This window comes from Henckelia pumila, unplaced genomic scaffold (assembly GCF_033568475.1).
Source record: "Henckelia pumila isolate YLH828 unplaced genomic scaffold, ASM3356847v2 CTG_80:::fragment_1, whole genome shotgun sequence".
In the NCBI taxonomy this organism is placed as follows: Eukaryota; Viridiplantae; Streptophyta; class Magnoliopsida; order Lamiales; family Gesneriaceae; genus Henckelia; species Henckelia pumila.
Genome location: NW_027331883.1, coordinates 771,609 through 843,697, shown reverse-complemented (window position 1 = coordinate 843,697; position 72,089 = coordinate 771,609). Strand labels below are relative to the sequence as shown.

Here is a 72,089-nt window from a genome sequence, read left to right as displayed (position 1 = left end):
GGGCGTGTATCCGTGTAGAAATCAGTAAAGCAATTGACACTAACATCAACTTTAAAAGACGCCAGATTAGCCTGAATCCGAAAAATCGAGGCTTTCAGCAACCTTAAGTATCCTGAATCGCTAGCTACTCTCACTATTAGTCTGTTATATGTTTCGATTATAGGATGCACTACTAGAAATAATGACTATATTTTCATGTATTTGTTCTTCTTCAAAACTGAAGATAGAAAATCAGCAAGAAGTTGAAAATCGACATTCGCTCCCGAGTCGCAATTCCAAATTCGGACCAAGTCCATACCAGCTATAACATTGTGTGTGACCACAATCCATGTGCTAGTTTTTAAATATCCATTAACGCCAGTTTATAAGTTAACCAAAAAATTAGAAGAACATATACTGTAAAAATGAAGGTATTTGGGATTATGTAGAAACAAACATATTGGTCTTCCGGTAAAATTTTCTGCAAAGAAAATAATTCACCAGTCCACACCCCTTGAGTCCACTTATTTCCTTAAGGTCTGCAAGATGTACTCAGCATATAGGTCCCTGCACAGTAGCAAGAATAAGGAGTTTAGCTGAAAAAGTCCTTAACCATGTAACATCTACAAAAACTCACACGAGAAACATACATGGAGTATTGAATGGCATCCTTGGCAGTGTCTGAAGGCAAAAACTCGTTCACTGCCACCTCTTTGTGTTCATTCTTCTTGTCTAAATACTAGTAAAGGAAAATCTTCATCCTCCATTTGCATGTAAACATAGAAAGCTATAGAACCTCGCACTTCTCACTATACATGAAACGATATTTCAAATCTTTTAAATCATACATCAATATGATGTTTGATCATTGTATCAACAAAAACAACTATTGCTCCTATAATAACCATATTGCACGGAAACAAGCACTTATCTTGGTTATGATGCCAAACGAGACACTTGCCATTGCCCAAAAAATAATTAGTCTTAATAGGGCAAATCGATTTTTTTTCTTTTTTTAACTGTAAAACAGTGTGTTGATCACTATACTGGTAAAGGTGCTCCCCAACAGTAACCTCACACAAAACTTAAAATATAGTAATGAAGGATACAGTCTTCAAAGAATCGCCGGATTTCAGTTAGCCTATGAGGTGCCAGCTGACTGATATCTGTGTAGTGGCGATACTCAGGATCATCAGCACATACCGCAATTATCTTATCATCCTTCTCTCCCTATTTCGGAAAAAAAATTCAAAGCCATCCTTTTCAAATTGATTTATGTAACTTCGTAATTTTATATTGGAGCAATACCTGGTCAATCATAGGCATCAGGCCAATAGCTCTGGCCCGAAGAAAACAGCCTGGGACGACAGGCTCCTGTGTGAAATCCAGTTGAGTGTTATGGATACTCAAAACAATGGCAAACAAAATAGGAGGAAGATCTTGAAACTACACTCTCTCTTATCATTTATTGCATATAGTGAGTGTCAGAATCAGCTAAGTTATTTACAAAGAAATAGGCAAATTTAACAACCTGCATTAGGACTAGAACGTCCATAGGGTCATTATCTTCACATAGTGTTCGCGGAATGAAACCGTAGTTGTGAGGATAGACCACTGATGAATACAATATGCGATCAACCTGCATATCCATTAGTATAGGTAATAAATTTTCTCCTGGCTCATAGTTCCACTCGTGAAGATAAGTAATTCTTGAAGTTGAGATAGCTAACCATAGGAGAGGTACTATAAGGTGAGATAGTTTAAAGATACCTTGATCAGACCAGTTTTTTTGTCAAGTTCGTATTTCACTTTACTTCCTTTTGGTATCTCGATCACCTGAAAGAAACGAAAACTGATTAGAACCTTAAATTTCTAAGCCCCAATATAAGAAAATTGATGCAAAGAATCCCAAGAATGTTGGTTTAAGATGGAACATATATTATTTATCAAATCATAAAGTTCCATGAGATGAAATGGGCAACATAAAACTTTTTTAAAAAAACCATAGGTAGATGCAAATAACAGTATCCTGAATAGACATGAAATGCATCGTCGTCTGTCGTGACATTGGTTGGAAAAAAGATAGCGGTACATACAACATTAATAATTTCAGGTGCTCCACGGCCTGCAAAACACACATCAAGAGTTATCAATTTCTCGCCGCCACCGAATAGAACACTGTATAACGAACATACAAGTTTGCTTCAATTACCAATCTCAAGGTCATGCCAAGGATGAGCTGCAACTGATCTCCTCGACAAAGATGAAAGGATTCTCTCATTTAAACGAGGAGCACGCCTTTGAGGTGCGACTGGAGATCCATCGTCGTTGTCGGCCATTTTCTGCACTAAAACTTAAGAAGCAATTGTGTATCAGTTATATTCATCACTACCATCATTTGCATTTCTATGACCTGCACTTTCGTCCGTACATATGCAGGATTAGCATCCCAAGATTACAGTTCTATAAACTTCGAAAGTTAACGCTAAAAATCATCGATTGAAAACTTGCCCAATCCACCCAGGAGATTATTTATTCTAAAGCAAACGAAATGGTGATCGAGCTCCTATTATTTTCAATATCGTGACCACGGGAAAACCATAGAGATATTTAATAAATTCAAACAGCCAAAGAGAACCCATATGTTTCTGGAAATCGAAAAATAAAAAAATCTAACAAATCAATCAGGAAAACCCACAGATCGCCAATTAAAACCAATCGTTTATATATCCCAGAAGTCGATAATACACAGAATGGAGACATCCATTTTCAAGATCAATCAACCATTATTCAGACAAAGACAAAATAAAAAACAAGCAATAATCGAAACAAGACAAGGAAAAAACAAAAGATACCTGGACAGAAACAAGAACCCAGATGAAGATGGTGTGGAGAATTCACAAACGGGTACCAATCAATTGGCTTCTTGCGGGCGTATTATATACGCATTCGCCCAAGAAGCAAGTCAACGACACGTGGAAACACGGGAGCTCCAGATGTCCAATTGTTCATATTAAATAAAAATGGTACCAAAATCTGGTTTCACATTACATCATTTAACAATAATAATGTTGTAATAAACAAAACAAAAAAAAGAAGCGAGATTTGGACTAGGTGAACGTGGATACATGTAAGGATTCGGAGCATTTTGTGGCTGATTTGGAGGTAATGACCCACTCCCACCCATTGGCTTCTCCCTCTTCTCCTTCGTTACGCGTTTCTGTTTCTGAATCCACGTCCTTATACCCCACCAACCCATTTTAAATTTTACATATGCCAATGAATTCATAGTCAATTCTCTAACCAAAATTTATGACATCATCGTTCTCGATGAATGAAATAGTATAACGTTTTCATTTTATACATTAGTAGACTTATGAGATCGGAGATTTAAATTTAGACAAACTTATTATCAGGTCGCACATATGAGCACAACCCTTATGCTAAGGTCCATGGAGGAAAAATGGGTCATTGGATTTTAACTCTTCGATCAGTGTCGAAGGGTAGTGTCGAACTTTCGCCAAGTCGGGATGTTATCATTTATCAATAAAGATAGGTGATAGGGGTTCAATCACTCAGACCTCCTTTTGAATGCGCAAACATCCTTATACGTTATACACAAATCAACTTCAATTTGTATTTTAAGATTATTAATTACAAAGGAGTTTTAATATAGTTTACATTTAATTCTTTGAACATTCGAACTTTTGTATTTTATAAGATAAGATTACGACAAGATTATTAATTACAATGGGCTTTTAATATAGTTTGCATTTAATTGTTTGAACATTCGAACTTTAAATTGTTTTCTCATATCAAATTCTTCCACCAAAAATTATTAACGCGCTTCAATTTAGAATAATTTCAAATAAGCTTGCTCGGTAGTCGGTACTCGGTACTCATATCATATGTAAAAGAGCGCGCGCACACATATATATTCATCTCCATATATGCGTGTGTGCGCCGATTAAATATAACATAAGTTGAGTTGAATAGAATTATTGACTTTGGGTAAATTGGTAAAAGTAGGAATAATCAAATTGCTGCAAATATGTGAGGAGCGAATTTGACTATAATCTATTACAAATAATTCAATTAAATATCAAATCAAATAACCGATTACGACCAACATAAATAATTGTGATTGAAACCATGTATCACAATAAGTCAGAAATTCATATCGAATAAAAAAAATGTTAAGAAATTGACTTGGATCTAACTTAGGTCAAAAGCTAGCTCAAGAGGTGAGGATTGCCCTTAACTAAAACACAAACACACCTCTCTCTCGTCCAGTAATGAAACGTGGAGAAATTAACGGTGAGGCCAACTATGGGCCGTCCAACACATATCGGTGGAACCCGGGCTCTAATACCATGTTAGAAAATTGACTTGGACCTAACTCACCTCAAAAGCTAGCTCAAGATAGGAGGTTTGTCATTGTCTATATATTAAACTCACATGTCATTTAACCAACCGATATAAGACAAACTAAACATACCATTATAAAAATAAATTAAATAAAAGAATTTATATTGAATTAAAAGAAAATAAAAATAAAAGCATACCTGAATCTAATGAGTGATCTAGCGTGAGATTATGTTTTCAAGTCAACATAGAATCGACCACCTTATTTTTCTTAGCTTGAGACGAGAATCATAATAAAGATGTAGAATATTTGTACAATATATATTATATAACCTCAGTAGTTTTCCACCAATATATCAAACCTAATATTTGAACTGAGTTTCTACATATTAGATAGCAGGTTCATATACAATTAATTATACTGTGTGAGTGAGCTCATACAAAAGTTCGATATTAATAATAGACAAACTCGTATCTCATTTTTTTTATAACTAAAATTGAGCATTTTGAACGAAATTTTCATTGTTTCGTTGAAGAGAGTTCGAAGCCTTTTATTGAATGAATTACCAGGAAATACTTGATACGTGTATATAATGACTAATATTACTCGATTAGTTATGTCCAGATATTTATGAATAAATTTTGGCTCAGAGTTCTAATAAAAAACAAAAATTGAAACTCTTATGTTTATTTATAATTAGAAGAGCCAAGAACGTCCAGCGAATAAACTGTATTATCGAATTGGGCCCATATTATAAATATATATTCAGAACGATAAATTTTTATTTTGCGTATGCATATATAGATCACCACATATGGCCTATTTTTTGGATTTTTTTATATTAATTTTGGATAAATTTGATATTTGTTCGAGGACTTAATTCAAAATATTAAAATATTTTGTTTTAAAATATTTGCTCGGATAGATTAATAATCCTGAATTCGCTATTCATTTCACATATAATTAGTATTAATTTTTTTTTAAAAAAAAAAACATGATGTCCCAACTCCCAATCCCCGAAGGAAGAGGGCTTGCAAACTGATGGAACTGATACCTAAATACTTAGGCAGACCTAATCTATCTTACATTTGCATATCGACTTAATTTTAGGCCTCGCGAGTGAACTCACAATAACATATATATAATTACAACTCTTTTTTCCTTTTTCATTATTTTGTTATTTTGTATCTATATTGATGTGTGTGTAACGAAAGATGAAAATAACTTAAATGGTGATGTAAGATACGTGAGTCTTTGTACTTCAGATATTAATGTTTTATTTTCAGACCTTGATATAGTCTCTTTGTTTCATTTTCGGAGAACGGCCAATGTCGTGACCCATTTTTTAGCTAAATTTTGATTGTTTTTCCTCTGTATCTTTTTGTTGGATGTCTGATAACTTTTCTAGTTAGCTGATCATTTTTATAATTACTGATATTTCTAGTATTCAATAAAATTACAAGTTTATTGAAGAAAAAAAAAACTTAAAATTGATGGATATATGAATGCCAAATTTATCACCTAACTTTAGGTCTCCATTGAATTGAGACGAAGTACTTTTACGTTACAATTTGATAAGGTTAGACTTTGCATGCGCACTACACATCCTCGATATTCAAAATACATGATATTGACATTAGATATATTCAATTGGGTTTTAAGCGGATGTGATGTAAAACATGTTTACCATTTATTATTTTTGTATCTACTTTAACTTTATCATAAAATTATTGTGATGTGGGCACTAACTTTAAGTCTTTAATATGACTTCCAACGTGTGATTGAGTTTCATGGGAGAGTCAATTTCGCATGATATGCCGACCATATATATGATTAAATTTAATTTTATTTAGGATCAATGTAAATAGAATTATGTGGATGGAATCATGGAAACATGCACCCCTTCATTTTCTTGATAAAAATTATGACAAAAATACGCAATAATCAATTACTTGAGGTTGTGTAATCGTGTTTGGATGGATAAATTTAAAATTTATAGATTTCGATTATAGTTTTTTTGTTTATATTAAAACAATATATTAAATCTTAAATTTATCTCTTACTTACATGTACATTAGTCGTCATACGATGTAGCATAAATTTTGAATGATATAATTATTGGGTAAATTTAAAATTGACTATAATTAACATAAAATATTATATAAACATGAAATGACAAGCTCATTCTAAACAACAAATATATATACTATACTATACTATACTATACTATTATATAATAGTTACATCCCTTATACTAACTATTTTTTGTGTGTCAATTCACACCAAAAATTATTCTTCCCATTTTATCCTTAAATTTAACATATCTCTATTTTATGTTAGATCTTAAATGACTAAATTATCCCTACTTTTATCTAACATTCTTATCTTATTTTATCTCTATTTCATTTTTTAAATTTCATCATTTATCCATTCTTATTAAATTATCTACATAATTTTTTATAACTTTTGTCTACTTTATAGCAAAACTCCCATATTTTTTCACCTTGATAATTTTTAAAATAATTAAATGGTCGAGAACATGAAAATCACGTGCGACGATTGCAAATATATTTAATACATTTGAAATATGTTCATCCAAACGTGACGCAAAGTTATTCATTTGTCTAGAAACTCTCACATAATATATTCTTAAATTATTTCATTCTCTTTCAATTCCAGATTACTAGCTAGCAACTTGTTAAAATTTAAGTCTTATTAAAAAATAATGATATTACCAATCATCTAGATTTAGATATTATAATGAAACTATTTTAAGAATGTGTTATATACAGATGATATTTAGGTGGTTGATTTAATTGTAATATTCCTTTTGTTTAATATTTCCTCTATTCTATGAATAAAGATGTATAGTTGAAATGAGAACTAATTGATTTCACTCCTCTTTTCTCTATTGTATTTCTATAGTCTTTGATTTTCTTCCTCCCTTTTCTCCACTAAATTTATAAAACGTTATCAGCACGAGTGTTCTCATCAAGGTAGGAACAAAAATATTATCAACATGTATGAATGCTCTCGAAGAAACACAATATTTAGATTTTATATTGATGCTCCTCGAAATCGCATAAATTTTATTTTTTATGTCCATGCTTTCAGTTAATTATTGATGCTCCTGAAAAAGCATTTTATTTAATTTTATGTTGATGTTCTTGATGTAACACAACATGTTTTTATATTGATACTTGATAGATCTACGGATACAATATAATAATTTAATCTATCAATATTCCCGAAGAATATTGATACACGATATAAAATTGTCAATATTGATAGATGATTTAAGATCTCACAATATTCCTGAAGAATATTGACTTGATTGCATGATATACTACTATTCATCAATATTCCGAAAGTATATTGATTTGATTTTAACAAACTAGTCAAACTTATGATTTAATAATATCAAGCACATCATCTTTTTTCATCATCAATCAATATTCCAAAACATTATTGATATGATATTTATTAGTATTCGTGAAGAATATTTATCAAATATCGAAGATCTATCAATATTTATAAAAAATATTGATTTTATATCTATCAATATAGTTATAATTTAAAGATCTAATATTGATTTATCAATATTTCTAATATATATATATATATATATATATATAAAGATCTAGCAACAATCCTGAAAAATAACGATTAAGATTTGTATCGATAAATGATATATCATCTAAATATTGTCAATATCTTGAAGATATTGAATTTAAATATTTTTGAAGGATATTGATGCACGATAAAAAATTTATCGATATTCATAAATTTATTGATATCTTGCATAAGATTTGTTAATGTTCTCAAAGAATAATAAAATAATATACAAATCTGCTAACATTCTCGAAGAATTTATTTATTTTGAATTATAAATATATATTTATGTTGTTTTTTTGAAGAACACATGTTGTAATAAATATTATATTCATGCATTCAATTATGCTCCAGAAGAAGTATAATTCAAAAGATTTATATCGATATAAGATCTATCAATATTCATGAAGAATATTGACATAAGATAAACAATCTATCAATATTTTTTAAAATTATTGATTAGGTTTATCAACAATCATTAATAATATCGATAAAGATATATATATATATATATATATATATATATATATATATATATATATATATATATATATATATATATATATATACTGAAACGACCCTAGCTCTATAATTAATAAATAAATATGCGGAAAATTTTTTTTTATTACTTACTAAATAAAATATGTACATATATGCCCATACATATATGCACAGAATAAAAAGATTTAAAAATAAATAAATAAATAATTAAATACTTAAATAAAAATGCATTCTTTAAATAAAATAAATATCTGAGTCAAACATTTAATTAAAAATACTGCATAAATAAAATGATTAAAGTTTGCATGCACTGACAATATTCAATAAAATATTCAAAACTCACAACCACTGAAAAATAATATAAAATGTGTAACGTGCTGACATAATCAAAAACATGCAATGTGACTCAGATATCTATCACGGTCACGGGGTCACTGCATGTCCGCTCATATGTCCTCGCCGCCGGTAGGAGCTACATCCTCCTCTACGAACTCACCTGCACCATACCAGTGTAGTGAGCTTAGAGGCCCAACATGCTAAAATAACAAGGGTTTAAAATAATTTAAAACAATTAAATACTAATACATACATATACATGAATGAGCATGCTTGAAAATATCATAACATAACATAACTTAACTTAACTTAAATAACATAATACATAAACATTGTTGAGCAATTAATTTTCTAACATCGCATGGTTGTATCCGTAGTGTAACCTTAAATCATACATTAAATACTGATCAGCGTGAAAACCAACGTACGTGGCGGTGACGAATCACCTCTTAAATTGGCAGTAAACTGCCCTTCAATAGTTCACATATGGGGACGAATCCCCCTTAAATTGTCACACTACTTCAACTTCCAACATAAAATATTTTATTGTTGCTCAACCTTAAACATTTAATTATGCATAAAATTATTTCATGAATGCATGTACTTAAATAAAATGTGTGTTCTTCATATATATTTAATTTAATTTCTTACTAACATATAAATATTAAAATAACTTCAATGCATAAAAATAATTAAATATATAATCAGGACACATGCAAATTTCTCATGGATTGTACTGGACTGCTGGCCCTAACACTCAAGCCCAATTACTTAAATCTGGCCCAATAACATACTTAAGCCCAATAAAATTGTTCTAAGTCCAATTAAAATAATTTAAAGCCCATAAAACATTCTAGGCCCAAAAACAACTTAAACTGGCCCAATGGGCCCAAAAGCCCAAAGACTGGCCCAATAACTTTCATGGGCTCAAAAGCCCATAAAATTAATGGACTAAGTTAATTAAAATTTTAAAAGCCCAAATAAAATTATTTGGGAGTCCAAATAATTTTATTTCTAATTAATTGGCCCAAAAACCAAATTAATTCATAAAATACTTTAAAAATAAAAGACTCGAGCCCGGCCCACCAAACCCGGACCCGGACAAACTTAACCCGACCCACTAACCTACTGACCCGACCCGAACCACAGACCCGACCCGGACCACTCCCTAACCCTAAACCCGAAACTCCCCCTTCCCTCCCCTTCTCGGCCGCCGCGTGCAGCAGTCCTTTAGGGACTGCTGCCGCCTCGCTCCGGCCGCCCCTGGCCGGAGCGCCACCGCCCAGACGTAGCCCACGTCTGGTCGGACTGAACCTAGCCCAGCCCCGGTCCCCATGCACCCTAGCCAAGGAACCCGAAGCCCTTAATCCGAAACCCTAACCTGCGTCTACCATGGAGCCGACCACCTCTTGGCTTGATTCTAGGCTCGTTTGGCTCGAGCCCCTCGAGCCACTTGAGCCTAGACCCACCTTAGACATCCTATCAACCATGACCAGCAGCTAGAACGATCCATGGCTTGTAAAAAACGTGAACATGATCAACAATTTCAAGCACCATATGCATACATCAAAACCGATTGAATTTCTTAAAGAAAACTTAAATAAAAATTGATGCATACACACACACACACTATAACACTGATATGGTACAAAAAATAGAGAAGAAATCATGCCTTTCACCAATGTTTGAGTTTAGAAGCGCGTAGAACGATTCCCGGGACGACGAACGATGAACAACCCTTCAAAACTTACAGAAATCGAGCTATGGAGTCACCTTGGCTTTGGTTCGAGGAAGAAGATGAAGATGGAGGAGGGGTGTCGGCTGAGAGAAAAAATAACGTGGGGTTTGGGGAGATTAGGTTAGAGTTTTTAATAAAATAGGTTTTTAGGATATTAAAAGTTTTAAATAAAACAAACATAAAATTTTAAAACTCTAAATAAAAGTTAAAATCTGATAATTTAAGTTAAACATATGAAAATCCCGAAATTATAAATTTAGGGAATTTTAAAAATACTAAAAAGTCAATATTTTGGCTTATTTTGAATAAAAATGGACTCCTAAAATTATATAAAATTAAATACTAAAAATTTTGAGATAATAAAACTCAAAATAATATTTTAGGGCTCTAAAAAGGCTCATGAAATTAATTGGCTAGAAAGTTGTCATCTCGTCCGTCCACGGTCCCGTCTACGCGATAAAATAATTAAAATATTAAAAATCATAAAAATCACTAATTATGGGTTAAATGCTTAAAAAATAAATTAAGTCATGCACAAATAATTCACATAATTATTTAACCCATAAATCTAAAATTTAAATAATTAAATATCCTAATTATGCATGCGGATTTACGTATTTAAAAATACCGGGTGTTACAATTCTCCCCCTCTTAAATTGAATTTCGTCCTCGAAATTAAAGTACTTACCCGAACAACTCCGGGTAGCGAGTCCTCATGTCTGCCTCGGTCTCCCAAGTAGCTTCCTCCTCTGAGTGATTCAGCCACTGGACTCTGACCATCGGTATGACCCGCGTCCTAAGCCTCTGCTCCTCCCTTGCCAAGATCCGCACTGGCCTCTCCTCATACACTAGATCTGGTGGCAACTGTAAGGGCTCGAAATCCAACACATGCGACGGGTTGGAGACATATCTCCGAAGCATGGATACATGGAAAACGTTGTGCACTGCCGCTAGCCCTGGTGGTAGAGCTAAACGGTAGGCCAACGTGCCAACTCTCTCCAAGATCTCGAATGGCCCTATATACCTCGGATTAAGCTTGCCTCTCCGGCCAAAATGCACTACTCCCTTCATCGGTGACACCTTCAGGAATACGTGATCACCTACAGCGAACTCCAAATCTCGTCTTCTGGCATCTGCATAACTCTTCTGCCGACTCTGAGCAGTCCTCATCCGATCTCGAATCTGAGTCACAATGTCAGCTGTCTGCTGCACAATCTCAGGACCCAGTAAAATCCGCTCACCAACCTCATCCCAATGCACAGGAGATCTGCATCTCTTCCCATACAATGCTGCATAAGAAGCCATACCTATAGACGACTGAAAGATGTTGTTATAGGTAAACTCCACTAATGGCAGTCTAGTCTCCCAAGAGCCCCGAAAATCAATGACACAAGCTCTCAGAAGATCCTCGAGAATCTGGATCACCCTCTCAGACTGACCATCTGTCTGGGAATGAAATGTTGTACTGAACAAAAGCCTCGTCCCCAAAGCCGTGAGCAGACTCTTCCAAAACGCAGATGTGAATCTCGGATCTCTGTCTGACACAATAGACACTGGTATGCCATGCAGTCTAACAATCTCTCTGATGTAAAGCTCTGCATACTGTGTCAAAGAATAAGTAGTCCTCACCGGCAAGAAATAAGCTGACTTGGTGAGTCTATCCACAATCACCCAAATCGCTGTGCAACCTCTGGCACTCCTCGGTAAGCCAACCACAAAGTCCATCGTAATATTCTCCCATTTCCATTTCGGAATAGGAAGAGGTCTAAGAAGTCCTGCTGGACGCTGATGCTCTGCCTTGACTTGCTGACAAGTCAAGCACTCTGACACCACTCTCCCGATGTCACTCTTCATCCCAGGCCACCAATACAATAGCTGCAAATCTTTGTACATCTTCGTACTTCCGGGGTGAATGGAGTACGGAGATGTGTGAGCCTCTGATAAAATCTCAGCTCTCAACTGATCGACGTTCGGTACCCACATCTACCACGGTACTGAACGATACCATCCTCCACTGTATACAAGAGGTTACCTCTAGCCTCATCTCTCTGTCTCCATCGCTGCAACTCCTCATCAGTAGACTGTCCCTCCCTAATCCGATCTCGCAGAACTGGCTGCACCGTCAACACTGACAAGCTCGGTGCATGGCCACTCGGATAACACTCCAAGCCAAATCTCTGAATCTCGCTCTGTAGTGGTAACTGTACGGTCAAACATGATACCACTGACGACTTCCGACTCAAAGCATCGGCCACTACATTAGCTTTACCCGGATGGTAGCTAATGTCACAGTCATAGTCCTTCACCAACTCCAACCATCTGCGCTGTCTCATGTTCAACTCCTTCTGTGTGAAGAAGTACTTGAGACTCTTGTGGTCTGTGAAAATCTTGCACTTCTCGCCATACAGATAGTGCCTCCAGATTTTCAAAGCGAAAACCACTGCTGCCAACTCCAAGTCATGCGTCGGATAATTCTGCTCATGAATCTTCAGCTGCCTCGACGCATATGCAATAACCTTACCACACTGCATAAGCACTGCGCCTAAACCTAGTTTAGACGCGTCGGTGTGCACCACTAACTCCTCGTGTGGTACTATCATCGCTAACACTGGTGCAGTAGTGAGTGCTTCCATCAGCTGATCGAAGCTCCTCTGACAGTCTGAACTCCAGATAAACTTCGCATTCTTCTTGGTCAAGGAAGTCAAGGGTACTGCAATAGAGGAAAAACCCTTGATGAAGTTCCTATAATATCCGGCCAAACCCAAGAAACTGCGAATCTCGGAAGCATTCTTCGGAATACCCCAATTCTGCACTGCCTCAACCTTAGACTGATCAACTGCAATCCCATCTCTCGAAATAATATGGCCAAGAAATGCCACCTGCTCAAGCCAAAACTCGCACTTGCTGAACTTGGCATACAACCGATGCTCCCTCAAAGTCTGCAAGGCTGTCTGAAGATGCTGTCTATGCTCCTCGATGCTCCTAGAATAGATCAGAATATCATCCATGAAGACTATGATGAACTGATCTAGATACGACTGAAAGACTCGGTTCATGAGATCCATGAAAACCGCTGGAGTATTGGTCATCCCAAATGGCATCACTAAAAACTCGTAATGCCCATATCGTGTCCTGAAAGCAGTCTTGGACACATCTGTATCTTTGACACGCAACTGATGATAACCAGATCGCAGATCGATCTTGGAGAACACTGAAGCTCCCTGCAACTGGTCAAATAAATCCTCTATCCTCGGCAGTGGATACTTGTTCTTCACTGTGACCCTGTTGAGCTCTAGGTAATCGATGCACAGTCTCATACTGACATCCTTCTTCTTCACAAATAACACCGGAGCTCCCCACGGAGAAAAGCTAGGACGAACAAAGCCTTTCTCTAACAACTCATGAATCTGCTCCTTCAACTTTTTCATCTCGGTAGGAGCAAGTCTGTATGGTGCCTTAGAGATAGGCACGGTGTCTGGCAATAAGTCGATGCTGAACTCCACATCTCTCACTGGTGGAATTCCTGCAACATCCTCCGGAAAGACATCCGGAAAGTCACGAACCACCTCTATCTCTGATAATGGTCTGCTAGATGGCTCTGAAGTCGTGATGATACTCGCTAGAAACCCCTGGCAACCCCGTCTCAACAACTTCCTCGCCTGAATAAGAGATATCACCTGAGGAATATCACTGCTCTGAGATGCATGAAAAGTGAACGGGTCGCCTACTGTAGGTCTCACTGACACTGATCTCCGACGAAAATCAATCGAAGCTCCATTAACTGTCAACCAGTCCATACCCAAAATCAAATCGAATCCACTCAATGGCAAAACCACCACATCTGCTCGAATGGAGTGTCCCTGCAGCTCTAACTCTAGTCCTCGAATAACCTTCGAGGTAGAAATAATCTGCCCTGACGGCATAGTAACATCATACCCACTGTCACTACTCTCAGGTGTGATGCCTACCTACCTGATAAACTCCAGGGAGATAAACGAATGCGTAGCCCCTGAATCTAGCAACGCAAACGTGGAGTTGCCTCCAACTAGAATTCTCCCTGCACGCAGAAAATTCCCAACAGTTTCATACCACTACCAAATTTTTCCCAACGAGTTACTACTAATTCTTAATTCTAATCACAAGTAAAACATGCTTCCTATTCTAACATGCAGTTAAATAACCCAAATAACAACAAATTCCAAATTAATGACGAAATTTTTAACCAAAGGAAAATTATTAAAATGTTAGGGGTAAGATATACCGGTGATCAAGGAGGTGTCTGGATCTACCTCCTCGGCCTGCATCACAAACACCCTACCAGCGGTGTTCTTCTTCCTCGGGCAGTTAGCTATCTGATGCCCTGGCTCCCTACAGTGGTAGCAAACTCCTGCTCCCAATAGACAAGGTCCCGAATGCATCTTCTGACACTTCGGGCAAGTAGGATAAGCTATGGCATTAGGGGCTCCGCCCCTCTGCTGCTGTAGCCTCTGCTGTGGATTCGGGACCTTAGCCGGCCCTGTAAACTGCTTCTTCGCAGGAGGCTGCGAAGATGGTCGCTGATACCCAGCCTGAAACTGCCTCTTCCCCTGCTGCTCTCTCTGAATCTCTCTCCGACCCTCCTCGGAACGCAAGGCTCTACTGACTGCAGACTCATAAGTAAGGACGTCTGCCATGCGAACATCATGCTTGATATCCGCCCTCAAACCCTCCACAAACTGCCTCAACTTCTCTGGTGGACTATCTGAAATCAGAGGCACAAAGCGACAGCCCCTCTCAAACTGACTCACGTACTCGACCACTGTCTTGTCCCCCTGACGAAGACTCATAAACTCTCGGATCATGCGACTGCGCACATCCTCTGTGAAGTACTTGGCGTAGAAGATATGCCTAAACTCTGTCCACGTCAGTGTAGGAAGGTGAACTCCCCTGACAGCACCCTCCCACCAAAGCGCTGCGTCACCTCTCAGCATGTACGTCGCACAGTTCACCCTGTCGGTGTCTGTGATCCCCATATAAGCAAAGATGGACTCCAGAGAGCGAATCCATCCCTCAGCCACCAAAGGATCGGTGGTACCAACAAACTCCTTGGGTCCCTTCTTCTGGAACCTCTCAGCAACGTCCTCCTCATGGGACAACCTAGGACGAGTAGCCTGCTGCTCTAACAGAGCAGTAATCCCTGCCATCATATTCGAATTGGCCTGCTCCAATGCTGCTAGAGGGTTCTGCGGAGGTGGAGGTGGAGGTGGAGGTGTAGGTGTAGGTGGAGATCCCCCACGTCTGTTCATCGGTCTGGGAGGCATTCTGCACCACCACATATTTCTTTACGTAAATCGCCATGCATAACTAAGTTGTTTAAAATTAATGCTAACTTAAATTCTAAAAAATTAAATCATGCTATAAACACTTAAAACTTACAGACCGGTAGCGTGGATTTCTGAGCTCGCATAGCAGTAATGACCCCTCCAAGAACCGTGCTCTGATACCAACTGAAACGACCCTAGCTCTATAATTAATAAATAAATATGCGGAAAATTTTTTTTTATTACTTACTAAATAAAATATGTACATATATGCCCATACATATATGCACAGAATAAAAAGATTTAAAAATAAATAAATAAATAATTAAATACTTAAATAAAAATGCATTCTTTAAATAAAATAAATATCTGAGTCAAACATTTAATTAAAAATACTGCATAAATAAAATGATTAAAGTTTGCATGCACTGACAATATTCAATAAAATATTCAAAACTCACAACCACTGAAAAATAATATAAAATGTGTAACGTGCTGACATAATCAAAAACATGCAATGTGACTCAGATATCTATCACGGTCACGGGGTCACTGCATGTCCGCTCATATGTCCTCGCCGCCGGTAGGAGCTACATCCTCCTCTACGAACTCACCTGCACCATACCAGTGTAGTGAGCTTAGAGGCCCAACATGCTAAAATAACAAGGGTTTAAAATAATTTAAAACAATTAAATACTAATACATACATATACATGAATGAGCATGCTTGAAAATATCATAACATAACATAAACTTAACTTAACTTAAATAACATAATACATAAACATTGTTGAGCAATTAATTTTCTAACATCGCATGGTTGTATCCGTAGTGTAACCTTAAATCATACATTAAATACTGATCAGCGTGAAAACCAACGTACGTGGCGGTGACGAATCACCTCTTAAATTGGCAGTAAACTGCCCTTCAATAGTTCACATATGGGGACGAATCACCCTTAAATTGTCACACTACTTCAACTTCCAACATAAAATATTTTATTGTTGCTCAACCTTAAACATTTAATTATGCATAAAATTATTTCATGAATGCATGTACTTAAATAAAATGTGTGTTCTTCATATATATTTAATTTAATTTCTTACTAACATATAAATATTAAAATAACTTCAATGCATAAAAATAATTAAATATATAATCAGGACACATGCAAATTTCTCATGGATTGTACTGGACTGCTGGCCCTAACACTCAAGCCCAATTACTTAAATCTGGCCCAATAACATACTTAAGCCCAATAAAATTGTTCTAAGTCCAATTAAAATAATTTAAAGCCCATAAAACATTCTAGGCCCAAAAACAACTTAAACTGGCCCAATGGGCCCAAAAGCCCAAAGACTGGCCCAATAACTTTCATGGGCTCAAAAGCCCATAAAATTAATGGACTAAGTTAATTAAAATTTTAAAAGCCCAAATAAAATTATTTGGGAGTCCAAATAATTTTATTTCTAATTAATTGGCCCAAAAACCAAATTAATTCATAAAATACTTTAAAAATAAAAGACTCGAGCCCGGCCCACCAAACCCGGACCCGGACAAACTTAACCCGACCCACTAACCTACTGACCCGACCCGAACCACAGACCCGACCCGGACCACTCCCTAACCCTAAACCCGAAACTCCCCCTTCCCTCCCCTTCTCGGCCGCCGCGTGCAGCAGTCCTTTAGGGACTGCTGCCGCCTCGCTCCGGCCGCCCCTGGCCGGAGCGCCACCGCCCAGACGTAGCCCACGTCTGGTCGGACTGAACCTAGCCCAGCCCCGGTCCCCATGCACCCTAGCCAAGGAACCCGAAGCCCCTTAATCCGAAACCCTAACCTGCGTCTACCATGGAGCCGACCACCTCTTGGCTTGATTCTAGGCTCGTTTGGCTCGAGCCCCTCGAGCCACTTGAGCCTAGACCCACCTTAGACATCCTATCAACCATGACCAGCAGCTAGAACGATCCATGGCTTGTAAAAAACGTGAACATGATCAACAATTTCAAGCACCATATGCATACATCAAAACCGATTGAATTTCTTAAAGAAAACTTAAATAAAAATTGATGCATACACACACACACACTATAACACTGATATGGTACAAAAAATAGAGAAGAAATCATGCCTTTCACCAATGTTTGAGTTTAGAAGCGCGTAGAACGATTCCCGGGACGACGAACGATGAACAACCCTTCAAAACTTACAGAAATCGAGCTATGGAGTCACCTTGGCTTTGGTTCGAGGAAGAAGATGAAGATGGAGGAGGGGTGTCGGCTGAGAGAAAAAAATAACGTGGGGTTTGGGGAGATTAGGTTAGAGTTTTTAATAAAATAGGTTTTTAGGATATTAAAAGTTTTAAATAAAACAAACATAAAATTTTAAAACTCTAAATAAAAGTTAAAATCTGATAATTTAAGTTAAACATATGAAAATCCCGAAATTATAAATTTAGGGAATTTTAAAAATACTAAAAAGTCAATATTTTGGCTTATTTTGAATAAAAATGGACTCCTAAAATTATATAAAATTAAATACTAAAAATTTTGAGATAATAAAACTCAAAATAATATTTTAGGGCTCTAAAAAGGCTCATGAAATTAATTGGCTAGAAAGTTGTCATCTCGTCCGTCCACGGTCCCGTCTACGCGATAAAATAATTAAAATATTAAAAATCATAAAAATCACTAATTATGGGTTAAATGCTTAAAAAATAAATTAAGTCATGCACAAATAATTCACATAATTATTTAACCCATAAATCTAAAATTTAAATAATTAAATATCCTAATTATGCATGCGGATTTACGTATTTAAAAATACCGGGTGTTACAATTCTCCCCCTCTTAAATTGAATTTCGTCCTCGAAATTAAAGTACTTACCCGAACAACTCCGGGTAGCGAGTCCTCATGTCTGCCTCGGTCTCCCAAGTAGCTTCCTCCTCTGAGTGATTCAGCCACTGGACTCTGACCATCGGTATGACCCGCGTCCTAAGCCTCTGCTCCTCCCTTGCCAAGATCCGCACTGGCCTCTCCTCATACACTAGATCTGGTGGCAACTGTAAGGGCTCGAAATCCAACACATGCGACGGGTTGGAGACATATCTCCGAAGCATGGATACATGGAAAACGTTGTGCACTGCCGCTAGCCCTGGTGGTAGAGCTAAACGGTAGGCCAACGTGCCAACTCTCTCCAAGATCTCGAATGGCCCTATATACCTCGGATTAAGCTTGCCTCTCCGGCCAAAATGCACTACTCCCTTCATCGGTGACACCTTCAGGAATACGTGATCACCTACAGCGAACTCCAAATCTCGTCTTCTGGCATCTGCATAACTCTTCTGCCGACTCTGAGCAGTCCTCATCCGATCTCGAATCTGAGTCACAATGTCAGCTGTCTGCTGCACAATCTCAGGACCCAGTAAAATCCGCTCACCAACCTCATCCCAATGCACAGGAGATCTGCATCTTCCCATACACTGCTGCATAAGAAGCCATACCTATAGACGACTGAAAGATGTTGTTATAGGTAAACTCCACTAATGGCAGTCTAGTCTCCCAAGAGCCCCGAAAATCAATGACACAAGCTCTCAGAAGATCCTCGAGAATCTGGATCACCCTCTCAGACTGACCATCTGTCTGGGAATGAAATGTTGTACTGAACAAAAGCCTCGTCCCAAAGCCGTGAGCAGACTCTTCCAAAACGCAGATGTGAATCTCGGATCTCTGTCTGACACAATAGACACTGGTATGCCATGCAGTCTAACAATCTCTCTGATGTAAAGCTCTGCATACTGTGTCAAAGAATAAGTAGTCCTCACCGGCAAGAAATAAGCTGACTTGGTGAGTCTATCCACAATCACCCAAATCGCTGTGCAACCTCTGGCACTCATCGGTAAGCCAACCACAAAGTCCATCGTAATATTCTCCCATTTCCATTTCGGAATAGGAAGAGGTCTAAGAAGTCCTGCTGGACGCTGATGCTCTGCCTTGACTTGCTGACAAGTCAAGCACTCTGACACCACTCTCCCGATGTCACTCTTCATCCCAGGCCACCAATACAATAGCTGCAAATCTTTGTACATCTTCGTACTTCCGGGGTGAATGGAGTACGGAGATGTGTGAGCCTCTGATAAAATCTCAGCTCTCAACTGATCGACGTTCGGTACCCACATCCTACCACGGTACTGAACGATACCATCCTCCACTGTATACAAGAGGTTACCTCTAGCCTCATCTCTCTGTCTCCATCGCTGCAACTCCTCATCAGTAGACTGTCCCTCCCTAATCCGATCTCGCAGAACTGGCTGCACCGTCAACACTGACAAGCTCGGTGCATGGCCACTCGGATAACACTCCAAGCCAAATCTCTGAATCTCGCTCTGTAGTGGTAACTGTACGGTCAAACATGATACCACTGACGACTTCCGACTCAAAGCATCGGCCACTACATTAGCTTTACCCGGATGGTAGCTAATGTCACAGTCATAGTCCTTCACCAACTCCAACCATCTGCGCTGTCTCATGTTCAACTCCTTCTGTGTGAAGAAGTACTTGAGACTCTTGTGGTCTGTGAAAATCTTGCACTTCTCGCCATACAGATAGTGCCTCCAGATTTTCAAAGCGAAAACCACTGCTGCCAACTCCAAGTCATGCGTCGGATAATTCTGCTCATGAATCTTCAGCTGCCTCGACGCATACGCAATAACCTTACCACACTGCATAAGCACTGCGCCTAAACCTAGTTTAGACGCGTCGGTGTACACTAACTCCTCGTGTGGTACTGTCATCGCTAACACTGGTGCAGTAGTGAGTGCTTCCTTCAGCTGATCGAAGCTCCTCTGACAGTCTGAACTCCAGATAAACTTCGCATTCTTCTTGGTCAAGGAAGTCAAGGGTACTGCAATAGAGGAAAAACCCTTGATGAAGTTCCTATAATATCCTGCCAAACCCAAGAAACTGCGAATCTCGGAAGCATTCTTCGGAATACCCCAATTCTGCACTGCCTCAACCTTAGACTGATCAACTGCAATCCCATCTCTCGAAATAATGTGGCCAAGAAATGCTACCTGCTCAAGCCAAAACTCGCACTTGCTGAACTTGGCATACAACCGATGCTCCCTCAAAGTCTGCAAGGCTGTCTGAAGATGCTGTCTATGAACTTCGATGCTCCTAGAATAGATCAGAATATCATCAATGAAGACTATGATGAACTGATCTAGATACGGCTGAAAGACTCGGTTCATGAGATCCATGAAAACCGCTGGAGCATTGGTCATCCCAAATGGCATCACTAAGAACTCGTAATGCCCATATCGTGTCCTGAAAGCAGTCTTGGACACATCTGTATCTATGACACGCAACTGATGATAACCAGATCGCAGATCGATCTTGGAGAACACTGAAGCTCCCTGCAACTGGTCAAATAAATCCTCTATCCTCGGCAGTGGATACTTGTTCTTCACTGTGACCCTGTTGAGCTCTCGGTAATCGATGCACAGTCTCATACTGCCATCCTTCTTCTTCACAAATAACACCGGAGCTCCCCACGGAGAAAAGCTAGGATGAACAAAGCCTTTCTCTAACAACTCATGAATCTGCTCCTTCAACTCTTTCATCTCGGTAGGAGCAAGTCTGTACGGTGCCTTAGAGATAGGCACGGTGTCTGGCAATAAGTCGATGCTGAACTCCACATCTCTCACTGGTGGAATTCCTGCAACATCCTCCGGAAAGACATCCGGAAAGTCACGAACCACCTCTATCTCTGATAATGGTATGCTAGATGGCTCTGAAGTCGTGACGATACTCGCTAGAAACCCCTGGCAACCCCGTCTCAACAACTTCCTCGCCTGAATAAGAGATATCACCTGAGGAATATCACTGCTCTGAGATGCATGAAAAGTGAACGGGTCGCCTACTGTAGGTCTCACTGACACTGATCTCCGACGAAAATCAATCGAAACTCCATTGACTGTCAACCAGTCCATACCCAAAATCAAATCGAATCCACTCAATGGCAAAACCACCACATCTGCTCGAATGGAGTGTCCCTGCAGCTCTAACTCCAGTCCTCGAATAACCTTCGAGGTAGAAATAATCTGCCCTGACGGCATAGTAACATCATACCCACTGTCACTACTCTCAGGTATAATGCCTACCCGCCTGATAAACTCCAGGGAGATAAACGAATGCGTAGCCCCTGAATCTAGCAACGCAAACGTGGAGTTGCCTCCAACTAGAATTCTCCCTGCACGCAGAAAATTCCCAACAGTTTCATACCACTACCAAATTTTTTCCAACGAGTCACTACTAATTCTTAATTCTAATCACAAGTAAAACATGCTTCCTATTCTAACATGCAGTTAAATAACCCAAATAACAACAAATTCCAAATTAATGACGAAATTTTTAACCAAAGGAAAATTATTAAAATGTTAGGGGTAAGATATACCGGTGATCAAGGAGGTGTCTGGATCTACCTCCTCGGCCTGCATCACAAACACCCTACCAGCGGTGTTCTTCTTCCTCGGGCAGTTAGCTATCTGATGCCCTGGCTCCCTACAGTGGTAGCAAACTCCTGCTCCCAATAGACAAGGTCCCGAATGCATCTTCTGACACTTCGGGCAAGTAGGATAAGCTATGGCATTAGGGGCTCCGCCCCTCTGCTGCTGTAGCCTCTGCTGTGGATTCGGGCCCTTAGCCGGCCCTGTAAACTGCTTCTTCGCAGGAGGCTGCGAAGATGGTCGCTGATACCCAGCCTGAAACTGCCTCTTCCCCTGCTGTTCTCTCTGAATCTCTCTCCGACTCTCCTCGAAACGCAAGGCTCTACTGACTGCAGACTCATAAGTAAGGGTTTTGTCATTTCAAATAAATACTAATTCACCCGCAGTGAATTAAGATATAAGGAGTTAAATGAGTCGATATTTATATTCGACATGTGTGGCATAAGAAGTTACTAAAATCATACATGAAGTACGTTAAAAGGATCTCTATCAAACATGATGCATAATTTGTGGATGAAATTGATTACTACCCAAATTATATTTTCAAAGTAACTTGACATAGTTGTATTAAAGATCCAGAAGATCATTTGGTTATCGACGAAAAATGTTGTGTTTGATAGTATTTGGATTTTTGGAATCCAATGACAATATTCATTCAATATAGTATGCTATTACAAAATTACTCTAGAAGAGTTAATATGGATTTTCTTGAAGAAAAAACAATAACTTTATTGTTAAGAGTGAATATTGTTTTTGTATCTCATAGATAAATATAATACCAAAACAATTGATCTAGCAGATATCAAAATAAAATTGACCCGTACACAAACTCAATTTCACAAAAACATAGAATTGTATCAATCTCAATATGATAAAATAGATATCACAATAAACCAAGATTTTATTGGCATTGTAATTTACTGATATTGTAAAACTGAAGTTTATTAATATTGTAAATAAAAGTTTGTTGATGTCATAAACTTAAATTTGGTATCGCAAACTAGAAGTTTAGATATCTGTAAAACTTATTGATACAAATACTTCACAGTTTGACATATTTGATTGGTTTTGACATCCCATATAATAAATTATTGATGATATACAATGGTATTATCATCCATTAACCAGAAGTTTTTTGATTGATAAATAATATGATTCTTGAACCAAAGAACCAAAAGATTCTAACATTAATTCAATAATTCTTTTGTGTTAATAGTATATCTATCAATAGTTCAATTGGGCCGAATCCCTATATTTTCTGGAATTAAAAGTAATTATAAACGTGTGTCCACGACTCGCTACCTGATGTTTGCGATGATGTTTACTAAAAATAATTTCTAAAATATACAATCAGTAAAAATGGTTTAGTTGATTAATTATCAGATGCCTCCAATCAAATGATAGACCATAGATTTTGAAAATAATGCGTCATATTTTGAGATGTGATATGTTGCCTGCAACAATTATTGTAAATATGCCAACTAATTATTATTAAATTTTGTCTTTGAGCCAAGTTTTATGGGTTAAAAGTTATTGATTGTGCGTTAAATGCATACAATAAATCTCCCGAAGAGACTAAAGACATGTTGGAAATACTTTGATTCTTATGATTTAGTATTTCGAATCAATAACAATGAGATTTTTATGACGTGATTTTTCAATTGTTATTTAAGTTAAACAATGTTTTCCAACATTGAGGGGGGAAGCTAAATGTATATCAATGAGAAGGGTGATGCTATATGTACACGGAGGGTTACACGTAACACTTGAATTTACATAAATGTATTTTGGAAAGAGTTTTTTCAAATAAAGTGGAGGGATACTTTTGTAATTTCATGTGCAGTGTGTAACCCAACATGTAACCCTCCATGTACACATAGCATTTCCCCAATGAGAATGTATTGTCTTTAAACTATAAAATGAAGTTATTTTTTAAATACATTGTTTGATGTGATGTGTTTATATATGAGATATATTAGCTATTGTAATTGTTCTAGTTGAACAATTTTTGTTTTCTAGTTTTTTAATTGGTTTTAAATCTAAACCAATAACCCCTAGGCTGATTGTCTTGAAGAGATCATGACATAAATAATAGCAAAACCCTAGAAGATGTTTATGTATTTAAAAATTATGATATCAATGTCCCTGTAGGACCATCTCACTTGCAAGTAACTCTGAAATACGCCAGAAGCATGGTCGACTAATTATTTCAAATATATTGTATCTTGAGAGAAAAAAGATATATGAAACAAAAAGATAAAAAAAAAAACTCAAGAAGAAGTTATTTGAAATATAATCGATCAAATAAAATAAAGATAACGTTATTCTTGAAGAATACTTATGAAATCTAAGTATGATAACAATGAGTTTTCGTACGACAAAGGGACGTAAATATCATAAAATGTAAGTCCCTCTTGTAGCATGAAGTTTTTCATAAAGACTTGAAGTTGACTATGAGAAGTCAGTTATATTGTCATGAGTTTGTTGACTAAGTATTTATATGATTCAGAAAATCTCTAAAAGATTTTAAGTATCAAATCAAATTAGATTCAACATCCATGACTATATTTTTGATAAAGCTACATAAGTCAACAAATGGATTTAAAAATAATAATAATTCAGATATATGTGATACAATCGGCTTAGTACTAATTCAGAAGAATTTACTAAAGTTATCAAGTATTTGATATATAAACATGAGATGAAAACTTTCAATATATGAATTTTCTTTTAAGCCATAGATTAGATATTTCTCAGAAGGAATATATGTTAATTAGTCATAGTACACAACAAAATACTAAAATATTTTTTTTTGGATATATTATATCCATTAATGAATGTTTGGTCATTTAAATGACCAAGAAATTTTTAGTCCTGAAGTACTTTATATAAGCATCAATCGAAGATAATGTGGCGAATCTTTTCATATGAACATTGCCGATATAAAACTTTGAAGAAAAAATGCAATATCGGGCAATGATTTAAATATTTCAACTGATACTTGAAACAGAGGGAGTAATTCTTATGACGTGTTTATGATTTTTCTAAATGGTCTTTCTTAACAAGGTTTTTGATGAGACAGTCAGCAAGAAGCAAAAGATTTCGTACTATTTTTCCTTCACTGGATTTTTAACCCATTGGGTTTTCTCTAATAAAGTTTTAACGAGGCACATCCGTCTTCAAGAAACATCCAGGAAGAAATATCAATTGTTGTACTCTTTTTTCTTCGCTCAGGTTTTTATCCTACTGGGTTTTAGTGACAAGGTTTTAATGAGGCAACACTTGAGTTTCCATGAAGTTCTCAAGCAACCATCTTGACACACGAAAATAATCATCTAGGGGGAGTGTTATATATAGATGATATTTAGGTGATTGATTTAATTGTAATATTCCATTTGTGTAATATTCCCTCTATTTTATAATTAAAGATATATAGTTGAAATGAAAACTAATTGATTTCACTCCTCTTTTCTCTATTGTATTTTTCTAGTCTTTGATTTTCTTCCTCCCTTTTCTCCACTAAATTTATAACAAAATGAACATTTTTCGTTGAATATGGGGTATGTATAATTTTCTGTTAACGCCCGTGTATGCCCGTGTATAAGGATAAGTGTCCACATTTAGTGGAACAACGTACATGAAATTTTCGGAAACAAACACCACCTCTCTCTAATCGTGTATGAAAAGACCCTTCACTTTTTAAAATAAATGATAATAATTATATAATATACATACTACAATGATAAATTATTTCAATATGTTCATTTTTTTAATAATAAGACAAGAACTATTTTCTAAAGTTTTATTTGAATGTAATGATTTCAAATACACTCAAAGGTAAATTTTATGTTTAAAAAAGTAAGAATATAAACTTGAAATTCTTCAATGATAATAAATAGTATTTCATGTTAATTAATTATGATGAATTTCAAATTCACTCAATAACAATATAATACTATAATTTGATGAATTACATTCTATTTTGTATAACTAATGTGTCAATAAATAACATATGAATTTAAAATCTTATCTATTGTTTTATCATTAACTGTAAAACTATAATCGAAATTGATGGATTTCAATTTCATCTCCCCGAACCCAACTTAAAATGTTTATTTATTTCTCTATTTAATGTTATCCGTAGATTGTCACTCGGTATCATCTAATTACACCACTACTTTAGACCATTATTTCGAATTTTGATAATAATTTATACCAAGGTTTATAATGAAAATATTTATAAAATGTAATAATTATATACACGAAATATAGATTTGGCACGGACATAGGGGTAGCCCGGGTAGGCAAGTAGGATTGACGAATTAATAATCGTTTAAAGGTATTTTCACACTGGACGGAGTGCATGCAAGCTCCTTCATATCCTACATAATTAAAAATTTTGACATTTTAAATATTTTAATGGTATTTTAATAAAAAAATATGTCAATTTTTAAATAAAATTTTACGTTATCATTGCGTAATATGATATATATTTGTATATCTAGGAAAGATAAAAAAATTTATTTTCTTTTTTCCGAGCTCATCATAAATTTTTTGTCTCATATATTCGTGACACAACGTTAGGGTGTTAGGGTCTGGATGACTAATGTGTATAAAATATCCCAATTAATTAATTTTAATTTGTTTTTGAGTATTTTATAGTAATTTAATTTGACCAAGAAACACAGACACTTTTGAACAGTTCTTCCTTCTTGCTCAAAACCAGATGTATGAAATGTGCAAGGCTCATGCATTGTCCGAATCAACTAAATTAAATCATTTTCACAATAAAAGATATTGTTATGATACTTAATTTTAGTTTCCAAAATAGAACAATTTTTTCTTTAAATCCACTTTGTTCTCTTTTATTACCATTTCGAGTAAGATTCATTTTAGTAAAAAAACTATTGATATATTGACAAAGTGTTATACAAATTATCGTAATAACTTAGTTGGTATATGATTCAGCTAAAAAGTCAAGTCAACTCTTTAATAAAATTGTCTTTAAGTCTAATTACATTTAGTAAATTCAACTAAATATATATGTTATTTTTCAAAGTTATTTTATTCATGTGTAAAAAAAGATCTATCAAGTTTTATTTTACTTTTGAGTTTGAATGGATGAAAAATGACTATTAATTTGTCAAACTTTCACTTTAACTAAAAATTGGATGGTCAAGTTTTCAAATTTGTATCAATTGGGGTCATTTTTTTTTATTTTTCTAGAATCAAACTGCTTTAGACTTTGAAAGGATAAAGTACCGAACGAATTATTTATTTTATTCAACTGTCGAACAAGAAAATCAGTTGACAAAAAATTCATTAAAAACATTAAGATCAATTAAGAGAAAATTATTTTTTTAGTCTTGTATATTTGTCACTTTGCGATTTTGGTCCTCTATATTTTCAGATTTCAATTTTAGTCCGCTATCTTTATTTTTTTGGCAATTTAGTCTTTTTTCTGATGTGACGCTGATGTGGAGCTGATGTGGAGCTGATGTGTATAGTTTCACGTAAGCATTTTCGAATAAAAAAGACTAAAATTGACAGAAATCGAAACATGTAAGACTAAAACTAAAATATGAAAATATGAAGGACCGAAATCGCAAAATGACAAACATAAAAAACTAAATTTACAGTTTTCCTATCAATTAAAGCAACAGTTACGTGAATAAAATAAGCAAAAAATGTGGGTACGAAAATTAAAGAAATTGAAATATGCTTTGGGCTTTAACTGCATATGCATGAGACTTTTGGGACAATTTGCAAAGTTTTTTTTTTTTTTGGGAAGATTAGAACTAAATTAGAAGCCACCCTCTCCAAATGTTGCACATTTTTTGTAGTCAAATTTTTATTATGGTTGGTTTCTAGAGAAACTTTATATATGGTCTTATAATTTTGTCACTTGCGATTTTGATATTCTACATTATCAAATTTCAATATTAATGTTATAATGTATTTTTTTTATAATTTAAATCATTTTTCAGTGTTGATATGACACTGTATGCATCCGCGTCACATTAACATTGTATTGCTTCTATTTCCGCGTCAAGTCGAAAAAAAAACTAAAATTATCAAAACAAATAAAAAATATACTATAACTAAAATTTGACAACATAAAAAAATAAAACCGCAAATAAAAAAAACATATAATACCAAAAAAAAAAAATTTCTCCGGTTTTATGATTTTTTTTGAAGGTAAATCGATTAATTCATGAATACTTGAAAATTTATATAAAAATAAAATGTAATTTTTTTAATCAAGATTTGCTGCTATGATTTATCATTTATCTTTCATTGCAACTCTTCTGCGTCTCGGTTAAGAACCACACTTTTATTAGTCATTGCTCGATATTGATGTAGAACAATTGAGTTATCGTTTAATTTCGGATTTTTTTTTAAAAAAAATCCTCATTTTCTATCATTGATGATTTCAAAGGTTTTTCTTCCTATTTTAATGTTTCGATTTCTCCATTATGTGTCGTTTGGATAATAAATTTATGATAATTGAGTTAAAGTATTAATTACTATCTTCTTTTTATCTTGTTTGGTCATTTTATTCACATCACACACACAATACGTGTGCTAACTACTAAAATAATTATTATAATCGACCAATGTTGAGTCCGTATTTTAAAATTTAACATTTTTTTAAATTTTAGTGGTTGAATATTTTTCAAATAATACATGTCGAATGGATACACAATTTCTTTGAAATACAACTATTTGAAAATTAAAGACAGATTCATGAAACATATTTATTGAATATATAGGTATATATATTTTTTTGAGCAAAACATATAGGTATATTAAAAAACAAAACATTAAAAAAGTAGTAAACTATCAAACAAAATAAATTAGTCTAAATTCAACTCGAATACAAATAAATATTATTTCGAACCTACTCGAAAAGCTCGCTAACAACCTCAATCCAATTACACCAAGTACCAACTACAAGTAGAAGTATAGACTATAGAACGAGTGTTTTGTATTTGTAAATACTAAATTGTAAGTTAATGATTTAAAGGGAAAAAAAAAAAGCATGGTCGGAAATTGAATTGTTGGCACTAAAATATACGTAAGGTCAAAAATGTGTTTTAAGTCACGCATGAAACGTGAGAAGTGAGAACGCGGCGCACATCACTGACCGAATCCCTACATATATTATACCCACGAAGCTCGCAAGAAAATCATCATTCATCCGCCACCGCAAACCTCTCTTAAATCCCCCCCGAATCCGAATCCGAATCCGAATCGACATCATCACCATTTCTGATTCTGTCTTCTGGGTTTCGTGTTTCGACATCATCTATAGATTCCCAGGTCGCAAGAAGACATTGTTACGAGGCGGCCAAATTTTGTCCTGTGAAGTGAATTGAAGCTGGGCCCACAGGAATCCAAGCGAACCGTCATCTACCGCTTCTTGCACGATCCTTATCTACTCATCGCCTCTCTCCCTCTTTAGATAGATTTTCTTCTTGGAGCGCGGGTTTACACATACCGCAGAAATCCGCCAGTTGTAGTCCAGCATAATATTTTCTTGTTATTATATATTTTTATCATTGCTGTTCTTATCCATTTTTTCTTTCTCCTCCTCCTCCCTCACTTTGATTCATTATCCATTTTGGGGGTTTATTTTATTCTATCTTTTTCTTTCAGACCCCTCGAGCCATCGTTGTGCTGGTAGGCTTAATCTGCATCTGGCAGGTTCGAGGGGCTGATATTGGTTACTTGTTTGTACGACATGGCGTTGGTTTCTTCTTTTCTTGAGATTTTTCAGAGGCCCACGATGGTGGATCTGTTCTTTGAGCTGATTGAGTTCATGTCCCCCATCTGGATTGCTCTGGTCGTTGGAGTTTTTGTGGGTTGGGCGTGGAAGCCTAAATGGGCTAATCATAACATCGAGATTGTTGAATCTACTTCAAATAAAGAAGGGCCGAAGGCAGATGGTTCATTATCTTCGTCGAGATCGGAAACGGTGTTTCCACAATTATATGCTTCGATGCCAAGCTTGAGCTCATTGAAACTTCAATTACCCAGTTACGTTTCTTGGTTACCTGATTCTGGTCTTGAGAAGGAAAGCTCTTCATTACCTTCGGTTTCAAGTCCTAATTTAAGGTTGGCTCCGAAGCTTTTGATTTCTTAACACTTTATAAACTTGTGCAGTTGTTGGTTAGATCTTTTGAAGCCATTGTTAGTATTTTATACAATTATGAATGCAGTTAATATCTCTTGACAAGTTGAAATGTATGTAACCAGTTCGTCGAAGTTGGAGAATGGGAAATCAAGCATTATGAATTGGGATGATTTTAAACATTTTCATAATTTGGTTGAGGAAAAAGATGGGGGTCCTGCTTGGATCCAGATGATGGATAGATCAACGCCCAGTATGAGCTACCAAGCTTGGAGAAGAGATCCCGAGGTACAATTCTTTGCAGATTGTGTATCTGTATTCTAGACATTGTAGTTTTGCTAAATTTTGTTGTAGGATTGAGTTTTCTCTGCTTTCTTGTGGTTGTAATGATGTGGTTGTAATGATGATCGATGCTATTGTTCTGGATTTCTTGTGATTGTACTGATGATTTGTGCAATCATGTGAGTTTTCACTTCTCTCTTGTGATTTTATGGCTGGTGTGTGCAGTCATGTGATTTTGCACTACTTGTGATTTTATTGATGATTTGTGCGGTTATGTGATGGGGCAATTTTTTTTCATTTCGTATAGACCGGACCCCCGCAATATCGTAGCAGAACTGTTTATGAAGATGTGACACCTGAGATGTTGAGGGATTTCTTCTGGGATGATGAGTTTAGGTCGGAATGGGATGATATGCTAATACACCATGAAACTTTGGATGAATGCCCCACCACAGGGACGATGCATGTTCAATGGGTGCGCAAGGTAGGAACAACTTTTGGTTTTCTTATGTTTTTTTTATGCTATTTGTTCTTTCGGTTGCACCATGGGATATTGACCAAATTCTTAATGGTTTGGTGCTGCAGTTTCCCTTCTTTTGTAGTGACAGAGAATACATCATAGGTCGCCGAATTTGGCAATCTGGAAGTGCTTATTATTGTGTAACAAAGGTGAGAGAAAAAAATATTATTGACTAAACAGTTACACCTCGAGTTCATATTGTAGTTGTTGAGATTCTCAGAGTAATGGCTTGCTGTTGTTTGATAAGTTGAAATCTTTCTTATTCTCAGCATTAGGCTTAAAACTTGCTATTCTTGGACGGGTTGAATTGTTCAGCAACTTTAGTTTATTTATGGTCATGGTCTCTACCACAATATTTATGGGATTCTTGGTGTAGTCTGCATGATGCTCTATGTGAGCTGCAATTTTTTGCTCTTGTGCTTCTTTTGCTCCAGACAACCCAGTCCTGGGATAATAAATCTGTTCACCACTAGAGACTTGGTGCAACCAACTTGAGAGAGAAACGATATCCATTTTGTTTTAGGGGTCATCAACTACTCATGTTTATATATACCAAAGTGTCAGGGCGTTCTCTATTGTTTTGTCTTTTTCAAGAGAAGACGTTAGTAAAGCAAATAATACTTGTCAGAAGGCTTGAGCATCGCGAGTTCACTTTTTGTGTTGTGTATTTTTTTTCCTGCTCGTTTGTCGATTTAGCTCGGCATATTATTGATGAAGTGTCAGTTTACTTGCATAAATATAAGAGGAAAGGGGATGGAGGAACACATATTTATCCTTTCCTTCCTTTAAATTGGAACCATATATTCCAATATTTGAAATGCTATATGTGCTATCTAGAGGAATTGGTACCCCAATCTTATGTTATATTAAAGACATTACTACAAGAAATGAGATTCGTGCAGCTATGAAATGAATGCAATCTAGGTTTATCAGCTGTTACATTTTTTTCTTAAATCATGTAGCAACTTGTGTACCTTTCAGACGATATTCATGTTCATTTGTTTTCGTGTTGACAGGGATTGCCGTCGTCCTCTGTTCCCCGTCGCAGTAAACCAAGGCGTGTAGATTTGTATTATTCTAGTTGGTGCATCCGCGCAGGTATTAATTTTCTGTGGCATAACTCCAACACGATTTCATGCACATTCTAAATTCTAAATTTACCAAAATCCCAGCCCGAATCAACACTTGCTAGTCTGAGTGGTAAGAGTTCGTTTTCCCTCAAGTAAGGTCTCCAAGTCGAGTCTACTTTCCCGCAATATGGTCACACTGAGCTCGACTTTGGATTAGATTAGAACCATGCCTTGATTACCACCCGACTTGATGACCCTCATCGAGCAGGAAGTAGACCTGCCGGGTACCGCGCAAGGGCTTTCGTTTCGCGGCCTGGTTCGATTATACATGCAATTAATGAGCCTAAACTAGGGGTTTGCTTACTAGCCCTCCTGCCAGCTTGCAACAGCCGATTTGGAGTACTTGCTTTCCTACATGGAAGAGATAGAACTAACTTGGCCTATTCCCAACCCCATCTTGGCTATGGATCTTAAGGGGCGTATAAACCAACTAAAAACCCAATTTTTTAAACCGTTTCCACAATGTTGAAATTTCTGAAATAAGAAATTGAAGTTACTGAACTGATTTTTCTCCTTGAACTTTGTAATTCAGCTGAGTCAAAGAGAGATGGTCGAACAACTGCTTCGGAGATTCTCCTGTTCCATCATGAAGACATGGGTATTCCTTGGGAGATTGCGAAACTAGGTGTGCGTCAAGGCATGTGGGGTGCCGTCAAGAAAATCGAGCCTGGGTTGCGTGCGTACCAGAAGCACAGGGAATCTGGAGCAACTCTCTCTCGCAGCGCCTTGATGGCTCAAGTAAACACTAAAGTTTGCGTAGACTCATTAGAATCCTAGAGAATGGCTCCGACAGTTCATCAATTGTCGAGCCTCATTATTCAAAGGAGGGCAAGCACTCGAGAGGTGGGATACCAAAGATGTTAGTTATTGGAGGGGCCATTGCTCTAGCTTGTTCTTTTGATGGAGGGATCTTGACCAAGGCTGTTATATTTGGAGTTGCAAGAAGATTTGCCAACATCGGTAGGAGGTTGTAACCGAAGAGCTCCCGATGATGTTTCGTGGGCTCGTGGTCAAGGGCAGTTCCCTCAACCCCAGTGCAAACGCTCGAATACCGCCTCTTCTTTGCTGAAATTCTTATTCACGCTCCATTGTGTACAAGCAAGAAAGGGTTCTATATATATAGCTCATAGCTTCTTGACGCTGATTTCATTCAAAGTCTTATTTTGAAATAATTTCAATTTTGAGAAATTTGAGTTATGTCTGAAAAACAAAATAGCAGGGTTGGTAGCAGTTGGATATTCAATAATTTTCTTTTGTTAGTGGGATTCAATGTGGATGATAGCTCTGGTTAGAAGCATGATTACCCACGATCCCAAGCCGAGCAAACAAACATCTAAACTAATATTTATGATTAATTAACACAAATATTTGTTATAATATTAATAATAATTGGGAAACAAATATACAAACAATGCACATGTATTGCAACTTCAAATCGATGCTTTTAACCATTTCTAATTAAATTATTAAAAGATCAAAAGCTCAACTGTAGGTGATTTGTATGCTCTGATTGTCTGGACATTAGACACAGAAACCAATTTATTTTTGACGTTTTCCCTTTTTCTGATTATGCCAGGCCACCACATCTCCATTCTATACTTCTAAAATATAATACAAGTATATAAATACCATAATTTCGTCGGGAAATTTATATCTGTTCACCACTTGCATAATTAGAGCTCAAAAGGCTGAATTATTGATTTGCTTCTTATTCTCTCTTTCTTTCATGGTAGTAGGATAAACAGCATGAAACAAGTTTTGTGCGACAAGTTCGTCCAAAATATGTTGGTCGATGGAATCAGATTCTTAATCATTATTACCCCAAACGCTCACTTATTTCACATACTCACGCCATTTACTTCTTTAATTTTTCCCACTCATCCGAATTTTAGTTCTGAAAAATAAAATGTCATAAGCTACTGAGATGTCTTACAAGCAGTACTCAGTTTCTAGGACGTTAAGATAACCTCAGACAAGTCACAAGTGGATCGGAAAATAGGTAATACAAGTAAACATTTAAACTTTCACCTCTGAAAATGAAAATACAAAACTCACTGCAAAAAATGATATTATAAATATAATTAATCACTACATGATCTTATAAATACTCGTTAATTACTATTACACTATATACATATTCGCAAACACAAGTTTGTGTGTGTGATGCACGATAAAAAATCGAAGTTTACTTCATTGTCTCGGCACCAGTTTATATATTTTTTTTAAAAAATATAAAGATGGAATCATAATCGATATTTTTCAGAAACAAGCATGAGCTTATTTTAATGGCTAAAAGATAAGCATCATTTTGTGCCACAAAGCAACCCATTGTCAAATTTTTATTGGACGAAAAAATTTCGATCCAAGTTGACTGAAAGACTACAAAAAACATGCGAAGGCTTTGGGTTATGGTGGTTTCCCACACATTGGCAATTGGCATTCCCCACACAATAATAGCCGTGAATTGGAAATTAATACCACTACGACGTCGTTTAGCGGGGAGGAGAGAAAAAATCTCCGACCTCATGAAATCAAGGCCTCTAATATTTTTTTTTATTCGCATATTACTCGGCCACTATTGTCGCGACACGTGTCGGCCAGGCAGTATTACAAATTAGGAAGCTCCTCTTCGTTTCCTCAATCATTCACAGCAGCTTCAGTTTCAGCAGAGAGCAAAACCGCCATAGCGAGCTTGTCTCTCGACTCTCTTTACTGTTTTACAGGTAGAATTGTAACGATTTTCCTTCATTTTTTCGGCGAAGATTTTTATCGGATTTCGTGTTTGTTTCTGATGATTCGGTTCCTAATCTTATGATTTACAGAATCTTAACTGTTTATTCAAATTTTATGATTTACGCTGCTTGTTACGAGGTGTTTGCATTTTTTTTTTTCTGTTGGTAATGTTACTTAATTCAAGTCCTGAGTCTAAATTCTCTGAAGTCTAGGAAGTATCGCCCGCTTAGTTTGAAAACCTGAAGTTTTTGGCTTACTTTGAGAAGTATGATTTTGATTTTTTAAGTTTTGGTGGCATTTGCAGTTGTAATTGTCCTTACGTGTGTTTTATTGTTCAGAGTGAGGTGTTAGGGATGGCAGCTGTGACGGCTTCGCACTTTGTGTCACATATAAATGGCGGAGCAACTACCGTTGATACCAAAACAAACTTGGCCCAGATAGACCTGAGGAACCAAACCGTGACTCACAGTGGGTTGAGATCAGTAAACAGGATTGATACCAGTGGGAAAGTCACTACTTCGAAACTATCCAGATGCGCTGTAAACAAAACTGAGAAGGACAAGCCATCAGGGACTATTATCTGTGGAGCGGGTATGTCTGTGGCTTTGGTGTCGACTGAGGTTGCTCCATGGTGTAAAACCGGCGGGCTTGGTGATGTTTTGGGAGGGTTGCCTCCAGCTTTGGCGGTACGCATCCTTCTTTCTTTGCTCGCTCAAGTGGAAGTCATGATGGTTTTGATCACTACTTGTACTATCCTCTAATAATCTTATGAAATTGAATTTATCATCCAGGCACTTGGACATAGAGTGATGACAATTTGTCCACGTTATGATCAGTATAAAGATGCGTGGGACACTAATGTGCTTGTTGAGGTTAATTCTTTTGCTGGGTTGCATGATTGTGCATTTTCTATTTGAAGGTTCATTGTCTTAATCATGAACTAATTGCAGATAAAAGTTGGAGACAGAGTCGAGACCGTCAGATTTTTCCACTGCTACAAACGTGGAGTTGATCGTGTTTTTGTTGATCATCCTTGGTTCTTGGAGAAAGTAAGAAAATTATGCAATTTGAATATGAGGCTCGTTAGCTGTACTGTGTAGCTTGATCATTGGTTGATTGGCTTTTGATGTTTGTGATTATGTACGTCAAAAGGTTTGGGGAAAAACAAAGTCAAAGCTTTATGGCCCAAAGGCTGGATCAGATTACGAAGACAATCAACTTCGATTCAACTTATTGTGCCAAGTGAGTCTATTTTCTGTCAATTTTGGGAGTCAATGGAATTTGGATACATGGTACTTGATTTTTCTAGTGTCAGTGTTAATGTATTTCATTGTTGTTTCTTATTTATTTATTGATGGAAAGAGGTGAAGACCGCGTAATTCCATGCTTCTAAAAAAATTTGCTTCTAGTATTCTAAGCTATATGTTAATTCGAAAATTTAATCTAGTGTTGTACATATAATTTACCACCAATGCATTCCACCATTTTGTATTACGGATATCCATCATTCCATCCAGACCCACCATGTATTTTCTCATTTTCTTACACTTCTTTTCACTCATTTTTATACATTCACTTATTTGATATGCTCTCCGTGTGACATTTTCAGGCTGCTATAGAAGCTACTAGAGTATTGAGTCTGAATAGCAGCAAATATTTCTCAGGACCATATGGTATGTGTTGAAATTTGATCTAGATGAAGCACTACAGGATACAAATAAGGTAATTAAAATTTGTGTGATCGTCCTTTTTTCAATTATAGGAGAGGATGTTGTTTTCATTGCCAATGACTGGCATACCGCTTTGCTTCCATGCTACCTCAAGAGTATGTATCAATCCAGAGGACTATACATGAACGCCAAGGTGAAAAAATTTTACTTTCTTAGTGTGGAATGAAGATAACAATGGCAATATTATTGCAACATTTTAGTTCTGATGCATCTCTAAAATGGTTCCAGGTTGTTTTCTGCATCCACAACATTGCCTATCAAGGAAGATTCAAATTCTCAGATTTCTCGCTTCTCAATCTTCCTGATCAATTCAAAAGTTCTTTCGATTTCATGGATGGGTACATATAATACAAAACTATTTCTCCGTTTCTCGTTGATTCATACTTTTGGATTTGTGGTATTCTATCTAGGTATCATAGTAAGATGTCTTCACTTCTCGGCATAAGTATTTCCCTTTGTAGTTTAGTTTGTTGACCTTCGGTACTTATCTGTTGGCCTTCATGACCTATCTCCTGTCAACACCTGTAGACTTTGGATATTTGATTCAGGCCTCTGTTGTTCGGACTTTTGAACAAATGTAAAGGTGTATATTGAAAACATGAAACTGTTCTGATCCCTAGTCCATTTGCCCAAGTGTTTGGATTAAGGGTAATACGAGATTGTGGATAAATAAGTTGTAGTCTTCACAATTGAAGGTAATTCTATCAGGAGCCCAAATTTGTCGGTTTGTATGATTGTCCATAACTGTTGCAGGTATGATAAACCTGTGAAGGGAAGGAAAATAAACTGGATGAAGGCTGGAATTTTAGAATCAAACAGACTTGTGACTGTCAGCCCATACTATGGCCAAGAACTTATTTCTGGGCCTGCAAAAGGTGTAGAATGTGATACGTATATACGCACCGTTGGCTTATCTGGCATCACAAATGGCATGGATGTTCAAGAGTGGAATCCCACCTCTGATAAATACATTAGTTATCATTATGACATCACTACTGTAAGATCCTATACTTTCTTTTGTACTTGTACTGACAATATTGACACCATAGCGAGGTTACCATAGAATAGATATTTTAAATCTTGTTTTATTTAATATTTATTCATTTTCTCACCATCTCTGTTCCTTGAACGTGATTTCTTGTTGGAATCTAACTTTCAGGTTATGGATGCCAAGCCATTAATAAAGGAAGCTCTTCAAGCTGAAGTGGGGTTGCCTATAGACAGGAATATCCCTGTACTCGGATTTATTGGCAGACTCGAGGAGCAAAAAGGCTCAGATATTCTCGTCGCTGCCATTTCTAGGTTCATAGGGATGGATGTTCAAATAATAATCCTGGTAAGTGATAAATTAATCTGCATACATGCTCAATGCTTTTGCAAACAATTGATGAAGTGCAAGATTAGGTTTAATGATTTTATCCATCCTTTTTTTCAGGGAACTGGCAAGAAGAAGTTTGAGGAACAGATTCAACAACTTGAAGTGTTGTACCCTGAAAAAGCTAGGGGAGTGGCCAAATTCAATGTTCCCTTGGCTCACATGATAACTGCTGGCGCAGATTTTATGTTGATTCCAAGTAGATTTGAGCCTTGTGGACTCATTCAGTTACATGCCATGCGATATGGAACTGTAAGACTTTAGCTCCAAATATTAATTTTAAGAAACTGTACATTTTTTTGGCTGCAAATTGTTTATAACAAGTTCAGTTCGCTCAGCTTCATAACATGACCTCAAGATATAACTGCTTTTATCAGATACCAATCTGTTCATCAACTGGTGGTTTAGTTGATACGGTGAAAGAAGGATATACAGGTTTCCATATGGGAGATTTTAACATTGAGGTATGTTAGACTCGTGAATTTAGGGCTTATTTAGTCACTTTCCCTTTCAGGATTCAAATTATATCACTTTTGTGTGTGTATGCATGTGCAGTGTGAAACTGTAGACCCAGCCGATGTGCTGAAGATAGCAACAGCTGTTGGAAGAGCTCTCATGGTCTACGGAACCCAAGCATTCACGGAAATGATAAAAAACTGCATGTCACAAGATTTCTCCTGGAAGGTACCCATCAATCAAACCCCTAAAATTGTGTTTGATTTCTTTCTTTAGTTTTCAGTTCGATTTGTCAACAATGAAATGAGAATATGTAAAAAGGATTTGTGTTTGTGCAACTCATGGGATGTGACGACTCTTTACAGGGACCTGCTAAGAAGTGGGAGTCGTTGCTACTAAGTCTGGGTGTTTCCGGTGGTGAGTCCGAAGTTGACGGGAGGAAATTGCTCCACTCGCCAAGGAAAATGTTCCGACACCTTGAGAGCTCTAGATTTATTTGTTATCTTCACTAAATAAATTCAACAGGCTTATGAAATGGAGTACTCTTAATCTTCAGGAACAACGGTGGTCTGTGTAGTAACCGGTTGTTTTTTATTAGCGTTTGGTGGTCTTATGGGAGATTTATGCATATATATATAAATAATAGTGGAGCAGCATTAACTTACAAAATGTTTTGAGAGTAGTTTTGTTTCTGAGAGGCAAAGCTCTTTTGTTTTAAGCTCAATTATTGTATAGTAAAGTATTCATTGAAATTTATGATAAGAGAATGGCATAACATATCAAATATGAAGGAAATTGCAGCAATTCAAGGGACATTTACCTCCAACATAAATTTAGAAACAGATTTTCACACATTCAAATTACTATTTGGCATTCTTTTGTGACGGTTCAAAGTACTATGTATTACGCATGTTAAGTTTACTACCTTCTAAAAAACGAAAAAAAGGGTTACATTACATTTACAACTGCACGCCGGTGAGTTCTATACGGTAAAAAACTATTTCTTTCTTCTCAATTATATAGTGCATTTTTTTCTTTTTTATTTGTTTCAATCATATGCCATATTTTAAAAAAAAATTTACACTTTTTTACTAACATATCCATATTAACTACACATTGAAAATTGTGCAATCATTTTTAAATACATTAAATAAAGATAAAATAGAAAGTTTGTATAAAAATTATTTTTTCAATGATTTTTCTTAATCTGCGTGAAAAAAACGTACAACTATGTGAAGTTATGTCTCTAAAATTTGATAAATAATTATTGTAAGATTAAAAAAAATGTTTTAACGAACTAATTTTGGAAAAAAATAATTTTGTTTAATCTAGTTTTGATAAATATTTGGCCAATGCAAGCATTATCACGTAAAATAAGAATTCTAACCATTGTCGCAAATCGGTTTTTGTTATTTAGGATTAAAATGTAAATAGCAAGTTAAATGACGTCAGACCAAACATTTATTACATGGACTAACCCATTTTTTGAGTAAAAGTCAGTAATGTTGCGTTGCTGGAAGGAAGAAAAGAAGTAAATGCACCCTTAAATAAATAAATAAATAAATAAAGACGAAATAATTAAATAATATATTCAAAAAAATATTCTGAATAAATGATTACCATCACCATATAGGAAATAGCCGTTGGGAGAGGATATATGAATGTCAATTCAATTGCACAAAACTTAAAAAGTCCCAAGGGAATTCGAACGATTTTTTTTAAAAATAAATAAATAAATCGAAAGGACCACTTAATTACCTTTTGTCGAAAAGTAATGTTGTCCTTTAAATTTTGTGGAACTTTTAGGATAGAGCAATGCTACATGTATAACTAAATTTGTACATCAATTTGTACAACACAAAAAATTCAATACAAAAATTTTATTTATCAAAATTTCATGATAAATTGAATGTAAAATATCGCGATATAATAGAAAAATCTCACGATATATTTGTTATAAATATCGTTGTACACGATATATGTTGTACCTCTAGCATTATTCTTTACAATATTCATTTAATTTATGAGATAAGAACTATATATTGATTGGCATTTTAAAATTTTATAATGATGATAAATTAAATATAATACTATAAATAATGTAGCCCGAGGGCTAAGAAGTTCGTAGCGGGTCTTACCAAATCTTTTGAGTTTTGTGTTCAAATTTAGAAAATGTTATTGTTACGAGGTTCTGAAAAATATAAATTATACTAATATCGATGGCCCCTTTAATGTGTTGCATTTTGCAGATACCCACTACACATTTTATTTTGGCGGATATATCACCTCTACTTTTATCTTTTAGCACTTCCCCTTTTTCGTATTTATCAATTTACTTTTTCCTCAACAAAAAACGAAATATGAAAAAAAAAATTGAAATAAAACTATTATCGGGCTTCATAAAAATTTTAAGACATAAACATTCACCTTAAACAATTTGAAATGTTCACCGGTCTATTTTATTTTATTTTAGACATAAGATATGATCCCTTTTTTCAATGAAAATATGTGAAAATATGTGAAAATAATGACATCACACTAATATGTGAAAATATGTTCAAGAAATGACATTACACAAATGACAAGTTATTCAACTGAAGAGTAAATTTATTAATAATAATAATAATAATAATAATAATAATAATAACAAAAACAACAACGTATCAAAAAATAACAAAAAATATATTTTCTACTTCAATAATTTTTCTATTCTAAACGCCTTATATAAAACATTCGATATAACTATTTTGGAAAAACCATTTTAATTTTGCATATAGAGTATATAAATCAAATTAACTTTATTCTGGTTAAATTAATTCAATTAAATTTTTTGAAAATAAATTCTCGTACTTTTATCCAAAAATATTCACGTACATTTGGAGAAAAGTTTTCTACGGTTTTGCCCATACCAAAGTTTTACACATGCATCAATTTTTTTATTTTTATTTTTATAATCGATGACAAAAAACATCAAGAAGATACATTCAACTATATCTTTGTTCAACAACCATTCAAGATTTTCGTAATTTTTTTACAAAAATGCAACAATTTGAACTTGGGTCTTGATTTCTTAAGCTTCATAAACTCAAATTTTCTGTGTAGAAGAGCATACACATATCCAAGGGATATGTTAATGAATCTTTTCTCTTGAAAACAAATGGAATAATGATATATTGATTGGGCCACTTTGTCCTAAATGAATGATGAATCAATCTCTTTACTCTTAAATAACCATAAAATGTGTGTTGTGTATTAACATCGATTATACATTTATGGCCAACAAAAAAAGCAACCCCCTTATTTTGACATTTTGAGTATATTCTCAACCTTTTAGCCAAGCAAAAACACTTTTCTCTTTCCATAAAAAAAACACTTTTCTTTTTTCAAGGGTGTATACGTGCTTGTTGACAATGTATACTAAACAATTTTGAACGTATTGTTTATTATGTGTAAGCAAACCTTTTGTCCATCAATCCATGTTATTGTTTTTCGAGTAGGCATATTAATTAGGTTTAAAAAAAGGAAAAAAAAAACAAAAAAAACAAGGGGTTGTTTTAAGGGGGAATTAATGATAGTCAACCAAAGTGAGCACAAAATACAAAGAAGAGAGAAAGATTGGTAATAAATGTAAAGTGCATCTTCCCTTGCCCAAATACCAACCATTCAATTCTTGAATCCCCACATATCCCCCTCTCCATTCTACTCTGCTAGTGCTCACTCACTCACTTATGGACCTTCGATACTCTTCCACTCCATTAGCATTAATGCTTCTCATTTCAGGTACTTTTGCTGTTTATTCTCTATGTAATATGCATTGCATTGCATTCTTTCTTGAAAATCTAGCATTTTTCTTGGAGAAAAGAATGGATTTTGAGCTGTGGATGCTTGTTTATTCTCATTCTTATGGATAAATGGGTGGTTGCAGTGTCGGTGTTCTTCACGGCGGCGTGGTCTCTGGGAATCAACTACGGCCAGATAGCGAACAATCTCCCCAACCCGAAAGCGGTGGTGCCACTCCTCAAATCCATGGGCGTCACCAGGCTGAAGCTCTACGACGCCGATCCACACGTTCTCAAGGCCTTCGCCAACACCGGAGTCGAATTCATTGTTGGTCTGGGAAACGAGTACTTGGCGCAAATGAAGGACCCGAAGCAAGCTCAAGCTTGGGTAAACAACAACGTTAAATGCTACTTGCCGGCCACCAAAATCACCTGCATTGTGGTCGGGAACGAAGTTCTCACGTCCAACGACACCAGTTACTCTGCCAATCTTTTCCCCGCCATGGAAAACATACACAATTCCCTTGTTGCCGTCAACCTCGACAAGCAAGTCATGGTGACCACCGCCCACAATTTGGGTGTTTTGGAAGTTTCGTATCCTCCCTCTTCCGGCGCGTTTCGCCGAGATCTGAATCAGAAATTGTCCTGCATCCTCGACTTCAATTGCAAAGTGGGATCTCCGTTTCTGATCAACGCGTATCCGTATTTCGCGTACAAGGCCGACCCCAAGCAAGTGCCGTTGGACTTCGTGCTGTTCGAGTCCGGCTCCGGAATCGTGGACCCTGTTTCCGGTCTGCACTATGACAATATGTTGTTTGCTCAGATCGACGCCGTCCATTCGGCATTGCAGAAGATTGGGTACAAAAACGTTCGCTTGCAGATCTCGGAAACTGGGTGGCCTTCGAAAGGCGACAACGATGAGCCCGGAGCATCGCCGGAAAATGCCAGAAAGTACAACGGGAACTTGCTGAAGCTGATGTCGGAGAAGAAAGGGACGCCATTGAACCCAAATTCGGACTTGAACATCTACGTGTTTGCTTTGTTCAACGAGAACTTGAAGACCGGCCCGACCTCCGAGAAGAACTTTGGGCTATTGAAGCCCGATGGGACACCGGTATACGACCTGGGTTTCAATTTGACGGGGCTATTGAGTAGTAATACGACGGGCTCGAGTGGCGGAAGCTCCGGCGGCACGACGCCGCCTGGTTATTTCCCGGCGGGAAACCCTCCCAACGGTTACCTCTCTATCACTGCAGATGATGCGGTTAGTATTGTTTATTATTATTATTATTATTTTTTTCCAAAACAAGAAAGAAAATTAATACTTCACCTGCCTCATTTTCTACATCGATTGCGACTAACGTGCGCCGAAGTGTGTACTTTTAGCAAATACCCAGCCCAAACTAATACTAAAACCATTTTAAAACTGTGTAAATTTATTTTAAAAAAATCAGTAACATAGTTTAAAAGGAGGTATTTTTACTTAACTTACTATATTTCATTTTTTAAAAAAGAAGAAGACGTATTTGTTTAAAAATATATATTTTAATAGAAGGAAGATATGTGTTGGGTGGCAACAAGTGGGTGTCACTTGTCAGTCCTATCAACATGTAAATGATAACTAGACAGTATATGTAAGTGTGTGTGTGTCTTATTATGGGTGTGGGCATGTGAATCCAGTTTCAGTGTCCCAATATTGATTTTTTTACAACTTATGCTTACTTTTTCCAGCCTGTCAAATTTTGGTGCAAATATTCTAAAGAACTGGGGATGTGAAAAATTGAAAATGTGTTATGAAATCTGAAATGTCATTTAAGATCCATGGATTGATATTCTTGTAGGGCAATTTTGCAGTAAACTTATGGTAAAAAAAAATTGTTTTAGGTGGGCATGTGTAGTGATTAATTGGTACTGTGTGTGAGATGCAGGAGAGGCCTCCATTTCATGGTGCATTATCGATCTTGTGCCTCATGGTCTTGACCATGCTGCAATATCAACTCTGATTCTATTTTAAATCACAAGCCCTCAAAAGGGGTTTCATTCACCACTCTTCGTGGAGAAAATAACATTCGAGTCTTTAAACTTGGAGACCACATGAAAAAAGAGGAAATTCGACGATGAGAACCCCAACCATGGCGAAACCAGCTGCCTTCAAGTTTGGATTGAATGTTGTACTGCTGATGATAAAGATGGCGCCTTCTCTTTTGTTATTATTATTATTTCGTTGTGTTTTTTTTCTGTGGGGTTATGAATTATTATAGAGAAAGCATCTATCTTGTTCACTCAAGTCACATGCTATTGTATTCTACTAGGGAAGTTGTTGGCTATATTAGAATGGATGCGTGGACCGGACCCCATTATCATCTTATGCTTTTATGTACTTTCGTTAGTTTAAGGAATTGATGCATGTTTTTTTAAAAAATAAATAAATAATTATCAACATCATAATGGTTTTAAAAAAAAATAAAAGTAAAAAAATTTCAACATCATAATTAATGCAGGAGACTCTTTTCGTACAGCCCAAACTTACCATGCATTTCCTTCAAATAATTATTTTAAATTTAATCAAATTATGCATAATTTATTTTATTTTTTGTTCAGACGATACAATTTTCATTTTTACTTTATGTGCTTCAACATAATCGTCATTTTTATTTTAAAATAATATCAAAAAAAAGAATTTACAAAATTATTTTTCAGTACCCTTCTCCCCTACTTCAAAATAAAAATAAATAAATTAACCTTTCTCCCCAAACAAACCAAACTCGTAAGGTTAGAGTCCCGATTTCAGAGAGGAATGTAAAACATTTTGTTAGAAAATATTAAAATAAGCTCATAACTACGAATGCAGCTCTCTGCCCTCATTACATGATTTCCATAAAATACGACTAGTCATGAGAATGACAACTAGCAAAGTAGGACAACTCTAAAACTTTGAAATGCCATAGGTTCCAATTAAATTGCCAAAAGATACACACCTCTGGCTCTGGTCATCCAATTATAGACTTTAGATTATCAATGACATGACAATATGATCTCTTCCCTAGCTTACATGACTTCTACCCAAGCTGCTCCTATACTATGGTGCCGCCTTTCAGGAAACTTCTCACGCCCGTTGCTTTGCTTCAACGGCTCTGGCCCTCGCCAACAAAAACGCCATGCTCCATTATCAAAATCCCAATGCGCACAGCTTTAATCTAGACACCAAACTCATTCAGGCAATCAAAATGCCATTTGACTTTCTGATGGTTCTCCCAATGTGCCATTTGATTTAGGTTTAACTCTTTGGTAGAACAACACATAAGCTGCAGATGTCTTGATTTCAGACTCACTTACAGCCGAAACATGAGCATCATCAAAATGATACCAACTTTTGTCGTCAATTAACTGCACGAACATGATAAAAATATGTGATATTTTACAAAAACAAGCCTGGCAACTTAAGGACACAAGTCATACTTACTCTCAAGCAAAGTGTCATATAAAAAGATAATGAAATACAAGGACATTGAATTTAGGATCTAGGGGTATTCCAGCTTCTTTTATTACCTTGCAATAAGCAGAGTAGTGTCCACCACCAAGGCCCCCATAGTGGTTGCTGATAGCATACAGCTCATAAACATGTGAACCTTCAGAGGCATCATTACTCCTTGTGTATCTGCTCAAATCGAGATTTTGAATGGGAAAATTGACAAACGTGTCAAGTTTATTTTTCTGCCATCGGCTGTACGAGAACCGTTTCAAGTGAAAAACAAGCACATCAGGCAACCTCCATAAATCCAACTTTTTACTTGCTTGTCTATGTTCCTTGCATCGAGGACAGTACCTGAACATCACATCATTGAATAAATGATACAACGTAAGAAGATCAGTAGTTCAGACAATGCAGTCAAGTTCGTGGTAACCATATGGTTACAGTATCATACCACATATCATCGGGGCCTAGAGGTTCTTCTTTCAAAAATGCATCCAAGCACGAAAAGAGAGAGATGGCTTCTTGCTTGGTTTTCTTTGCAAGAACCCCAGACTTATGAACCACAGGAAGATCCTTCAGATAGCTAGCAGCATACAAGTCATGCTCTTTTTCGGTCCAGTCCAACATGACTTTTATCAAACGAGCAGGTCTTAGGGGTGAATCCTTCATTATTGGCCTGCATCCATAACCCTTATCATCTGTGATGCAAAGACAGAATGACATCTCCCTGCTGGACATACCCTCCGGCTCTATGCCATCTGTTGATTTGATCGTATGTTCCAATTGGTCACAACTATTCATTTGCTCTTCCCTTGTTGTCAAATCAGAACCATTTTCTTCGCCACTCTGAGTTGCTGAAGTGAAAAATGCTGCTCTTCTAAGAGGGGCAAGCATTTTCTCGACAGCAAGGTCAATATCAGACCCATATTGTGGGTCTTCCAAGACAGTAACTAATGGAGTAAGGAATGGCTTCCTCTCACTGAAGAGAAAAGTGTGTTAAATCAACAAATGCGGAAGGAAAATAAAAAATCATTTGACAATTTTCCTGCAAAGGACGATATAATCATAAAAAATAAAAACAGCTCCACAACCAATATGAGTAACTTACGATTCCTGGTACCGATGGCAAATCTCTATTCTGGTTAAATCTGCCTCTGTTTTGAGGAGTCTGTAGGCAACTATATACTCTTCGTCTTTTATATCAGACAAAGGTTCAGAAGGATTTTCCAAATACCGATAAATGCGATGTTCATAGACCTACATATCAAAAGTTGGTTTCAAATAACAGGGGGAGTGAAAGATCTATGCTCATCGTCCGCTCATTAGCAGGAAAGGAATGCAGAAAAAACTACCTCAGCAAGGAGCAGATATTCATCACTACGTAGGCAGCATGTCACAGCCAAAGCCTGGATAAGATCTTTGCAGCATCCTTGCTTTAAAACAGTAACTGTGAATGGCATAGGAAGCCCACTTCCATCACCATAAAATACTGTTACTGTCATTGACCGAGTAGCCGTTGAAGGAAGAGGCAAGGACAAGTACATAAAGGGATCAAATGTTATGGATATCTTGTCACAAACTGGGCAAACCAATGTTGATTTGTATTGACCCTGAAAATTTCCCACATGTAACGGATGTTATAGAAGAAAATATTCCGCAAATATAAACTCTAAAGAAATTTCTTTTAGAAAGTAAAACAAAGACATAATCATAAGATGGAATTTCCAAACTGTGATCATACTGTTTTTTTGGGGAAAAAAATGATTAGGTGAAAAACGCCGAATCTTGGTACTGTACACCCAAAAATTTATATGAACTAGGAAAGTGCACGTGCGCACGTGTGTAATCAACCATTGAAAAACATGAGTAAGAAATTTAGATAATATTTAAATTATTGGTGGACTAACAAAGAATAAGATGAGAGGGTTTCATTAACACACAATAAGATTAATTAATGGTGGAACAACAAAGAAAAAAATGAGGGGCACAAGAGGAAATTGAAAGTGGTATATTTATATTATTATATATGTTAGATAGATAAAGGAATTTTAAACTAGTCTAATACATCCCAAGAGCACAATTTGACCTTGATCAAAGCTTTGAGCTCAGAGAATGTAGATCACATCAGTACAAAGAGAGAGAGAATTTAACTCGGTATAATTTCAACCAACTCATCTACCAAACATGCAATCTATATAATAGCTCTTGCAGATTGACAGAATGCAAATCTTGCTAATGTCATTTTAGCTATGCAGGAGAGTAAATTAAATAAACACAATATGGAAGCATAGACCAACAGACGAACAAAACGTTTAAAATTTAGCTTCAGTGAACCATAGCGAGAAATTTTCCAGAAAATACTTAGAAAACCGACCCCGTGACTAGTTCTATAAAGGTCATCCTGCATCTGTTGGTTACAAGAATGATAACGTGCTAAGGAAAAAACAAGCACTACAGACAACTGCATGAAAGAGCAAAATTTCTGATAGAGTACACAGATGGACACTGATATCACCATCCAATTTCTTCGGCTTTAAAAATCTAGACAAGCGAACCTAAAAGCTAATAATGCTTTAACTGCACCTAGGAACAAGATTATTCACCTGACAAATATCTACAATCACTGAATCATTTCTGGCCTTGTGATACCTCCAAAATTCATCAGCAACTTCCTTATCTGGCCGACCATCAAAATCCTTCGTTTCAATATAAGGTTTCTGTTTAACACGATTCAAATCTTCATGCAGCCCATCAAGCAAAAATGCAAGTAGTTCCTGATTGAAAATAAATAAATAAATTGTTACCAAGACAAACAGAGTAAATTATCACTGAAGAGAAAAGGCTTGTACATTTCCTCAGAAAAAAATTTATATGACAACTCCACCATAACGGTGCTAAAAAAATCATTTGATTAGAACTAAAAACCATGATAAAAAAGCACATAAATCCTATTATTGCTAATTGCCTTGAGTAGGATAGAAAATTAATTATTTCAAAATACTAAGAATCACATCAGATCAGTCAGTAGAAACTATGAACTGAAGCAGTATATCAAGAATCGAGAACCAATCAAATAAGTGAATCTATCAAAAGAACAGATATGGTCATGATCAAGTAACTTGCGAGAAAATTGCCCATATACATCAAAAAGTTTAACATACTAACATCAATAATCCACTGAAGTATGAAAAGCAGGAAAAAAGAAGTAATACAGATACAGACATCACAATGATTTCTTGCCCAAAATTCCACGAAGATCCAATCCTCCTTACCTGTGAATCATGCTGGTTATACCCACTAAACTGAGGAGCAAAACGAGCAAGTTTCCCCTTAAATGCACGAGGTGCAACAGGGGTTCGCCCAGAGGACCAGAGTTTCCTCAATAACTCACCAAATGAAAGCGCAAGCTCTCCCTGCAGAGAAAAAAACAAGTGGTCAGGACACCTGAAAAAAATACACAGTAAACAAAACTGTGCACAAAAGAGGACAGCAATTACATGCATCCCTAAAGGGTTTTGCCTGTTGATTTCATCACTGTAATCTTGCAAGAAGTACTCAACGAGGTGCTGTGTATGAGCTAAACACTGAATTGAACTATTCATGAAGCAAGTGTTCCCCAAATTTTGCAATCCTGCCAAACCTCCTGTATCTCCTCTACGTGATGGCTTCAAATTTTCATGTCCATCCTCCATATCTCCATACGAGGATGTAAAAGTACTTCTTTGATATATGTCGGAGCTGTAACTAGTTGAATACCCATTGGTCATAGTTGGGCCACCGGCAATTGAGATAGGCGATCTTCTAGGTTCAACGGGAACCAGGGCCAAGCCATTCCCAGTTGAATCCACGCCAAATTCATCAATTGGCACCTCAAGAAGAATCTACAATGCATCAGAGACCAGCGAGAAAGACTTTAATATTATCCTAGCCGATCCCACACTCAGTTACAGTAGATTACAATGCATGTATAGTGAAACCATGAATATTGTCAGGTTTGGAAGAATTTATAAAAATGATAATTCCAACTTTTCAAAACATGCAGGCTGTAGATTTGACCATTTCACAATTTGACAACTACAGCTTGAATAAAAATCATACATAAAGGGGTCTTTTAGAACAATAAATTTGGTATTGCATCTACTCAAATTATATTTTTCTTAACCCTCAAATAGATACATAAGAAAACTAAGAAAAAACAGAAAAAAAACAATGAAAGACAACAACCATTGATATTAAAATGAAATTTTTCTAGACGTGGAACAAAAAATTTCAATAGTTTTCTCAATCGAACTAAACAAATCAAGACATAATTTTGACGTAATACAGTCCATGTCAAAATCCCATGCCTGACATTTGCATTATTTCTAAACAACTTTACTAGGATTAAAGCAGCAATCAAAGTATTCAACTACTTCATGGAGTACTTTACTCTTGGTTGTTTCATCCCATGTTAGAAGAACTGACAGGCCATTTAAAGCATATACAAAAGCATTTCTACCTTACAACCCATACTCCTGCGCTGTATTTTAGTACATCCAAGTATTTCTTAGAACACAAATTATTTCAGAAGAAAGTTTCAAGGCAAACAATTGGTATTAGATTGTTTTGTCTTCTAACTTCGACCAATAAGATTTCCAGTGTATATTGAAAAAAGCCAAGAGAAACTCTTCAGCTGGCCATAATCGAACCTCATCAGCTATCAGAAAATAAAATCTAAGTCTAATAAACTTTTGAAGACCATATGTTAAAAAGACGGTATAGTCCACATATGGAGTTACATGCATTACATAACCTAACAAACTGACAATAAGGGACAGAAAGTATGTTTCTTTTCCAATATTAACATTGTATCATGGGCTTACGTCTTGATCCATCTGCAAATTAGACTCCTCCATGGTTTGATTCGAAGAAATCAATATGGTTTGCTGCTGCTTATTGAAGAAGTCCCAGATATGTACCTGCGTGACTTTTAAGATGAAATAAAAACAAAACCATAATCTTTATACCATCAACGTAGGTACCAGACTTCTGTTACTGCTTCAACAAACCTTTTCTGTGTCTAAACCTTTAAGTCGACAAACTTTCTCGTAGAGTTCACGTACAGAAGCCTGATATACAAAATATGTAAGATGTGGCTCATAAATCATGACAAAAAAGATTTATTTCAGATACACAAAAATGTGAGACGTAACTAAACTAAATCGGCCAAATTCTTTCCTCAAGAGTTTCTTCCTGGGACAAAATTAATGATAATTCTCATTATGTCAAACCAACATACAGAGATTTTCAAGAAACAAGAAAGAATCCCATCAAGTTCTTGTTTATCCACATGGGAAAGGGCAATTACTATGTAATATTCACCTTTTCGAAAGTCAAGTGAACCTCAAAAGCTTGTGCAAATTCATATTCTACAGGGGGAAAGGTTGTAGATTTATAATAGCCTACACATAATGATAACAAATTCTATAACTATTTGCATGAAAAAATTGGAATTAGCCCAATCATGGGCCAAGGTTCCAGAAACTGGTATAACAATAACCTATTTTTGCAAAGTCAATGAAGAAAGGCAAGTATTCATTGATTTGTTCAAACTAAACTGTTATGATATACCTAATGAAATATTACTCCTTTGTGTGCATCAACCACAAATGTAAATACAAAGAAAGACCTAAAGTACACTTGAGATATTACCTTTTTACTTAGCTTTAAAACTACTTCACTCTGATCTCTGGAGTCGGTTAACTTGAGGCACAGGGGGTAGACCTCCACAATAAAGTGCTTCTGCTGATCCCCAACAGAAATCATCTGTCGTGGCAATGATGGTCCTCCTTTGTACCTAAGAATGCAAGAAATAACAGACATTCATCAAACAGGACAAGTGGAAATCAGTAATGAAGCCTCCTACCCTCTCAAACAACACAAAGGATGAGCCTTTACCAAAGTAGTACCAGTATGCAAAAGTTGAAACATGAAAAAAAAACGAGAAAAGAATCAACCAAATCATGACTGCATGCAGTAGGTTACCATCTGCAAGTGCTTCTTAAAGTTCTTTATAGTTTTTCTTGATGAGAATGAAGAAATACAATATAACTTCAAAATTATTGTCTTAAGAAGGACTCCTAATATTTGAACCTTTCTCGAGGATATAGCTGTGCATTATTTTTGAAATATATGAAATTAAAAGCAATTTGCATTTACAGTCCAATGATTACCACTTCAAAAGCTTATCCCAGACATCTTGAGGAACCAAGTCATAATCCAGTCCCTCTTCAAGGCATCTTCGAAGCTCCGGATCATCATCTTTGGCGTCCCTTCCATTTACAACAATGTCGCTATTATCAATTGGTCCAGGCCTATCTTCCGTATTTGATGATGCCGCATATACAGATTTGACAGAACGATTGTCAAATGGATAAGTGTCGGCCATGAGGCCGGTATACTTCTGCCAGGCCACGAACCACCTGTAAAAATAGGTGTAATTATCATTCAGAAGACAACACCAAGCACGGAATCAAACAGTCGATGAAACAGGAACTAAGAGAAAAAAAAATACACATTACGAATCATTTGAAGTAGACTATAAGTTAACAAGCAAAAGAAATTACCGTCTCGAAATGACATAATACAAATTTCCCTCGCGCAAATTAGCCTCTGCTTTGGCGGTCAATTCCTGCACAATCCTCCTCTCTTCCTCGGGCTTGCATGGCAACTCTATAGATCCATTCTCCATCATGTAATGACACCCCGATGAATCTGGAATCGTCATGATCTAAAGTGAAAACAAGAGAAAAACAAATCTCAAGTCCCCAATCACATCAATTCGACGAAAAGAAATCAAAATTCGGAAGAATGAAGTAATCGAACCCACCTCGTATCAGACGGAGATGGGGAAACAGTAGAAACAAGAAGAAAATTAAAAAAAATATATCAAATAAGAATTCGCATACAAGTTTACCTCAAAAAAAAAAAAAAGAATTCGCATACAAGTATATATATGCGACGAGAGAATTGAGGAAGGAACCCTAGATTAGAGGCAACAACAAATTCGGAATTGGATCGCGAAGGGGAATGAATCTAGAGAGGTCTGTGTGTACGTAATTCGAGACTTTTTCCCCGATCTTTGCTTTTCTCCCTGTTTGTCTTAGTTGGCATTTTAAAGGCCACACACCCACCTACCGATGTTTTATGTGGCCTGCACCCCACAATTTTTTTTAACTAAAATTTTAAAACACCATTATTCGATTAACTATTATTAATACTAATACTATTGTCCATTTTTCTAACCGTGAATAATGAAATAAAAAAATGATATTTTTGTAAATAACCATCCATAAAAAGACAAAAAAATACAGTGAAAGTGATATTTCTATAATTACATAAAAACACAAAGGAGACCATACCAACGTACCAAAACTTCTGTCATGTTTATTATATAGTATAGAGATTAAATTAAATATACTTAACTATTAAATCTTGGTCATTTTCGCTATGGTTAATGATCTGGTATCACCAGGGCTACTTTTTAATTTCGATTTTGTTTAGTACAATACTTTAATTTTTTTTTAAAAAAAATTAGAATTTATTGATGATCAATTAATGTATTTAGTGTTTTTTCTTGGGTATTTTGTATTGCATTTCAATTTCTTTATGGAAATTTGCTAGCACTACGTTTTCATTCAAGAAAGAAGAAAATAAATATTGATATTCGTCTCCTTTATCCAAAGACATTTATCCTCGTTCTAATCTACACCTCCAAAATAATCAACATTTGCAATTTTTTCCCTACTTTTTAAATATCATTTTATGATGTATTCTAATCCAATAATTTGTTTTTATTTTCAGATTCCAAAAATCATGAACACGACATCATTTTTAAAAAAATGTACACGTACAAGATCTCACATCATCTATTGCACATATAAAAGTCAACGAAAGGTGAATCGCCAATAGGGCTGTCATATCTCGGGCTGGGGAAAAATATCGAATGCCGAAAATACCGTCATACCGTATCAAAAAATTTACCGAATATTACGAAAAATCGGTATACCGAAAATTTCGATACGGTATTGGTATATAAAATTTTTTATTTCGGTATACCGAATATACCGAATTTTTTTAAAATTTTTTTTCATGGTATACCGAAAAAAAACTCGGTATACCGAAATTTTTCGGTATACCGAATTTTTTTTAATTTTTGGCACGGTATCCGGTATAAAATATCTTCATACCGAAAATTCGGTATTTTTGGTATGGTACCGATATGAATCCGGTACGGTATACGGTATCGTAGTTCGGTACGGTATACCGTACCGTACCCAGCCCTAGTCATATCGGACCAAAATACCGAATTTTTGACATACCGTACCGAATTTTTTTTCGATATGCAGACATTTTTTGGTATACCAAATTTTTTTTCGGTATCAATATGGATTTTTTCCATACCGAAATTTCGGAATTTCGCTATCGATATCGGTATGAATTTTTTTCATATCAATATTTTTATACGATATACCGAAAAAACCACTCTGAATCGCTTATCAGTCCCATAGACTAATTAAATGAAGATTAAACTTGGTCAATCTTGGTTAACTCAACGTTTATGAGTATAATTAACATATAGATTTGAATTTTTTTAAAAAAAGTTAACCTATAGATTATTCATTTAAATCCAAGACTTCCCCTTGGATCAAACTAATACGTAAATGCTTGCATTTACTTTAGATTACAAGATTGTATAGAATCACCCACTTGCGGTCACTTTGGGATTCAATTCCCACACGAGATTTGTGATTCCCATTTCAAGAGAGCATACAATACAAGGCAACGAAGGTTCCGATATCACTGACACAATTAGCTCGAACTTCAAAAAAGACAAGACCTTCCCATATTGAACATTCGAAAACAATGAATATCAAACTTACATGTTAAATTGGAATTTGCATCATACAAGTACAAAATATCCTTCCTATCTTAATCCTAATGGCGTAGATGAATGAAACATCAAGATTACACGTTAGATGGCTCGCACAGAAGTGTACCTCGAGACCTTTTAACAAACCAAGTCAAAAGCGGCTCTTAACTAAATCTAAACCACTAACCTCAGCTGTACAACATGCTATCTAGTAGTAGTAATTACAAGGGATCTATTGGACCTCCTCCGAGCTAGCAGAGGCCTCGTTCCCAACGATAGATGTCCCACCACCCTGTATCTCTTCTTCACTGGACATGCTATCTTCACTAGAATTTGAGAAGGATTCACTTTCATCATCACTGACAACATCAGCCCTTCGTCTCCTTCTAACAATACCTCTACCTGGTAAAGCCAGTCGTCCACGTGTTCTAGCTTTTCGCTTACCCTTAGGGAACTCTTCTTGCTGAGATTCAACACTCTTGCTCCCAGTATCCTTGCCTCTGCTGTCTTCATTATCCTCTGACTCGACACTCACTGAATCGGTGTCAAGCTTGCGTCGCTTTCTACTTCCACTGGTCTGGAATAGATAACTTCAAGCTCAGTTAATGTTGTGATTCATATTCAAACATAGAAGCAACAAACAAAATTGATTTCAAAACCAACAGACGAGGACGGGAAATATCAAACAAAAGTTTTCTCCTCTTTAGAGCATAATGATACAAGGCGACTAAATGGGTAAACATAACATTCCACACGCGATTGTTTTCAATAAAGTCAATAAGCTTATTTGTGACAAAGTAACCGCCAAACTGATGACGAGAAAGAAACCTGAAAGGCTGAAACCACACAATTGATCATCACCGAAAAGATAATCAAGTCTATTCTGAATATAGCCTAAAGTTTTAAAACAAAACCATGATAAAAAAGATACAGAGGATGAGCCAACAAGATAGCCTAAAGTTTTCCTCTAAAAAATAAACCAGGGCATTTCACATACTTTCAACACCAAACTGAAGGAAATACAGGATCCCAGATAAGCCTGTATGGTATAAAAGGATACATGTACGGTACTCACCTGATCCATCACACGATTAATATACAACAAAGATTTACCCACCTTTTTCAAAGGTCATAGATAAGGTACAGCCAAAATGTGGTAAATACAGTATCTTAGGAATCGATATTTAAACTTTTTCAATGGGTAAATGATTACATTATTCAGTAGAAACCAATGCATTTCAAATGATGTGGGCTTGATCCACTTCTTCATTTTTTATCATTCTATCTGCTCTCAATGTGATCCTATAAACACTGACCCATTAATCAGAAATGAGAAAACACATAGCAATTGCAAATGCTTATGAAGGTATGTATGTAGAAATAATAATGACAGTGTTCTATGTGTTGTGTAAATGTGAAGTTAGCACGAGCAACAGGTTATACCGTATAAAGAAAAGTATCAAAGAAATAAATGGATAGACTTATACATAAAATAACAAAAATCAGTATTTCTAGAGATTTCCCGGTTAGAGCGCAGGGAGCTGGAGAGGTTATAAGTTGCATTGACTTACTTTGGGACCACGATCAACCAAACGAGCCCATTCGCTTCTGTTCCTCAAGCAATCAAGAACAGCCTGCGAGTGACTAGAATATGCATAACGCTCTCCATTGTGTTTCCTCAAGTATGGCCAATGCTGAGAGCAAACAAAAATTTAGACACAGCTTAATCACGATAAAAGAGTCGGGGCAAGAAAAGGAATTGAAATTCCAAATCAAATTTATAAATACCGGAAGAACGGCATTGCAGAGTTCTTCATAAGTCATGCGCTTTCCTTCACTCATAATCTCAGCAATCAAACCTACAAGTTACAGAGTTATCAAAGTGAGGGAAAATATCTCCAAGAAATCTAAATTAGAAAAGTGTATGTTCAGAAGACATAATTTTTAAAGCGAATAATACCTGGTAAAGTACGATTGGATGGATGCCCAAGCATCCGTGGATCATCCTCAGAGGAATTTCTAGATGAGGGGTAAGTGGATGACACATTGCGCCCATGGACATCGCTGGAAGATGATAAAGAGCTGCTCACTTTTCTCATTTTCATAGAGTGCACTCCCTTATCTGAACCACCATTTATTTCTTTTCTAGAAAGCCGATCAAGGCTGCATCCAGTATCTCGCCTCCTGCTTTCAGGTGAAGAAGGCTTTCGGTCCATCTTCTTAGCTTCATTGTCTCTCTCTTGACTATGGTGTGAACCATCCCTAGAAAAATCCTTGACTTTTCTCCTAGAAGACTAATCATTCGGAAACATGAGACTCACCACTTAACCCAAACAGTAACATAAATTACCAAGAAGCTACGAATAGAAAATCTAAGCTCACTTACGATGCCATGATCTTTTCCACCACTGCTAGATGTTCGCTTCATCAGCATGCTTGTTGCAGTTGGAGATGCTAGCTGAGGTAAACTGCCAGCATGACGCATGCGTGGGACTCTAGGAACTCGAGGGGAGCTATTTAGTTCTTGATGCAACAGAAAAGCAAGCTGCCAAGAACATAGAAGATAAGGGTGATGAACGATAAAATTTCTTGAAAACAAAAGAACAGAAGAGAGAATTATTTTTTGCTTTGGCTTGTACCTCTTCATCACTCAAGGCAGCAGGAACATTTGAACATGATGGAGCAGCAACAGAAGCCACATTTCCTCTTGAAGAAGGATGACTACCAGAATGATAAATCTTGTCAGCTTTGCTAGGTACGAATGAACCCGCAGCTTTACTCTGCAGGTTTGTAGCACCATCAGCCTGTGGTGGATGGGCGCATTCCACAGATCCTGGGGTAGTTTTTACCTTAGATATCAATGGTACTTTAGAAAAAGAATGAGTGATGAATTCCTTTGAATCAGATGGTATTTTCTTGGAATCTAAAGTGTGTGACAATTTAGCTGACTGTGATGTTTCTGATGGAGAGTTCAACCTAGAAGATTCTTTCACAAACTTCCTCGGTCTCCCACATTTTCCGGCATCCCTTTCCAAATCATTAGCTGAATTGTCTTTAGTAGTTTCAGCAGTGCTTTCAGATAAATCTTTCTTTTTACTGTCGTTTTGAGCAGTTTGGGTCAAATGATTGTCAGAGAATTTGGACAAGGTGCTGACTGAAGTTGTGGACTTTCCCACTGGAACCATCACTTTACGTTGGTATGGTGTTGGATTGGTTGTGACTGCTTTACTTGATTTAAGTATTTCCTTGGCCACTTCTGAAGAGTGTGCAAGTTCAGAAGACCTTTTTCTTGCTCCCATAGAGCCCTCTGAACCTGTTGGTTCTCGCTTGGATTGATAGGCATTACAAAGTGAATCATCAGATTGATCTGTTTTGGTAATAATAGCAACAGTTGGATTCTTATTAACAGCATCCGCCCTGTGGTCACCTGCTTCAGAACCTGGTGAAATAATCACTTTACAATTTTCAGAGAAAACATAATCAGAGGATTCTGGACGCTGATTAGCAGGCTTTGCAGTGTTCAACTTCACACGATCCAAAGGTAAAGACCCAAAATCATCAACATCTACCTCTGCTTTCAATTTCTTATTAGGGCATGAACTGGCCTCCTCAATGTTCGAATCTTGCCCATTTTTACTCTCTTTAGCATTTGGACCAGCGATTGTCACTTCTCCAACCAATGAATCCTTGTTATGCGAGCTAATTCCTACTCCTGTTCCTCGAATATCCTGACAACTCTGAAGAATATCTTGACCCTATATAATATATTATATATAAACAAACAAAAAGAGGCAGTTCAGAACATACAAGATAATTGTGCAAATAATTACAGCCAACACAATTCTATAATTGATCGACATAAGGTTTATATTTTAGCTTTTATTCTCAACTTTCTAGACCATCATCTTCTTTTAATAGATTATAAACATTCTATAAGATATCTAAAGTAGTTTTAAAGGCAGATATGTTAGTAATATTTTTGAAGGCACTCAGGATTATTACGATCATGACATGCTGTGAATATCCAACCATTAAGCAATAAAATATGGTTCAAGTACTTAGCCTTGATAAGTGCTGAAGTTAACTAAAGGAGGAAGAATTTGGAAGACGAAAGAGGAAGAGAAGTACTTGGTATTGGCCAAAGAGAAAATGATTTCCAAGAAAAGTGATGGCTCTTTTGAGGCTGAAATAGAATTGATATTATATAGAGTATAGAAGATAGACTCTAGAAGAACTCGTATGGATAATGTATTCTGTAAACTTTGGTGAGGAGTGCTCGCGGGGACCATGCTAGGTATGACAAAGTGTATGGCTGTTAGGTGCATTAAATCCCTATAAATAAGATTCGGTGTACATCTCAGGCATGCTTTGAGGGGAGAATAAAAGCAAAGAGGTTTCTAGAAAAGACAATATCAATCGTGGTATCACATAATTAGGCTAGTAAAGTGTGATGAGGAATCGTCGGGATTAAATATTAATTCATCCCGTCATAATTTTAGAGGCAACATTCCGTCATCACATTTGCTAGCCGAAGTTTCCTTGTAAAAGCCCTTTCCACCTGTAAGCATATATATTTTATGTTCCTTGTGGGCTTCAGCCTGATCCTCCCCATGTAATCCTCCAATTTGAAATCATCAACAAGGGATAATTGAAGCACCATATCTTTCCATAGAAGGATGCTTAAGCATAACAATGTTGTAACAAACAAGCGAAAGCGCATGAAAGGACATCAGTTTCCATGGTAAAAAAAGAAAACAGTAAGCCAGATTTGCAAGCTTGAGATTTCAGCTCTCTCTTATCTACTTACATTATAAATGATCGGCGACCAATAAGAATTTAGGGTCCACCAAGAACTAATGTTGACTCTTACTATTTCCCATAGTGTTGGTAGAGATTAAATTAAACATGAAACTTTCAGAATCTATATCCCAGACTAAGAATACAGAGTTAAAATTGTATTTAATGAGGTGTGGTAAGCCATGACTTCTATGTTCTAAATATAATAGACCAGGCTAAGAGATCAAGCTACAAAATAACCAGCAGCGGAAAGTTCAATTGGTAACCAATTCACACAATATAGCATCTGCATACATAGTTAATACTCCACGAACTAAATATGGCATGTTACCAACAGGAAAACTCGGATGAATTCAAACTCAGTGGCGGATTGGTATTCCATAAGTTAAACATTAGATCCTTATTCCTTAACATGCAGAAGTTAATTAACTGCACATTCAATATTATTAATTGAAAGATTCACCTTTTCCTTTTCTCGTTTCAAACAAAGTTAGATCTGGTCATCTATTCCCATTAAAGTGTCTCAAACTCGGTAACATTGAACTCCTAGATACAAGATTTTTCCTACACACCATGTTGCCTTGTCTTAATTTAAGGGATTACAAGAAGTGACTTGCGAACACATACCTCTTCTTTCACGGATGGGCTCACAGAATTGAGGTCTGAACCTTTATTACCAGAGTCAGATAAACTCACTGACCTCATGGCAACATGATCTTCTTTGTTCCCTCTCTTTGATATCCCATCACTTGAAACATCAGTCCCAAGGGAAGCATCTAGACCACGCCCATTAGACGCTAAGTTCGTAGCGCATTCACCAAGACCATAATATTGTTGATCACCAAGAACATCTCTGCCAAAATGAATGCCATTGTTGACCTGAAGCCTTCCATCTTTAAAACATTCCAATCGTGTTTCAGTAGTTAATAATGTGAAATATAATATCAGAAAAAAAAATACGGTCGTAAGCATAGTTCATGCAATAAAAAATGCAGGAAGCAATAGTAACCATTAGTTTTCGAACATATTCATTTACAATCAACATCACAATATAATGCCAGTTCCAATGAAAGCTTCAAAATGGAGAAAACAAGATGTAAATCGACTCACCTTCTTTAGAAGCATGAACAAGTCGCTTTTTAACATCTCCCCCTTTCTCATTGCTCCTTGCCTTTTTCTTCACACTTTGATCCTTTGAAGCACCAAATGTCTCTTTCTTGCGCTTACCACAGTTTAATAAAATAGGCTGCACTGATCTTCTATCATTCAAATTATTCACAGAGCTGATAAAATCAGGATTTTCATATTCCGATTTCTTCCTCTGTCTTGGAGCCACTTTCTCGTGACAGCCACCTCCTTCAGGGGTATTTATACCAACAGTATCCACTATTGGAGTAGGCAAGACAATTTCCCCCTCATTTGCCAAAGAGAATAAAACCCCAGCATCATCATCACCCTGATTGGAATCTCCTTCATTTCTCTTTTTAACGAAATCAGCTTTCTTTTCCTCTACCTCACCATTACTAGTGCAAGGAAATTCTGAATACGGAAAATTAAACTTTTTAGGCACGTATCCAGTAGCCTTCCACAACTCAGGACCAAGGAAAGACAACATTTTCATCCCAGAAAACAATCCAGGATCTCCACCAGGTACACCTTGCACGTGGACCCTCTCCTCCATAGGTATATCAGTCCAAAGCCTAGCTGGCTTACGTGAGGAGGCAGTTGCTGGGTTTGGGTTGCTCATCCTCAACGTTTTGGTAGGCAACTCGACCAGAAATTCGGCAACTTCGGTCTCCTCGCTGTCATCTCCAACAACAGTAATGCCATGTTTCCTGTTCTTGCACTTATCACAAGCAAATGATTTTTCACTTTTGACATAGCGTGAGCAACGCGTGTGAACCCACACCCCGCACTCATCGCAATTCACCATCTCCTCGCCATCATCGAAATTCACACCGCACACGCAGTCAACTGTCCATGATCCATCAACCCAGTCCTCATGTGCTTCCGATGTGGAAAGCCTGTGCGAACGATTCTTCATCTCGACCGAAGGCCTCTCAAAAACCTAGAATTAATTTCAATCAATGAAACCCCAAAATCCTCATAAACCTACTTCACCATACGATTGCAAACTCAAAATCCAGGTTAATTTATCCATATATATTTCTTATCTTAACCAAAAAACAACTTAAGCCAAACGACAGATTCAGAAAAACAATAATAATAATAATAAAAAGAGAAAACGTACCTCTTTATGAACAAATACGGATGGAAAAGGTCATCGGAATTGAAAGAATTATCGTTCCGTTTGAGAGCACACACAGAGCGGAATCGAAGGGACACTGTAATTTGGGTTGGTGAATGGAGTGGCGTCCGTGAGAGCTCCAAAATATCGCGACCCGATTTTTATAATTGGAGCATCCGAGTGTCCCGCCCCGATTTAATTCAAGTGTTCGGGCTATGGGTCAAGATTTGTTCAACCAAATAAAGTTGGTTTATAAAGATTAGAAAGAATTTGTTTAGCCGACCCGCCTCGACTTTAGTCGGAGGTTAGTCTGGGTCCAGATTAACTCGGACCGGGTCACACCAGTCCAGTTGGTTCAGTTAATTTTTGTCCTATAAATAGCCCATTTTCTAACTTTTGTTTGTGTTTGTTTTTTATAAAATAAATATAAATACTCATGCACCTCTTATAAAAATATTGATGCGATTATAACTAATTTTTTTGGTAGTATAAAAACTAATTTTCATTGTATTTAGTACAAATGCTATGAATTACATTATCTTTTTCAATTAATTTTTTAGTCAAGTTGCAATGTTTTAATTTTATAATATAATATTACAGAAATTTATTACATTTCACTGTAAAAATATTTATTTTATGAATTAACATTATTGTTACACAAAATCTTTTGTTATACAATTTTATAGGTTTATTTTTTTACAAATTTGTTAATGAAAAAATTCATAAATAGCAAACACGGTCTTATACTGAGCAGGGGCCTTAGAGATTGGAGTGCTGGGGGTTCGCACATGGATGGGCCATTTTATCCACTGGCGTTGCCACTCTCAAATACTCCGCCACTGCTCCTTTCTTGCCCGAGAAATCTTTATCTTGCTTTTCGTCTTCCGCGTCAAACTCGATTGCGATCTTTACTATGCCTCGCCTCCTCTTCTGTCTCCTCCGGTATCAAGGTAATCTTATGTTTTCCCACCTTCTTTATCCCGTTCCCACTTCTTCTTTTTTTGCTGTGGTGATGGCTCTTCATTCAGGATTCGGCGATTGAGTTGGAAGATAGAAAATTTGAGCTGCTAACAGCTGTCACCGACACAAAACGCGGCCTAATCGCTACGACCCATCAACGCTCTTCCATCGAAGAGGCTCTGGTTTGTGTTATTTTTTACACTAAAACTCAAGTTCACTTTTTTATCGCTTGGTACTAGATTTTGTGTCAAATATTGGATGTATTGTGTTGTGTTTGGCGCCAGATAAATGTTGAAAGTTTGGATGCTGGGAAACCACTTGACCTCCGCATTTTGGATGGAACGTGGCGCTTGCAGTATACATCGGCCCCTGATGTGCTCATTCTCCTACAGTCTGCTGCTGCTCTTCCTTTCTTTGAGGTATAAGGGATTGGTGTGAAATTTTCCTGTCGTAATTTGGTTCCAATTAGTTACACGTTGGTAATTTCAAATTTGTATGCATCTTGTTTATGTTGCAATGTGAATTCCTGTTATCTTGTGCACAGGTTGATCAAATTTTTCAAAAGTTTGAATGCGGGGATAAATCTGGCCATGGCATTGTCCGCAATGTTGTCAAGTGGAGCATCCCCAGATTGCTGGAGGTACTTCCCTTCATATTTCTTCCTGGATTGCATGAGTTTACCAAGTGTAAAATGTGGATGATGAAGTTGATTTAAATATTGTTCAGTTAGGTACTGACTGCTTCTATGAACAGTTTATGCATGTGCAGTTTCCTTACTGTTGCAGGAACAAGAAGGTGCAACCTTGGTCGTGTCTGCAAAATTTTCAGTTGTTTCTTCACGTAACATCTACCTCGAGTTCGAAGAGGTTGGTCTTTGAAACATGAAGTATAACTTCTTTGCATTTGATTCAACCTTGCTCGTGCCTGCAAAATTTTCAGTTATTTTGCAGTTAACAACTACCTCGAGTCTGAAGAGGTTTGCCTCTGAAATACGAAATTTCATTTTGTGACACCTTACTTGTGTTCTGCTAAATATTTAATGTGAAATCTATATCTAGATCGTGCATTTGGCTAAGGTGGAATTCTTTAGCGTGTGGAAATGAATACTGCAAATAAGAAGAGTTTAATTAAGGTTAAAGTAGCTTTTGGGTGAGCAATGAGAGAGCTGGACATCTGAACTTGGTTGTTCCCTTCTCTTCATTGTCTTTGGTACGTCATTTCGAACAGTTCAGATGGTTTCCTTCCCACTTCATCTTCCTTCAGTAAATTGTATTTGAGATGCAATTGTTCGTCGTGTTCCTCAATATTTATGGCCTAGCAGTTGGGTAAGGATTAAGGTCCCAACGTTGAGTGACATCTAGTGCATGTATGGTAAAGTTGTAACAAAACTAATAAAGAAAAAAATTTCTTGAAATTTGACTTCAATATCGAATCACTTTGTTATTTCATTAGGACAATTAGACCGGTGTGGTCTGCAAGATGATCAAAGCACAACTTAATTCTATCATCATGCTCTGTGTGTAAACATGCTTATTTCAAGTATTTTGCAGAATTGGAGACTAATTCTCATCATTTTCTTGTTTTTCTATCTCCTAATCAATCTAAATTTATATTATTGTTTTACATTTAAAAATACGGATAAACTTTATGACCGTGATCATATTTTGTGCCAGATATCAATTCAGAATGTAAATATCAGTGAAGAGTTGCAAGCTTTAATTGCTCCATCAATTCTACCGCGGTCATTTTTCAGTTTACAGGTAAATGATGATCTTTCGAGTTTATATCTGTGGTTTTGTGGAACGTGTATTTCTATATCAATTGTCTGACTTTTACTTCCTAGTTCCTCCTACTGAATGAATGCATTGCAATTATAAGTAAAAGGATGGTAGGATTATTGACCTATGTTAACTTGGTGATTCATCCTCCTGAATAATGCCGCATATGTATTTGAAATTTGAACATCAAGTCATGAGTTTCTTCCAGGGCTGTAGTTGTATCTTGTCATTCACTCGAAGTGTTAGGAACTTAGGATCACTGCTTCTTACAAATCAGCTTCGATACATGCAACTTTCACTGTCTTAACTTTATCATTGGTGAAGAAACAAGTTTTTAAGATTCGAGTTAACGAACATGGACAAGTTCCAACTTGGTTTTTGAAGCTCATCACATACTCTGAAAGAAATTTAACTGCCTTTTTGCAGATCTTGCAGTTCATTAGATCATTCAAAGCTCAATTTCCTGTGAGAAATAATTCACAGAGGTAGATATTTCTTGAAAATGATGATCATAATGAAGTACTTGGATTGTTTTGTGTTTAATGCGGATGTGTTTGTATGAAGGCGGTCAGTCGGCGGGCTTTACTACCTTTCATACCTGGATAGTAATATGCTTTTGGGTCGCGCGGTCGGAGGTGGTGGAGTATTTGTTTTCACAAGGGCTCAATCCTTGATCGATCTGACATAAAATTTTAAGCAATTTGCTTCATATATCACTCAATAGAATGAATTTCTCTGTAATAACATTGCTGTAAAATATTTTCCTTGTAACATCATTATGATTATTTTTTATAAAAATAATTCATTAAAGTGATAAGCTTGTGGGCTGTGGTGAAGTGCAGGCTGTATTTAATTCGCACGACTATATCTTTATGTTATAATTGTTAATGTATCAATTATGTTATAATTGTTTAAGTGATGATACATGTATATCAATATTTCAATATTTGTACATCAATTTCCGCGATATCCAATATTTGTACATTCTCAAGTCTCTCATATGCATCAATCATAAGCATTTTGGTAATTATAACATGGAAAAATTTGCAATCATACGCCTCTGAGGTTTAGTACATGCCGTCCGCAGGGCATTATCCTGCGGGTGATGTGTAATCCCATGATTGGTCAAAATTAGTGGATCCAAAGTGGAGCCCATTAATTTTGACCAATCATAAGCCGCCATATCACACGCAGGGCACTATCCTGCGGGTAGCATCTACTCAACCCGTCTCTGGATTAGTACACCATTCATCGGTTCCATTTCATGGAAATCAAAATATCTCAGTTTTTAGTTGTCATTTTCTTACAAAACCGAAACCGGGCTGTACTAAATTTTTGTTTTAGCTTCATTTGTCTAATTAAGCATCATCTTTTCTCTTTTACCTTTTTATTTTTTAAGATCGTCACGTTTAAGAAATTCAACACATTTTCTTTATTATGATAATAGTAATAATAATCAAGATACCGCATGATATAATTAACTAATGCCAAAGTTGTTGATTATAACTTATAAGAATGAATATAGCTTGGTTCAAGTGCTAATGGATCCACTTAAATTACTTATAGATCGTGATTTTAAGATCAATTCAACAGATAATATACCTATTATTTATTAGTAAACTTCGTGTACATATATTTTACGAAATTATAATTATAGCTACCTATCAATTAAAATATCTTCAACAAAATTTAACCCCAAAAAAAAAACCACACACACACACAAACACAAACACAATATAATTCGTCATTCCAAACAATAATAAATAAAACACAGAAAAATGTGCAAAATAATTAGTTAACATTTCAATAATTGGGGAGACAGGATCCATCCTCGAGGCATCTTCTCTCGCATGTTCGTGACATAAAGATCAATAGTTGTGTTAAATCACTTCTATTAATGAAGATCTCCATATCTTATAATTCTCAAATCACATACCATTTTTTTCTTCGTTTGACAAAAAGTTTAAAGAAAGATAAAACATATATATATATATATATATATATATATACACGCCCTCTTTTGATTACAAATTTTACATCACACATGATAATATATTATTCTCTATATTTTTTTTTATATATATGCTGTTGAAATTAATTAGCGCTGATTCCAAAATCCAATCAAAGGTTTGATTGAATTTAGTGAACAGTGACAACAATACTGAGATTGCTTTTCATGCAAACTACAACGTCACAAATCATTTTCCCATCCATAATAATGTCTCTGTATGTATATATATATTTTAATTAATGTAATACATTTGCCTCTTCAAGAATGAATGACAAATTCTGCCGTCATCCCACGTCATCTTTTGTGCAATATTTCCTAATGGAGTAATTGTTTAATTCTTACTGAAAGGTAAGTTGACACGTACGAGTACATGCACAGATTTAATCCAGAAATAATTATTGAGTGTAACGAATTAAAACTCTATACTATTATGAAGAATTCAGTATATTAATCATGATTAGCCCACTCTCCATACAATTATAATATATATATATATATATATATATATATATATATATATATATATAGATATATATATTAAAACTCTATACTATTATGAAGAGTTCAGTATATTAATCATAATTAGCCCACTATTTGAGAATTGACTTAAAAACTGTAATCTAGTACTTGTAAGGTGTAACAATAGTGTTAAAATAAATATCATAAGGTAAATAGTGAGAATATATTGAACTACAACCGACAAGAAATAATTGAAAATGAGGATAAAAATTAATTAAAATTAAATAAGAAGGAGAAGGAGGAGAAGGAGAAGAAGAAGAAGAAGAAGAAGAAGAATTAAGGGGAGTGCTGGTAAGTAAAAGTGAAGTGGTTGCTTGGTCAATTGTAGGCTAAAATCATGATTAGGGTTAGAAATCAAGAGAGAAAGATAAAATGGTGATTATGATTATGATAAGACGAGGGAGATGGTAATCATATAATAACGGTATATGTATATATTTATTTTTCGTGTTAGTGATGTTATTTTCATTAGTGATAAAGGGGGGTACTCATGGCTCATAATTATTCTTGCATTAATTCACCATTTGTCTCTTAACTTGTTTCTTCCTATTAATACATATATATATTCGGGCCACTAAATGTTGATACATGTGTATATAATGCATAAACTACTTGTGTGTAGTAAATATATTTATATTTATCTTAAAATATATTTATATTTGAAATATATGTTAGTTAGTAGTGCTATAGAGTGACTTGGGATTTGATATATGTTTGTTACATTCATTATATTAACAAAGATTTTTTTGTAAAGATGGTCATTATTATGTAATTAGTTTCCTGGCAGCTTTGAAGAAATTGATGAATCATGTTAGTAAAAATCTAAACACAGTATAACGCTTCTGCAACATTCTCTGTAATGTTTTCGTAATTATTTATAATATATAGATTGTATTAAATTTGAGGAAAATTACTTTTCTAATTCTATAAGTTTATATTTTTGTAATTTCGGTCCTCTACGTTATTAGATTTCAATTTTAATCTTTATCTTTGTTTTTTTAAAAAAAATTTTTAGTCATTTTTTTGATGTGACGCATTTGCAGCATTGATGTGAAGCTAAAGTGTATAGTATCAAGCCAGTATTTTCGATGAAAAATAACTAAAATTGTAAAAAAAAAAATAGAAACATACAAAACTAAAACTGAAATATAAAAATATAGATGACCAAAATCAAAATGTGCTAAAATTTAAAGACCAAAAATGCAATTTTTCCTAAATTTAATAAGTTCTTACTTCTAATTTTAAGTTTCATAATGATCAGTAGGTGACAATTTTTTATTTTTTTTTTGAAATTAGTAGGTGACAAATTTTTAACGATGATATACAAATTGCTATTAAAAATGTAATTGAAGATTTCTACGTGTGTAGCTTTTCTCATGTGGGTGTAGGTAACTCTAATCTCATGCATGAAACGAGTCTAATCTTATGATTTAGCTATACTGTGTAAATATGCTTGTTGAGACGTGTAAGTAATGGAAATCGTTATTTACGTCCAGAAATGACTAACATTAATATATCTCAATCAATTATTTACAATTAGTAATAAACATTTAATGCGCAAATTATAATCGATATTTAATGATTAATAAATTGACTCAATCGATTGTATATTGCTTAGAAAATTGAATTACAAATGCAATTTTGTCGCTCTAGCGTAAAATTTTATCATAATATGATAAGATAAAAATTATCATTTTAATCTGAAAATATAATGTGTTTGACATTTTACGGTTGTAACACGTTGATAAAATGGGATTTTATTTTTGTAAAATTACACGATTTAAACAAAAAATAATTTTATATTAAATTTTCATAAATTCAAAAGTATTTAGAAAAAGTGAATATACAGGCTTAAAAAAACCAAATAAAGAAATAAATGTGATTAATAGTCAATTTTCATAATAAATATTATAAAGGAAAACAAATCTGATTCTTTTATTCAAAATGGGTTACAAGATGTTCCCCGAGTCTGTAGATTACACACGTACAACGTAGCATATATTTAATTAACCATAGAAATTAATTAATTAATTAGTAGTATAATTTGCAAAGCAAAACAGAAAATCACAGGAAAACGACACAACGGTAATTATGATCACACATTTTTGTCAACTTGATAGACAAGTCAGACTTGTTTGCGAGAATGACCGCGATATATATAATACTAGTACTCGGATACATTCGATGTGTGTCTTATATTGTTTATTTTTTAACTGAAAATAAAAATATAATAATAAATAGTGAAATAAAAAAATTACCTTTTGTAAATAAATACCATGAATAAACAAAAAAAAAATATAGTGAAGTGATATTTATGTAATTATATAGTTATCAAAGGACAAAAAATATGAAAGATGTCACATCAACATATCAAAATCCTCCTCATGTTTAATATAGTATAGAGATATCCCACACACATATACATGCACACAAAAACTATTTTGGATGGCTCGAAAAAAATATTTTGGATCAATTTTAGTTTTTGTTTTTATGATTTTTATCATTTATATATATTGTCAAATTTCAATCATTGTATTTATTTTTTTTTTTCAAATTTAGTTAAATTTTCACGCATAGTTAAACTTAAAACATCACAACCCAAATGTACAAGTACTAATTATGTAAGCATTTCCATGTAAAAATGACCCAAAAAAAAAAATGCAAGACTAATAAATCTCAATTTTTACTCTCTTTTCCTAAAATATTTTTCCATTATTCCCATATTTCCTAACAAACCTTAACTTCAAATATTTTTTTCCATCATTTCCAAAAAAATATTTTATATCTAATAATTATTAACAGGAGTCATTTTCTCAAAATAGAATCAAATGTAATTTTTATTTCTCGCAAAAATCTCTCCCAAATATTTTCAATGTGACATGTATTTTCATATGCGTCGTGTGAGTGTACAAAATTGACGTCCCTCATCGGCCCGGCCGGCCCTAGTTTAAGCTATGGGTCAAAGGTTGTAACCAAATTAGGATTATTTTTAAAAAAATAATAATAATAAATAAAAATAAATTTAATCCTGTAAACATGAAAAACACATGCATAATAATCAAACTTCTAATATTTTTAGAATGCGTTTGGAGGAAAAGATTTCAAATTCAAGGATATGAAATATATTCAAAAATAGTTTTGTTGTTCCGAGAAATAATACCATAAATTTCAAATTCAGTTCTTTTAACTATAATATTTTATGTTAATTAGAATGAATTTCAAGTTTACATAATAATTGTGTCATTTAAATTCGTTCTACTTTATATACCAAATGTGTAAATAAGTATATGTGAATGATTAAAAATAAAATTATAATCGAAATTCGTGGATTTGAAATTGTTTCATCTAAACACATGCAACACACACATACATATATATATTGTTACCCCGAAAAAATATACATACATATATATATATATAATGGAAAAGAATTAATGAACGGAGAACTTCAAAGTTTCTTAGGAGCATTTTAAATAAAACTCATTCTAAAATGGAACTTCAAAATTTTCTGCAAAATCTTATATTAAATATGTATACATTTGCACCCCAAAAACCAATCTTTTACCTTCCGCCTTTGCATGTTCGTTATTTTCTTTTCACTCTTTTCGTTTAAAAGTAACTTAAACAAAAGTTGAAACAGTACTTAAAATCAAATTAAACTTGTTTAATGAAAAACCAAATTAAAGAATATTACAAGTAAGGTAAATTATTCTAGAAAATCTATATTTGGTAGCCCAACAAACATATATGTTATAATTCCATATATATCGCATATATATATATATATCTATATCATTTACCATTTTTCCTAAAAAAAAATATATAAAATTTGAATAATTTTACCACGACAACTAATTCCATTAATAATTAACTTGACAAGTCAATGGTGCCATGATGTTAGCATATGCAATGATCATGTCGTAGAAGTGGGTCTGGTGAAGTGTGTTTTGAATATTTTTGTTCCAATTCAAGGTATTGAAATAAGCTAATTAATTTCCTATACGTTCATGTATATGTATGCATGCGAAACATGATAACGGTACACAATTTGCGCAATATCAAATATTGGCTACTTAGTTTTAGCATGAAATAAATATACAGATTCCCATCCTATTTAGAACGCACGTACACGATTTTACATTGATACTTAAAACAAATATATTGAATAAAAGAAATCGAATTACTGAATTTAAGAAGTTTAAAAATAATCGACACAAACAACAAAACATATATATATATATGATTATAAAAGCGTCATTAACAATCAGGTATTTATATTACATTAAAAAAATGGGCCCACGCCTTCAAGTCCATTAGGCCATGATCCATTTGGAAAATATATATATATATATATATATATATATATATATATAAATAAACAGAATAGTCATGTTATGTTATATATATATAAATAAACAGAATAGTCATGTTATGTTCGCGTTTAAGATACGCTCTCATTTTATGCTCTCAAAGCTCTCTAGTTTTTTGTATATATATTTTTTAGATGATCGTTAACATGGACGTCGGAGATTTTTGTCCGACAACTCCGATGCTCTAATGTTTTTAATGATGTAGGTGACAATCCCAAATTTTACTACTAGTGTATGAATTGGGAGATCGTTTGGCCACCCGCCCGAAATGATTGATTCATCTGCATCTTCTACTTTTCGGTAGCATTATTCATTTATTTGTTTACGGCGTCAATACACATTGCAAAAAACACGTATAGAAATATATGAAACATTGTTATAAGTACAAAAGAGATTGCATTAATTGTTGTCTAAGTGAAAGAACATTAGAAGTTCGAAACTAATTATTAAAACATAGATAGATAGATAGATATTTTTTGACGAATAAATTTATAAAATAATAAAATGAAAAAAGGGAAAACTAGCTCCATATTTTTCACATTAATA

The 72,089-nt window shown here is 35.4% G+C and overlaps 6 protein-coding genes and 1 pseudogene across 9 annotated transcripts; 4 read left to right on the top strand and 3 right to left on the bottom strand.

The window, feature by feature from the left end:
* Positions 1-337: 337 nt before the first annotated feature.
* Positions 338-2,994, bottom strand: LOC140873605 (soluble inorganic pyrophosphatase PPA1). Its single transcript, XM_073276786.1, has 9 exons — positions 2,835-2,994; positions 2,192-2,332; positions 2,076-2,104; positions 1,750-1,815; positions 1,511-1,618; positions 1,288-1,353; positions 1,089-1,209; positions 630-711; positions 338-546 (listed from the first exon to the last, which is right to left on the bottom strand). The coding sequence occupies exons 2-9, from the start codon at positions 2,316-2,318 to the stop codon at positions 504-506; spliced, it is 642 nt and encodes a 213-aa protein (XP_073132887.1). The 5' UTR covers positions 2,319-2,332; positions 2,835-2,994; the 3' UTR covers positions 338-503.
* Positions 2,995-29,524: 26,530 nt separating this feature from the next.
* Positions 29,525-33,589, top strand: LOC140873679 (uncharacterized; annotated as a pseudogene).
* A 1,389-nt stretch (positions 33,590-34,978) lies between these two features.
* On the top strand, positions 34,979-39,481 carry LOC140873626 (granule-bound starch synthase 1, chloroplastic/amyloplastic). The gene is given in 15 exon segments (XM_073276813.1): positions 34,979-35,124; positions 35,473-35,820; positions 35,926-36,006; positions 36,085-36,183; positions 36,287-36,376; positions 36,744-36,807; positions 36,897-36,997; positions 37,093-37,202; positions 37,618-37,861; positions 38,024-38,200; positions 38,300-38,491; positions 38,617-38,703; positions 38,795-38,923; positions 39,061-39,130; positions 39,133-39,481. Coding segments are annotated over 14 exon segments (1,821 nt in total). The 5' UTR covers positions 34,979-35,124; positions 35,473-35,487; the 3' UTR covers positions 39,177-39,481.
* A 2,811-nt stretch (positions 39,482-42,292) lies between these two features.
* On the top strand, positions 42,293-44,861 carry LOC140873752 (glucan endo-1,3-beta-glucosidase 11-like). The gene is made up of 3 exons (XM_073276991.1): positions 42,293-42,475; positions 42,621-43,738; positions 44,403-44,861. Exons 1-3 carry the CDS (start codon positions 42,424-42,426, stop codon positions 44,475-44,477), a joined length of 1,245 nt encoding a protein of 414 aa, XP_073133092.1. The 5' UTR covers positions 42,293-42,423; the 3' UTR covers positions 44,478-44,861.
* A 540-nt stretch (positions 44,862-45,401) lies between these two features.
* LOC140873634 (ubiquitin carboxyl-terminal hydrolase 9-like) lies at positions 45,402-53,099 on the bottom strand. 4 transcript variants are annotated; one of them, XM_073276824.1, is made up of 14 exons: positions 52,905-53,099; positions 52,555-52,718; positions 52,162-52,410; positions 51,641-51,785; positions 50,998-51,057; positions 50,812-50,907; positions 49,447-49,830; positions 49,222-49,362; positions 48,553-48,723; positions 47,302-47,559; positions 47,058-47,206; positions 46,401-46,928; positions 46,024-46,300; positions 45,402-45,861 (listed from the first exon to the last, which is right to left on the bottom strand). In XM_073276824.1, the coding sequence occupies exons 1-14, from the start codon at positions 52,929-52,931 to the stop codon at positions 45,697-45,699; spliced, it is 2,814 nt and encodes a 937-aa protein (XP_073132925.1). In that variant the 5' UTR covers positions 52,932-53,099; the 3' UTR covers positions 45,402-45,696. The 4 variants fall into 4 exon arrangements, with proteins under 4 accessions (XP_073132925.1, XP_073132926.1, XP_073132927.1 ...); XM_073276825.1 differs by having other exon boundaries at positions 52,818-53,098; XM_073276826.1 differs by having other exon boundaries at positions 52,934-53,093.
* Positions 53,100-54,858: 1,759 nt separating this feature from the next.
* On the bottom strand, positions 54,859-62,037 carry LOC140873648 (uncharacterized). Its single transcript, XM_073276848.1, has 9 exons — positions 61,909-62,037; positions 60,768-61,725; positions 60,285-60,550; positions 57,500-58,615; positions 57,247-57,405; positions 56,821-57,154; positions 56,649-56,719; positions 56,432-56,554; positions 54,859-55,437 (listed from the first exon to the last, which is right to left on the bottom strand). Exons 2-9 carry the CDS (start codon positions 61,699-61,701, stop codon positions 55,093-55,095), a joined length of 3,348 nt encoding a protein of 1,115 aa, XP_073132949.1. The 5' UTR covers positions 61,702-61,725; positions 61,909-62,037; the 3' UTR covers positions 54,859-55,092.
* A 640-nt stretch (positions 62,038-62,677) lies between these two features.
* Positions 62,678-65,549, top strand: LOC140873757 (probable plastid-lipid-associated protein 10, chloroplastic). The gene is made up of 8 exons (XM_073276996.1): positions 62,678-62,855; positions 62,934-63,047; positions 63,150-63,284; positions 63,410-63,505; positions 63,651-63,731; positions 64,539-64,625; positions 65,070-65,128; positions 65,208-65,549. The coding sequence occupies exons 1-8, from the start codon at positions 62,694-62,696 to the stop codon at positions 65,329-65,331; spliced, it is 858 nt and encodes a 285-aa protein (XP_073133097.1). The 5' UTR covers positions 62,678-62,693; the 3' UTR covers positions 65,332-65,549.
* Positions 65,550-72,089: the final 6,540 nt, after the last annotated feature.

Excerpts from the sequence above, each read along its gene's own strand:
- LOC140873648 (XM_073276848.1), bottom strand. The coding sequence starts at position 61,701 with ATGAAGAATCGTTCGCACAGGCTTTCCACATCGGAAGCACATGAGGAC. Across the intron at positions 57,155-57,246 it reads GTGGAAAAGATCATGGCATC|TCTTCTAGGAGAAAAGTCAA; the intron begins GTAAGTGAGCTT and ends CCGAATGATTAG. Across the intron at positions 56,720-56,820 it reads ATCCAATCGTACTTTACCAG|GTTTGATTGCTGAGATTATG; the intron begins GTATTATTCGCT and ends TGTAACTTGTAG.
- LOC140873757 (XM_073276996.1), top strand. The coding sequence starts at position 62,694 with ATGGATGGGCCATTTTATCCACTGGCGTTGCCACTCTCAAATACTCCG. Across the intron at positions 63,285-63,409 it reads CTGCTCTTCCTTTCTTTGAG|GTTGATCAAATTTTTCAAAA; the intron begins GTATAAGGGATT and ends TCTTGTGCACAG. Across the intron at positions 64,626-65,069 it reads GGTCATTTTTCAGTTTACAG|ATCTTGCAGTTCATTAGATC; the intron begins GTAAATGATGAT and ends GCCTTTTTGCAG.
- LOC140873634 (XM_073276824.1), bottom strand. The coding sequence starts at position 52,931 with ATGCGAATTCTTTTTTTTTTTTTTGAG. Across the intron at positions 51,786-52,161 it reads TGGGATAAGCTTTTGAAGTG|GTACAAAGGAGGACCATCAT; the intron begins GTAATCATTGGA and ends TTGCATTCTTAG. Across the intron at positions 47,207-47,301 it reads AATATCTGCTCCTTGCTGAG|GTCTATGAACATCGCATTTA; the intron begins GTAGTTTTTTCT and ends TTTGATATGTAG.
- LOC140873605 (XM_073276786.1), bottom strand. The coding sequence starts at position 2,318 with ATGGCCGACAACGACGATGGATCTCCAGTCGCACCTCAAAGGCGTGCT. Across the intron at positions 1,816-2,075 it reads CACCTGAAATTATTAATGTT|GTGATCGAGATACCAAAAGG; the intron begins GTATGTACCGCT and ends CGTTTCTTTCAG. Across the intron at positions 1,210-1,287 it reads TGATGCCTATGATTGACCAG|GGAGAGAAGGATGATAAGAT; the intron begins GTATTGCTCCAA and ends TTTCCGAAATAG.
- LOC140873752 (XM_073276991.1), top strand. The coding sequence starts at position 42,424 with ATGGACCTTCGATACTCTTCCACTCCATTAGCATTAATGCTTCTCATT. Across the intron at positions 42,476-42,620 it reads ATTAATGCTTCTCATTTCAG|TGTCGGTGTTCTTCACGGCG; the intron begins GTACTTTTGCTG and ends GGGTGGTTGCAG. Across the intron at positions 43,739-44,402 it reads CTATCACTGCAGATGATGCG|GAGAGGCCTCCATTTCATGG; the intron begins GTTAGTATTGTT and ends TGTGAGATGCAG.